Here is a 72,089-nt window from a genome sequence, read left to right on the forward strand (position 1 = left end):
AGAAAGGGGCCCTAGCGACTGAAATGGGGAAACTCGCCCAGATCAGATTTATGCCTCGCACGGAAAGAGGAGAGCATCGTCCTAATTCGGCGGTAATTAAATACTGATCAGATTTATACGTACTAATTAAGAGTTTTTCTTCGTCTTAACAGTCGTTTAATTTTAATACTGCAGTTTATACAATTTAACAGTGACTAAATGTTTGCCATTTGTGGACACTGTTAATTTGTAAGCTGAGCTGGCTTTGTGCCTCGGTCAGCTGGGTGAGTTCGCTTTACGACTTCTCTCACAGTTCAAAAACATGCATGCACAATTTTTAATCAACAAATCAATAAACTTATGACTGAAACTGAATTTTCCACCAAGTAAAGTTTGAAATGCCCGCATTCTCCACCAATATGTAGCGTTTATGGTAACAATCGTAATTAGGTCATATATGAAATATTAGCTCGAGCAGTAAGGAAATTTGGGGAAATATTAAAAATCATAACTCATAGTCATAATTCATAAATTTCACATATGCTATTACATTACCTGCTAACTATCAAAAATATTTCGTTCTATAACTGGTCTCTCATCAGTCATTCGACCAGCGAATGCTTTGATTATACCAGTTAAGAAGGAATATTTATATTATCAAACCTCAGACAGATTCTCTCCTGGCCGTGGATACAAATTGCTGGGTTTATGAATTAAAATAAAGAGCTAGTAGCTAGATCTTATCGCAATTTCATTGACAATTACATTGGTGGGATTGTAACACAGAGTCAGTCAAAGTATAACAGATTTATTTAATCAAAAATGACACACAAAGGATTATGCATATAGGAAGTAATATAGGCTAATCTACGTACGTAAAATTACACAAGACCCACGAACGTTTAGACAAACAAACATAAAACATGACTTGATCAAAATGAAACTAGGAAGAAAGTGAGGGAGAAAGTATGGTAATTTACAAACAGAACCTTTTAAGAGACAACTGTGAAAGCAGCTTCGAGAGAGATCATTTTATACGTTACTTGCGATTCTGTTCCTTTGTCTGTGTGAAGCTGGGCTTCGGGACCACGTGTGTACCTTGGCTGGACCGTGTCTCATCGATTTGTAGGCTTGCGTTTCACGTGAAGTTCTTAAAAGCTTACTTGAAAGTAACATTACCGAGTGAAGACTTCTTTTCCCTGTACGGGAAAGGCGAGAAAACTTAGTTACAGGACGAAGCTGGATTTTTACATCCGCGGTTCGTTTGGATGAAGGCCCTGTGCCTTCTCCCGCTCCGCTGCTGGTGCAGGGAGGGGTTAGAGTTCAGAGTTCGGAGTCACGAGGGTGAGAGTGTATGAGAGCCGAGAGAGAGCTAAGAGAGAGTTAAGAGAGAGCGAGGCGTCTGCTTGTGTTGTGGTTTTAAAGCAGCGCGGGGTAACGCCCCGTTTGATGACGGGACCCAATGAAATCTTTCGTTTCTGAGGCGGGAGCGTTTCATTGTTTGTGAAGGAACGCCTCTTCTGATCGTACACAGAAAAATGCATTAAAACTTTAATACCACATTATGTCTAGGATAAACATCCGTGCGGAATATAGTTTATATTTCTGTATAAAGAAGCTCAGTACGATCCGTAGGATATCATACCCGACATTAATATCAGTTAATGAAACAGATACATCTCAAATGTATCAACATACGTGTACATTACATCTTCCAAAGGGCATAAATATCTCAATTTATCCCATCACATCCCATAGACAAGAAAACTACATAAAAACATTTTGATAATGATTCATGCGTGTGTGTAACTTGTGTTTTAGGAGTTTCAGAGTGGTTTGGTGTGTGTGTGATTCAGAGCCGGTTCTCTGTTGAGATCGGAATGTCAATAATGTCTTTGAAGCTCACTGTGGAGAGGGGGAAGTGAGTCATAAAGGGTTTCAGATACAGACTTTGCCAAGTCTGTGGGAATTAGAAAGTGTCTTCACTTTTAATTAGTATATAAATTAAAAGTCCATTTTTACCCATCGAGCCATAGTCGCTACAGTCTCTTTGAGCGTGTGTCTTTCCCTTGGCAAGCCACCTTGCCACCCCTGGGGTTGAAATATTCCACCTGCGGCTGGACACCTCAGTGATACTCCATATGCATCCCTCTGGGTCATATGTGTCTCCCAAGTCCCCCCCTTACGGTTGGGCATAATTGCATATTTCCTCCGGGATATGCTTCCCAGTGTACCTTGGTATTCCTGTGCTAAGTAGGACTCCTTCGTTCGTGCTAGTCTCACAACAGGGAGCTCAGGCTTACGCAGGGCACTGGATGACAGCCGAGGTGGCGTGATTAGACTGGAACCCCAATCGTCGTCATCCGACGTAACTCGGAGTGACCACGAAAGGGAACGTCTCGGTTACGGATGTAACCCTCGTTCCCTGAGTAGGGAACGGAGACGTTACGTCTTCCTGCCACTTCCGCTGTATCGCTGAAAAACACCTGGGGCCAGTCTCGACTCCTCAGCGAAGACATATCTGCAATATTGCAGCGTACTTCCTTATATACCCCCTGCGGTGGGCGGAGATACGCTATGCAAATTCCGCAGACCCATGGAATTTCATTGCCATTGGCTCGTTTTATATACTCGAAGGTGATAGGCATCTAGGCGAAACCCCAATCGTCGTCATCCGACGTAACGTCTCCGTTCCCTACTCAGGGAACGAGGGTTACATCCGTAACCGAGACGTTTCTGAAATAAGGCCACAAAACACATATTAAAGGACAAATCCAGTGAAAAATGAACCTGGGGTTAATTAACACATGGTTACCGAGTCGACCGTTCCCTGCGATGCGTTTTCATGAAAATCGAATGTAAAGAGTTTTATCTTTAAAAACATTTTAGCTCATAACACTTGTATATGGGGCACAGAGTAAGTAAAAATAAATCGCTAGTTAATACCACTAACAAGGCTCAAAATAGCCTCACACTAACACGGTAACATAATGAGGGTCCTTACATACAAACCGAAGCATTGAGAACTTTGTAAGTGTACAGACAGTTTAATAAGAAGATACTTTATAAAGATAGTACATTACGCGTTGACATGCAGGATCCATCTTGGAAAACAGTCTCGACTAATCGAGCCACGAACGCCGTGCTACGTTAGATTTCACAAACGTAATTCCTATCGACCAGCTATCCTATCGACGGCGTTCGTGACTCGATTAGTCGAGACTGTTTTCCAAGATGGATCCTGCATGTCAACGCGTAATGTACTGTATTTATAAAGTATCTTCTTATTAAACTGTCTGTACACTTACAAAGTTCTCAATGCTTCGGTTTGTATGTAAGGACCCTCATTATGTTACCGTGTTAGTGTGAGGCTATTTTGAGCCTTGTTAGTGGTATTAACTAGCGATTTATTTTTACTTACTCTGTGCCCCATATACTAGTGTTATGAGCTAAAATGTTTTTAAAGATAAAACTCTATACATTCGATTTTCATGAAAACGCATCGCAGGGAACGATCGACTCGGTAACCATGTGTTAATTAAGCCCAGGTTCATTTTTCACTGGATTTGTCCTTTAAATATGTGTCAATAAGACTTTTGACTAATGGATGTCGTCGCCTAGAGTTTTTTCTTCAAAATGATGTGAAAATCATCCTGCCTAATCATTCACATAAAACGATACATTGATTTAAATGTGTGTGTATGTATGTATGTGTATATACTAGGGGTGTGACGAGATCTCGTGTGACGAGATCTCGCGAGATTAAAACGCGACGAGATTTCTCGTCGAGGTGAAACTTGTCTCGTGAGTTGTTGTGATGTCAGCGTGATGGAGCGTGAGGGTGAAATATTGAAGATGCCCCTGCCACTTTTAAATCATTTGTGTGCCGGGCCAATCACACACACACTCCGCGCACACACACTCACTGTCCCTCGCTCACTCACTCACTCGCGCACACACACACACGCACACTCACTGTTGCTCGCACTCTCACTCACTCGCGCACACTCACACTCAACCCGTCGTGGAGGACCGTTAAAATTAAACATGCTAGTCTTTCTGTCGTGATGTCCTGAAGCATCGCAGACGCGTAGGTTGTCGCCCACTATGACACACTATACGAAATGAAACGATCGAATCTTGCGTCCCGACGCCCGTTGTCCTTTACGAATCTCCACGAAACGGATCGTGCCAAAATCGCGCTAAAATAGTGTAATCTGAACCAGGCAGGTAATAAACATTTGACCTATCGCGCAAAGAACCTATTAACCCTCTGAGGTCGACAAACGCGCGGGCGCGTTTTGCCGGATTTTCTCCACATTGTAGCACTATAAACTTAAATTACTCCATCATTTATGGTCATACAGAAAAAAGAAATATAAAAAAAGAATCTGTGATATTTCTCCTTTTGTATGTGTCCACTTACAATCAAATCAAAACATTGTGCTTTTGTAAAATAAAGAAAATAAACAGGGTGTGCGTTCTGCCTCTCTGTCGCGGTGAACTTTTTTTTCTTGAGCACGTCTATAAACTGAAACAAAACTCAGCGAATACTTGTCACACATTTATGAGCCATACACCTTTATAAACATTTAAGTGTGTACTTTTAAATAATCGGATTCAAAACGAAAACAAATATTCTCTGTTTACGTAATTTGTATAAAACCAACAAGATGTCCAGCTTCTCAAACGCTTGCTCATTACAGTTAATTTGGCCACGCCTACTCGCGCAAAAGATATTCACATGCAAATCTCCACATGGAACGCGATCGCGCTCATTACCTCAACAACAAAACACTTCACTTCACTTTTCGTCGAGTTTGAAAGACGTGCCTGAGCTTACATTGGATTTAGGCTACCTCAGAAGAAGAAGAACGCGATCTGAAGACAAGAAAGATAAGGTAAGAAATTCTTACATAGCCTAGTTTGTTATTGTTGCATAAATGTCAAGTTGCAGTTGAACTGTTGCTAGATATATGGGGAATATTATAATATTTAGACCCGTGTTTACTGTGTTTGTGGATATCTGCTCAAACATATATATGTTTATGGTAACCATAATGTTTTATATTTGAGCGTGATCGCGTTTGAATGTATCATATTTTGCAAGCGATCGCGTTTGAATGTATCATATTTTGGATGAAAGCAAAACGCACCAAACGGCTTTATGTTTTTATTATTATCTCATTTCATATCATCATAACGGATGGAAACATTTGAAGTAACATGATAATCAATATATTTTTCTCTAGCTTAGTTGTAACTGAAATCTTTTGGAAGATTTATAGGCTGCTATAGGTTATTTATTGTTATTATTATTTTATCCGCACTGCGCATATACCTTATGCCTACTGCGCATATACCTTATGCCTACAAGGCACAACAAACCTGGTGTTCATTATATTATATATCGTTGGAAACGTGTGTGTGTGTGTGTATTCTGTGCATTTTAAAAAGGAATTTTAAAAAGCAATTTTAACCAGAAAAATCTAATATTTATTTCCAAAATCGTGCAGGCCTTTCTCTTGATATCAGTATGTTCACTTTTTTTTTTCAGGTCCCAGATGCCACTGAGGATTTCAACATTCACATGAGTCTCAGTACGTGAACATGGTAAAGTGAAAATCTTGGAAATGAAAGGTATGTACAGTGTTTTTAGGAATGGCACAAAGGTCTCTGTCTTTGAAGTGCTTTTTTGGCATTTGTTGTGTATCTTTGGATTATGTTGTGTTGTAAATAAATCCAAACAATTTAAAAGCCATTCTTTTTTAAATCTCCTCATTTACAGTATTGTGCAAGGTTGCTCAGAATGATAGGGCCTGATAGCTCCTAATAGGGCCGTTAGGGGAGGTTCTTTGTCTTTCTCAGGTGAGAAAACAATACATATTAATGAGCTCTCGCATAAGGCTTTTTCACACAAAACACGTCGTAAAAATTTTAAATCAATATATTGTCTTATCTGAATGAGCAGTCAGGGTGATTTTCACATAGTTTTGCAGCAAATATTCTAGGCTACGTCATACAATTTTCAAAAGTCTTGTGAAGAAATAATCAGTATGGGTTTCATGGCCTTATTTCAGTGAGAATTTTTTTTTTTTTTTTCAAAAACCACGCATAAATGTCATTATCTCAAAACTACAAACTTTTACATACATGCTGTTGATATATTATTGTAGCAGAGTTTGTGCTGAATACAGTGTAATTAGACTTTAGCCATGAAAATGTCACAAGTAACAGATATAACCAGAAATGTCAGAGCATGTCAGAACACCTCCAGGGCCCAGAAAACAGCTCAGACCTCAGAGGGTTAAAGCACTAAGACATGGGAACAGTATAGCTAACATTCACATATCACAAGTCATATTATCGCACATCGCAGCTTTTCCTCATATCGTGCAGCCCTGCCCAAAGGTCTCAACTGCTGCCAGAAATCGTCGACATGCTTATATTCTTGAAAAACAACATGACCATAATTTTAGGCTGTGTAGTTAATTTATCTCTTTTTCATGCTTGAAGAAAAAATTTGTTTCTGTTTGAACTTGTAGTTTTGAGAGAGCAGTACTTTGATTATGGATACACACTTACTGTTTGCATTTAAAGTGTTATTTCAGTTATTTATATTAATTTTATTTATACTGTCTTATTTTTTTTATGTTCGATTTGTGGAAAGGAGTTAGATTTCTCATGTGAAATCGTACAGGGGAGAAGCCAGACGGTAGAGTTTATAGCAAAACATTTTGCAGTGTTTGCATGTCCTTTACTGCATAGAATTCATTAAAATAGAAGTAAAATAACATTCATTACAAGTTGATTTCAAAATGCACCTAAATTGTTTTGCATTTTGTGATTTTCATTTGAATAAAAGACTATTTTCCATTCATATTTCATCATTGAGAATTTCTTAAAAATTGTGTAAAAATCTCGTCTTGTCTCGTTCTCGTGAACCCAATCTCGTGTCTCGTCTCGTCTCGTGGAGTAAGCGTCTCGTCACACCCCTAGTATATACACATATACACATATACACATACATACATACATACATACATACATACATACATATATATATATATATATATATATATATATATATATATATATATATATATAATTGGTTCACAGTTGGAAACACAGTTGTTGTTGTTTTTTTTCCACAAATTGTGCTTGCAAATTGTATAATATCCAAGGTAAACATTTCTAGTAATTGTGCAGTTAATTCTCATGCTGTATTTTCATGAAAGTTTTGGAATATATTCTCTACCCAAATGTGTCACTAATAAAACACAATAAAAAAATATTTAAAGAGAAGGCTTATATTGACCTTTTAAGTTTTTGTTTACATCTATCCTTGTATATATTTTAGCTATTTTATTAAAAAGGTTATACAATTACAATAATCAAAATTTTAACAATATTTCCAGTGTAATCTTTCTTTGTAAAAATACATTTTATCATACGTATTTCAAAGTTAAGGATTCATTAGTTTGAATATCGCCTACATTGGAACAAACACTATAACATCTTAGTTGATTATTTTTGACAAAACATATATACTATATATTTAACAGATGAGCAGAAATTGGCAACATTATAAGCTTATTTGATGTGGCAGTATTTTACAGTAAAAACTTTATAATCTATCCGATTTTTGTAGTCGATTTTTACTCATCTTAGTATAGCAATAGAGTTTGGTAAAAGCTGTTCATTCATTCACACACAGAAACGCGATTCATTTTGAAACAGTATTTGTGCCAGCTGTTGTAGCTACACAACACCGCGCATCTGTGCATTCATTCATTCACGCACAGAAACGCGATTCATATTTAAATAGTCTTTTTGCGTGTACAGACACTTGCGATTAGAACAAAGCATATAACTGACCTATTCCTCAGCCGGATCCGTTTGCTCCTCGAAATGAATCTTCCAGAACTTCTGAGGTAAATTTTCCAGGATTATTATCAAGATAGTATTATTCCTCACAGCGTCGTTAAGTACATGAGTCTGAAAGTGAACTCGCAGTGTGTGTTATCCAGCTGATGTGGGCGTTTCACAGGTTTGCAGGATCACCTCACATTTGCGTTTGAATAGCGCGCGCTCTCCGTGGGCAGAGTCAAATTAAAACATAATGAGATGAGATGAGAACGACTGACATCTCTCTCTTTTCATTCATATTACATAAACTGAGAATATTTGTTTTTTATAAAATTTACTTCATTTAAAAGAAGAGAATTCAAGCTTCATGCCTGTGTGCCTGTGTGACTGTTTGACTGAGTATTCACTGAGTTATGGTTCATTTTCTGACGCATTTCAGAATGGACTTAACTGACAGAGAGAAGGCAGAACTCGCTTCGTGTTTATTTTTCTTTATTTGGCAAAAAGCACAACACTTTGTTTTTATTGTGAGTATACACAAAAAAAATACACACTTAACAGGATTGATTGATGTATGAAACTCCTACCCCTCCTAGAACTGCCACCTTACCGTGGTGGAGGATTTTGAGTACCCGAATGAACCTAGGAGCTATGTTGTCTGGGGCTATATGCCCCTGGTAGGGTCTCCCAAGGCAAACAGGTCCTAGGCGACGGGTCAGACTAAGAGCGGTTCAAAAACCCTTATGATGGCAAAAAAAACCGAGGACCGTGACGTCGCCCGGTATGGCGCAGCCGGGGCCCCACCCTGGAGCCAGGCCCGGGGTTGGGGCTCGTATGCGAGCGCCTGGTGGTCGGGCCTCCCCCCATGGGGTCCGGCCGGGCTCAGCCCGAAGGAGCGACGTGGGGCCACCCTCCCGTGGACCCACCACCTGCAGGAGGGACCGTAAGGGGCCGGTGCTAAGTGGATCGGGCGGCAGTCGAAGGCGGGGGCCTAGACAACCCGATCCCTGGACGCGGAATCTAGCTTTAGGGACATGGAATGTCACCTCTCTGGCGGGGAAGGAGCCTGAGGTTGTGCGTGAGGTTCAGAGATTCCGACTAGAGATAGTTGGGATCACCTCTACGCACGGCTTGGGCTCTGGAACCACACTCCTCGAGAGAGGATGGACTCTTCACCACTCTGGAGTTGCCCATGGTGAGAGGCGGCGGGCTGGTGTGGGTTTGCTTATAGCCCCCCAGCTCAGCCGCCATGTGTTGGAGTTCATCGAGAGGGGTCAGTTGAGGTGGCTCGGGCATCTTTTCCGGATGCCTCCTGGACGCCTTCCCGGGAAGGCGTTCCGGGCATGTCCCACCGGGAGGAGACCCCGGGGAAGACCTAGGACACGCTGGAGAGACTATGTCTCCCGGCTGGCCTGGGAACGCCTCGGTGTCCCCCCGGAAGAGCTGGAGGAAGTGTCTAGGGAGAGGGAAGTCTGGGCATCCCTGCTTAGACTGCTGCCCCCGCGACCCGGCCCCGGATAAGCGGTAGAAGATGGATGGATGGATGGATGGATGAAACTCCTATGGAAAATCAAAATCAACAGAGTATTTTTGAGTCTATTTTACACTGATAAAAAAAAGCGAGCTGGTATCGCCGGCGATACCACCGACCCCAGGGGGTTAAAGTCTTTGCACTGGTTCCCGGTCAGGTTCCGAGTTGATTTTAAAATCCTTATGCTCACATATAAGGCACTGCATGGTCTGGCACCTCAGTATCTGTCTGCATTTTAACTTAATACACACCCAAGCGTCATTTACGCTCCTCACAAGCTGGTCTATTGGCAGTCCCACAGACTCGGTTGCGTACTGTAGGGGACCGGGCTTTCTCATCCTACGCTCCTAGGCTTTGGAATGCACTCCCTCCAAATATCAGAGATGCAAAGTCTCTAAGTAATCAAATCTCATTTAAAAACACATTTTTTAGGTTAGCTTTTACTTGACTTTTTATTTTATTTTATTTTATCTTGGTTTATTCTATTTTTTTTTCTCTGTGTGCTGTATTTTAAATTTGCTTGTTCTATTATGTAAAGCGCCTTGAGAAGCTGCTTTAAAGGCACTATATAAGAATAAAGTTATTATTATTATTATTATTATTATTATCTGTATAGTTTGATATTGTTTGTACATCTGTATATACAGATACATTCATCCCTCATCCAATTATCCTTCTATTATGGATAAATATCATGGATAGAGATATAGGAAAGGGCTGCACAGTTTTGCAATAAATAAATACATAAAATCATCAAATATTGTAGTTGCAATTGAATTATATTTCTGTGTGGCAGCTGCATGCAAAATTATTATTATTATTATTAATAATAACAGTAATAATAATAAAAACAAGCTTTATAATCACATTTTAAAGGGTTTATTGCATGAAAAACAGGCTATATTTTTAATAAATACTTAAGTGATCAATGCATAGTAAACAAATGTAAAAAAAATTAAAAAAAATAAATCATACTTTGACATTTAAATTCCAACATTGTTTGTAAAAAAAAAAAAAAAAAAAAAAAAAAAATACTCAAACCTGAAAAGTTGTGTGGCTCCCTGTTTTCATTTAATTATCGTTGTTCACTTGGTGGCTTTGTTGTAACACTGTGCTACAACTAACCCCGCTGTGTAAAAAATATTTTAAGCCTAGCTAACAGTTGCTGACATGTTTCAAAATGGTACTATGTTTTAGCCAACAAGACAGTGATTAAGGTGATATAAAGTTAGATTTGGTGACATACTCACCCAACTCAGAAACCGAAAAAAACATATGATGAAAAAATTGACTTGCATGGTGTCAAAAAGGTCCATGTTACATTTAACCCCCGCGTTAGGTTGTGCCCCGCGCTCCCCTACATTTTAAGATATGGTCCATATGATCTTTGCCATTACCAGAACTGAGCCACATTAGCCAGAGTTGGCCAAATGAAGACTGGAAATATCTGTTCTCTTTTTAATAAAATATCAGGCAAAATAAGAAATTGTGAAATAAAAGGACTATTAATATTGTGACATATGATTTTTGGACATTTATGCAGGCATTTAGCAGAAGTCAGGTGGGTAGCTTGAAAATATTTCAATTACTTTGGATTTGTAAAATTACAGATAAGAATTAAACAGTAAAATGTAAGTTATGTCATTATATAATTGCTTAATTTGACGTCAGAGATGTTTCAAGTAGTTTTTTCTTCATTTCAGGCTATGGAACGCTATGAAGGGTCCTTTTCGCTGATGTTGTGGAGCCTTTTGTCCCTCCAGCAGATCTGGAGCCAGAGCCTGATCCTGAAGCCATCAACACCTGCGCCAGATCACTCCGGCTTCGAGCCAAATAAAGCCCTTTATCAGCCCTTATTTCTCCAACATTATTTTAAACAGCATTGCTGTCTATTGCTGTCTAAAATATCTTAAGGCTTGTTTTCAGAGAATATTAATATTATTTTCCCCATCCAGGTTGCCATGAAGCGGATGCGCAAGTTTGACAATTTTCTTTATCTTTCATACCCACATTCGCCACAACACTACCAAAGACCCGCACAACAAGCCCAAAAGTGGACCGTCGCTACAGCCTACAAGAGAAAACTCCAACCACTTTTAACAACAATACGCACACAAGGACTCACAACAGTCACCTGGATTACCTGTTGACTGTAGAAACAACAATAAATAATTTGTAAGAAAACAAATCATCTACAAGTTTATTTCAAATGCCAGTAAACAAACCTTCACTTACCCTGCTCAACCAACCAACCTATTGTATATCACCACAGCGCTACCCCAAATTAACAAACAAGCAAACAAACAATTACCAAAGTAAAACAAGCTTCTTACCATTCCAACGGCTGCCATGCTCCCAACAAACTGGACCCCAATACATAGACCTACGTATTAAACATATTGATATCTTATTAAATTGCCCGAATACTAAGACCGAGACGAGCCCCCATTTTGTCACAACCTGGCTCAAGGGTCATGACAAAAGAGGGAACGAGGCAGCATAAATAATCAAAAGTGATTTATTTAACAAAAGAGTCACCAAACATAACTATTTAAATGCAGATGGTAGGTCTCTATAACATAAGTAAACCCAAAACAAGATATGGCAGTCGGAGTGATCAGGCCATGGTTGACGTCTGGATTGCAGAGAAGGGAACCTCGAGTAGTTTGACCAAGTGGAGCTTTATCTCCACTGGCTCACAGGTTCCAGGTGCACCCAATCAGCAATCACCTCAACAGAACAAAGATGATTAACAATCACACAGGGGCCGTCACAATATTGTAAGTTGGCCAAAACCTGAAAATGTATTTAGTTGTTTAAGTGCAGATTGCTGTAGTTAATACACCCATAGGAAGCATTAGGTGTAAATGTGTTTGACAAATAAGCCTAGAGGTACCAAAAAAACGTTGAGCTCTTTTGAGGCTCTTTTGAACATATCTAAAAAGATTAAAGAAAATTATATTTAAAATTTTTGTTTTGTCAGCTTTTTACCCAGCTAACCTTCTGTCTACTACTATTCTCTAGCCTGGGCATCCCTAATCTCTTGTTACAGAAGTGGCACTGCTGCTAATGATGAGGCGAGAACCCATAAGCCCCTATGTCATACAACTATACAAGTGGTTTGAACACCCTCAAAAATTCACTCAAATTCTGGAGTACCCCGAACCCTGCGAGAGCTTGCTGGACTGCATCACTCGTAATCCTGAAATGTGTGAAAGCACGGGTCTTCATTCAACAGGCTGTGCTGGTAGTACAACACTGCATCAAGCATGGTGTTCTCTTACGAGAGGTTCTCTCGTATTTGCGTAAGTTTAGCTTACGCTACGGGAAAAGTCATCTTTTCTCGAGATACTGAAGCCAAAAATTATCCTTAATTTTCATATATTGTCCACGCAGTGCAGCAGGCAGCTAGCAGAGCTAGAGCGAGCAATACTGCGCGCTCATTGGCTGCCGCGTGGCAACTGCTTTAGCCTACCGGTGAGCCCGGCGTGACGTCACGCCCGCCAGAATGGGCGGCGTCAGAGCGTATATAAGGAAGGCTCGGAGGCTAAAACTCTGATTTCTGTCTCTTCAGCGAAGCTCACTGCATCGCTGTTCTCCGAGAGAAGCCGCCGCCGTCGAGAAAGCATCGAGCCAGCGTAGGACAGCGCCTGGAGAAGCCGGACGAGTTTTCGCCGCCTTCAGCCTGCCGTGCCAGCTCAGCTATCCGGCGACATATATCCTTTTCTCTGAATTGCTATTGCATTGCTTGTTTTGTGTGTGTGTTTCGCTACACGCGACACTAAAAGAGCAGAAGCGTTTGTTTCAAAATGCCTCGTAATTCCTGCGGCTCGTGCCGCTCTCACCTCAGCGATAGAGACCGCCATGTGATCTGCGCTCTCTGCCTGGGACGTGACCACGCTGCCGTTGCCATGGCTTCGGGCGGCTGTGAATACTGCGAAGAACTGCCGATGTCGACCCTGCGGGCTCGACTAGCCTTGTTCAACGCTGACCCCGCTCCAGTCTCTGCGCCGCGGAAGAAGAAGCGCCGCTCCCAGAGACCACCGGAGACTCGAGTCAGGCTTTCGCCGGAGCTCCTCCCGCGAGCCTCGCTCTCTCCCTCTCCGCCCCCGCTTCCCGACGCGCAGCCGCCGGCTCTCGCCCTCGGTGCCGTCGCCTCATTGGATGAAGCGGAGGACGACGCTCTTCTGGACAGCTGCTCTCTCCTGGCATCAGACAGCGAAGGGTGGACCGGTTCTCACCGCTCCGCCTCTTCCTCTACACGCGAGTCTGGTAGGACCCACGCCAGTGTGGACGCCGAGCTTCTCCGCCTCCTCACTTTGGCCGTCGAAAACCTGGGCCTCGAATGGTCCCAGCCTGCGGTGCCCGCACCGAACAGGCTCGACGGGTTCTTCCTACCCAGCCGCATCCACTCGCCAGCGTCCAGACCAGCGCCTTTCCTGCCTGAGCTCCACGCGCGCGCTGTGTTCGACACCTCGCCGCGTCTTTTCAAAAAGACAGGTATTTCCCCCTGAAAACCTTCCAGAGGATGTTGGGCCATATGGCTTCAGCTGCAGCAGTTCTGCAGCTGGGTTTACTGCGAATGCGCCCGCTACAATGCTGGCTGAATTCGAAAGTGCCCCGCAGAGCGTGGGCTTCAGGCCGCGTTCGGGTCAGAGTGACTCAGGGCTGTGTCTCAGCCCTGCAGCCCTGGCTGGCAGCCGAATGGTACCGACTAGGAGTTACGATGGGGGTGATTTCACACCGCAAAGTGATCTCGACAGACGCGTCCAACTCAGGTTGGGGAGCGCTTCACGAGGGCAGACCGGTCTACGGCCGTTGGTCGGACCAGGAGAAAAGCCTTCACATAAACTGTCTGGAGATGTTGGCGGTCGAGAAAGCGCTGAAGCACTTTCTCCCATACCTGCACGGGCACCATGTGCTAGTCCGCACGGACAACATGTCAGTGGTGTCGTATGTGAACCGTCAGGGCAGAATCAAATCCAGAACCTTGCGCGCTCTGGTAGAGCGCCTTTTGGTTTGGGCTCAGGGCTCGCTGCGCTCTCTGAGAGCCGCGCACGTGCCCGGTCGCCTAAACGACGGACCGGACAGGCTGTCCAGGGACAATGTTCCCCCTGGGGAATGGGCTCTACACAGCCAAACAGTCCAGACGCTGTGGCGCTTCGGAAAAGCAGAAGTCGACCTTTTCGCCACGAGCGAGAACACTCAGTGCCAAAGGTTCTTCTCAAAAAGCTAGGACACGCTGGCCCAAATCTGGCCCAACGTCCCATTGTACGCTTTTCCCCCGATCTCTATGCTGCCTCAGGTGATAGCGAAGATCAGGGAAACGCGCTGCGCGGTGCTCCTCATAGCCCCGCGCTGGGAAAACCAGTTTTGGCTCCCAGAGCTGACGGCGCTGTCGGGAACAGCCCCGTGGCCGATTCCAGTGAGGAGAGACCTTCTCTCTCAAGCCCGAGGCTCAATTATGCATCCCCATCCAGAGCACTGGTCTCTGCATGCGTGGGTGATCAACGGATATTCGTTGATTTGCCAGAAGGGGTAGTTAACACGATCGCGCAGTCCAGAGCTCCCTCGACGAGGCGGCTCTATGCGTCTAAATAGTCTGTGTTTAACAAATGGTGCGCGGAGAAGAGTTTGAATTCTCAATCCTGTGGGGTTCCACAGGTTGTGAACTTCCTTCAGGAGCTTTTGGACGCGGGCAGGTCCCCCTCCACGCTCAAGGTCTATGTTGCGGCGATCGCCGCGTTCGCCGATTCGGCGCGCGGCCGCACATTGGGAAGGAATTAACTCATTACCCGCTTCCTCCGAGGGGCCAGGAGGTTGAACCCTCCACGGCCACCTCTGGTACCCATATGGGATCTGTCTTTGGTCCTAGAGGCCCTAAAAGCTTATCCCTTCGAACCCCTGGGCTCTACGGAGTTGAGATACCTGACGTTTAAAACCGTTTTTCTGTTAGCCCTGGCTTCAGTGAAACGCGTGGGCGACTTGCACGCGCTATCAGTTAGCGCGGCGTGTCTTGAGTTTGGACCTAATGACTCGTTGGTCATTCTCAAACCAAGGCACGGCTATGTCCCCAAAGTGTTGGGTACCCCGTTCAGAGCTCAAGTTATTTCCCTCTCAGCTCTGCCGTCCGGCAGTGGGGATGACAGTAGCCTCCTTTGCCCTGTCAGGGCTCTAAGGTGTTACGTCACGCGCTCCGCCGCTTTTCGGCGCTCGGAGCAGCTCTTTGTTTCGTTTGGTGGGTGCGACAGAGGTCTCGCTGCCTCGAAACAGACACTATCCCTCATTGGGCGTGACGTCACGCCGGGCTCACCGGTAGGCTAAAGCAGTTGCCGCGCGGCAGCCAATGAGCGCGCAGTATTGCTCGCTCTAGCTCTGCTAGCTGCCTGCTGCACTGCGTGGACAATATATGAAAATTAAGGATAATTTTTGACTTCAGTATCTCGAGAAAAGATGACTTTTCCCGTAGCGTAAGCTAAACTTACGCAAATACTCGTTCCCTCTTCTAGAGAGAACCGAGGTTACGTGAGTAACCAGTATCGTTTTTCATAATGACGAAAATTTAAAAAAAAAAACGTTAGACCTCAAGCTGATAGACTTGGCTGTGGTCAGGGCTACGAGAGCGACATCTACCTTGGTGAGCGTTTTGGGAGTGTGGAAAAACCTGAATTAGTGACTTACTAATTGTTTGATGCTTTTTAAAAAAAAAAGAAGCTCAACAATGTGCAAATGTCTTGCTTACATGATTACAGGATCATCGCCCACCTGAAGTCTTCACAGAACCTAGACTCCACACCGTCCCAGCAAATGTCTGGGCTCTAGGAGTGATGTTTTATGAGATGGTGAACGCAGCTCGTTCTTTTCGCCATAGAACGGAAATCATACAAGCCAAAGTTACATTTCAGAATTCCAACTTGAGGTGAGTGAATAATATTGAAAACACTGATAAACACACACACACACACACACACAGTTATAGTTGAAGTATGTAAGATTTTTTATATATAGCTCAATGTGGAGCGAAAGTTTTGGTTGTGGCTACTGTAGCAGGCGGAGCCAAGGGGAACGAAATTCAGCTTTAGTTACAGAAGTGAATTCGCAAATTCGCCCGAGGGACTGGTTTATTTCTCTCGATCTGAAAGACGCATACTTTCAGATTCAGATTATACCCCGTCACAGGCCATTCTTGAGATTCGCCTTCGACGGCCAGGTATATCAATACACCGTCCTCCGTTCGGCCTGTCTCTGGCACCCCGTACATTTACGAAGTGCATGGATGCGGCTCTCGCTCCCCTGAGATCACAGGGGATGCGAATTCTGAACTATCTGGACGATTGGCTCATTCTGGCGCAATCGGCGGAAGTGCTCGCTTCCCACGGGATGGTGCTTCTCAGTCACTTAGAAAGCCTGGGTCTTTCGGTGAACTGGACCAAGAGCTCTCTGATCCCCAGCCAGTCGATCTCCTTTCTGGGAATAGAACTGGACTCGGTGGCCATGACAGCCAGGCTGTCAACACAGCGCGCGCGCTGTGTTCGACACCTCGCCGCGTCTTTTCAAAAAGACAGGTATTTCCCCCTGAAAACCTTCCAGAGGATGTTGGGCCATATGGCTTCAGCTGCAGCAGTTCTGCAGCTGGGTTTACTGCGAATGCGCCCGCTACAATGCTGGCTGAATTCGAAAGTGCCCCGCAGAGCGTGGGCTTCAGGCCGCGTTCGGGTCAGAGTGACTCAGGGCTGTGTCTCAGCCCTGCAGCCCTGGCTGGCAGCCGAATGGTACCGACTAGGAGTTACGATGGGGGTGATTTCACACCGCAAAGTGATCTCGACAGACGCGTCCAACTCAGGTTGGGGAGCGCTTCACGAGGGCAGACCGGTCTACGGCCGTTGGTCGGACCAGGAGAAAAGCCTTCACATAAACTGTCTGGAGATGTTGGCGGTCGAGAAAGCGCTGAAGCACTTTCTCCCATACCTGCACGGGCACCATGTGCTAGTCCGCACGGACAACATGTCAGTGGTGTCGTATGTGAACCGTCAGGGCAGAATCAAATCCAGAACCTTGCGCGCTCTGGTAGAGCGCCTTTTGGTTTGGGCTCAGGGCTCGCTGCGCTCTCTGAGAGCCGCGCACGTGCCCGGTCGCCTAAACGACGGACCGGACAGGCTGTCCAGGGACAATGTTCCCCCTGGGGAATGGGCTCTACACAGCCAAACAGTCCAGACGCTGTGGCGCTTCGGAAAAGCAGAAGTCGACCTTTTCGCCACGAGCGAGAACACTCAGTGCCAAAGGTTCTTCTCAAAAAGCTAGGACACGCTGGCCCAAATCTGGCCCAACGTCCCATTGTACGCTTTTCCCCCGATCTCTATGCTGCCTCAGGTGATAGCGAAGATCAGGGAAACGCGCTGCGCGGTGCTCCTCATAGCCCCGCGCTGGGAAAACCAGTTTTGGCTCCCAGAGCTGACGGCGCTGTCGGGAACAGCCCCGTGGCCGATTCCAGTGAGGAGAGACCTTCTCTCTCAAGCCCGAGGCTCAATTATGCATCCCCATCCAGAGCACTGGTCTCTGCATGCGTGGGTGATCAACGGATATTCGTTGATTTGCCAGAAGGGGTAGTTAACACGATCGCGCAGTCCAGAGCTCCCTCGACGAGGCGGCTCTATGCGTCTAAATAGTCTGTGTTTAACAAATGGTGCGCGGAGAAGAGTTTGAATTCTCAATCCTGTGGGGTTCCACAGGTTGTGAACTTCCTTCAGGAGCTTTTGGACGCGGGCAGGTCCCCCTCCACGCTCAAGGTCTATGTTGCGGCGATCGCCGCGTTCGCCGATTCGGCGCGCGGCCGCACATTGGGAAGGAATTAACTCATTACCCGCTTCCTCCGAGGGGCCAGGAGGTTGAACCCTCCACGGCCACCTCTGGTACCCATATGGGATCTGTCTTTGGTCCTAGAGGCCCTAAAAGCTTATCCCTTCGAACCCCTGGGCTCTACGGAGTTGAGATACCTGACGTTTAAAACCGTTTTTCTGTTAGCCCTGGCTTCAGTGAAACGCGTGGGCGACTTGCACGCGCTATCAGTTAGCGCGGCGTGTCTTGAGTTTGGACCTAATGACTCGTTGGTCATTCTCAAACCAAGGCACGGCTATGTCCCCAAAGTGTTGGGTACCCCGTTCAGAGCTCAAGTTATTTCCCTCTCAGCTCTGCCGTCCGGCAGTGGGGATGACAGTAGCCTCCTTTGCCCTGTCAGGGCTCTAAGGTGTTACGTCACGCGCTCCGCCGCTTTTCGGCGCTCGGAGCAGCTCTTTGTTTCGTTTGGTGGGTGCGACAGAGGTCTCGCTGCCTCGAAACAGACACTATCCCTCATTGGGCGTGACGTCACGCCGGGCTCACCGGTAGGCTAAAGCAGTTGCCGCGCGGCAGCCAATGAGCGCGCAGTATTGCTCGCTCTAGCTCTGCTAGCTGCCTGCTGCACTGCGTGGACAATATATGAAAATTAAGGATAATTTTTGACTTCAGTATCTCGAGAAAAGATGACTTTTCCCGTAGCGTAAGCTAAACTTACGCAAATACTCGTTCCCTCTTCTAGAGAGAACCGAGGTTACGTGAGTAACCAGTATCGTTTTTCATAATGACGAAAATTTAAAAAAAAAAACGTTAGACCTCAAGCTGATAGACTTGGCTGTGGTCAGGGCTACGAGAGCGACATCTACCTTGGTGAGCGTTTTGGGAGTGTGGAAAAACCTGAATTAGTGACTTACTAATTGTTTGATGCTTTTTAAAAAAAAAAGAAGCTCAACAATGTGCAAATGTCTTGCTTACATGATTACAGGATCATCGCCCACCTGAAGTCTTCACAGAACCTAGACTCCACACCGTCCCAGCAAATGTCTGGGCTCTAGGAGTGATGTTTTATGAGATGGTGAACGCAGCTCGTTCTTTTCGCCATAGAACGGAAATCATACAAGCCAAAGTTACATTTCAGAATTCCAACTTGAGGTGAGTGAATAATATTGAAAACACTGATAAACACACACACACACACACACACAGTTATAGTTGAAGTATGTAAGATTTTTTATATATAGCTCAATGTGGAGCGAAAGTTTTGGTTGTGGCTACTGTAGCAGGCGGAGCCAAGGGGAACGAAATTCAGCTTTAGTTACAGAAGTGAATTCGCAAATTCGCCCGAGGGACTGGTTTATTTCTCTCGATCTGAAAGACGCATACTTTCAGATTCAGATTATACCCCGTCACAGGCCATTCTTGAGATTCGCCTTCGACGGCCAGGTATATCAATACACCGTCCTCCGTTCGGCCTGTCTCTGGCACCCCGTACATTTACGAAGTGCATGGATGCGGCTCTCGCTCCCCTGAGATCACAGGGGATGCGAATTCTGAACTATCTGGACGATTGGCTCATTCTGGCGCAATCGGCGGAAGTGCTCGCTTCCCACGGGATGGTGCTTCTCAGTCACTTAGAAAGCCTGGGTCTTTCGGTGAACTGGACCAAGAGCTCTCTGATCCCCAGCCAGTCGATCTCCTTTCTGGGAATAGAACTGGACTCGGTGGCCATGACAGCCAGGCTGTCAACACAGCGCGCGCGCTGTGTTCGACACCTCGCCGCGTCTTTTCAAAAAGACAGGTATTTCCCCCTGAAAACCTTCCAGAGGATGTTGGGCCATATGGCTTCAGCTGCAGCAGTTCTGCAGCTGGGTTTACTGCGAATGCGCCCGCTACAATGCTGGCTGAATTCGAAAGTGCCCCGCAGAGCGTGGGCTTCAGGCCGCGTTCGGGTCAGAGTGACTCAGGGCTGTGTCTCAGCCCTGCAGCCCTGGCTGGCAGCCGAATGGTACCGACTAGGAGTTACGATGGGGGTGATTTCACACCGCAAAGTGATCTCGACAGACGCGTCCAACTCAGGTTGGGGAGCGCTTCACGAGGGCAGACCGGTCTACGGCCGTTGGTCGGACCAGGAGAAAAGCCTTCACATAAACTGTCTGGAGATGTTGGCGGTCGAGAAAGCGCTGAAGCACTTTCTCCCATACCTGCACGGGCACCATGTGCTAGTCCGCACGGACAACATGTCAGTGGTGTCGTATGTGAACCGTCAGGGCAGAATCAAATCCAGAACCTTGCGCGCTCTGGTAGAGCGCCTTTTGGTTTGGGCTCAGGGCTCGCTGCGCTCTCTGAGAGCCGCGCACGTGCCCGGTCGCCTAAACGACGGACCGGACAGGCTGTCCAGGGACAATGTTCCCCCTGGGGAATGGGCTCTACACAGCCAAACAGTCCAGACGCTGTGGCGCTTCGGAAAAGCAGAAGTCGACCTTTTCGCCACGAGCGAGAACACTCAGTGCCAAAGGTTCTTCTCAAAAAGCTAGGACACGCTGGCCCAAATCTGGCCCAACGTCCCATTGTACGCTTTTCCCCCGATCTCTATGCTGCCTCAGGTGATAGCGAAGATCAGGGAAACGCGCTGCGCGGTGCTCCTCATAGCCCCGCGCTGGGAAAACCAGTTTTGGCTCCCAGAGCTGACGGCGCTGTCGGGAACAGCCCCGTGGCCGATTCCAGTGAGGAGAGACCTTCTCTCTCAAGCCCGAGGCTCAATTATGCATCCCCATCCAGAGCACTGGTCTCTGCATGCGTGGGTGATCAACGGATATTCGTTGATTTGCCAGAAGGGGTAGTTAACACGATCGCGCAGTCCAGAGCTCCCTCGACGAGGCGGCTCTATGCGTCTAAATAGTCTGTGTTTAACAAATGGTGCGCGGAGAAGAGTTTGAATTCTCAATCCTGTGGGGTTCCACAGGTTGTGAACTTCCTTCAGGAGCTTTTGGACGCGGGCAGGTCCCCCTCCACGCTCAAGGTCTATGTTGCGGCGATCGCCGCGTTCGCCGATTCGGCGCGCGGCCGCACATTGGGAAGGAATTAACTCATTACCCGCTTCCTCCGAGGGGCCAGGAGGTTGAACCCTCCACGGCCACCTCTGGTACCCATATGGGATCTGTCTTTGGTCCTAGAGGCCCTAAAAGCTTATCCCTTCGAACCCCTGGGCTCTACGGAGTTGAGATACCTGACGTTTAAAACCGTTTTTCTGTTAGCCCTGGCTTCAGTGAAACGCGTGGGCGACTTGCACGCGCTATCAGTTAGCGCGGCGTGTCTTGAGTTTGGACCTAATGACTCGTTGGTCATTCTCAAACCAAGGCACGGCTATGTCCCCAAAGTGTTGGGTACCCCGTTCAGAGCTCAAGTTATTTCCCTCTCAGCTCTGCCGTCCGGCAGTGGGGATGACAGTAGCCTCCTTTGCCCTGTCAGGGCTCTAAGGTGTTACGTCACGCGCTCCGCCGCTTTTCGGCGCTCGGAGCAGCTCTTTGTTTCGTTTGGTGGGTGCGACAGAGGTCTCGCTGCCTCGAAACAGACACTATCCCTCATTGGGCGTGACGTCACGCCGGGCTCACCGGTAGGCTAAAGCAGTTGCCGCGCGGCAGCCAATGAGCGCGCAGTATTGCTCGCTCTAGCTCTGCTAGCTGCCTGCTGCACTGCGTGGACAATATATGAAAATTAAGGATAATTTTTGACTTCAGTATCTCGAGAAAAGATGACTTTTCCCGTAGCGTAAGCTAAACTTACGCAAATACTCGTTCCCTCTTCTAGAGAGAACCGAGGTTACGTGAGTAACCAGTATCGTTTTTCATAATGACGAAAATTTAAAAAAAAAAACGTTAGACCTCAAGCTGATAGACTTGGCTGTGGTCAGGGCTACGAGAGCGACATCTACCTTGGTGAGCGTTTTGGGAGTGTGGAAAAACCTGAATTAGTGACTTACTAATTGTTTGATGCTTTTTAAAAAAAAAAGAAGCTCAACAATGTGCAAATGTCTTGCTTACATGATTACAGGATCATCGCCCACCTGAAGTCTTCACAGAACCTAGACTCCACACCGTCCCAGCAAATGTCTGGGCTCTAGGAGTGATGTTTTATGAGATGGTGAACGCAGCTCGTTCTTTTCGCCATAGAACGGAAATCATACAAGCCAAAGTTACATTTCAGAATTCCAACTTGAGGTGAGTGAATAATATTGAAAACACTGATAAACACACACACACACACACACACAGTTATAGTTGAAGTATGTAAGATTTTTTATATATAGCTCAATGTGGAGCGAAAGTTTTGGTTGTGGCTACTGTAGCAGGCGGAGCCAAGGGGAACGAAATTCAGCTTTAGTTACAGAAGTGAATGCCGAAATTCACTGCATTTATACCTTCAAAGATTAAACAGGTCATGAACACGTCAAAGTGAACAGAGCATTGTGATGCTTCAATACCGTTCAGCATCAACATGCACCCGTTCAGAAAGAAACATTTTCATAAAGACAAATGCAACACAGCTACAAGTATTCTTAATATGTTGGACCTGAAACATGCCAGAAGAACCAGTAAGAGCTGCGGGAAGACGGGATGCACGAAAGGGGACTTTGCAAGTTTTTTTTTTTTTTTGGAAAATATGCTTTATTTTTTAATTCCACTAGGTGCCATAGTGTCGCAGAAACCACATACTTCACTTTCAACCCTCTGGGGTCTAAGGTGTTTTTGGGGTCCTTGAGATGTTTTGACATGCCCTGACATTTGTGCTTTTTTCAGTTGCTTATAAACATATTAATGGCAAAGGTGTAATTACACTCTATTTAGCACAAACAGGGCTACCATAATATGTGAGCAACATGTATGTACATGAGAATAATGTTTATGCATGGTTATTGAAAAAAAAAAAAAATTAAAGTTTCTGAAATAGGGCCACAAAACACATACTAAATATGTGTCCACAAGACTTTTGACTAATGGGTGTTGTCGCTTAGAGTTTGAGTTTTCAAAATGATCTGAAAATCATCCTGCCTAATCATTCACATAAAACAATACAATGATTTAAACTTTGAAAAGACACATTTTGTTTGGAAAGGCAATATGCATGGGGGCGTGATTCACACCTGAGAAGACAATGACACCCATAATGAGCTGTATAATGAGCCTTTCATTCAGGTGTATCACTGAGAGTACCACAAGTGAAGAATGTGACGACTTATTTTGTATGCATGCAAATTGCATAATATCCATGGTAAACATTTCTCACTTTAGGGAAGTCATTTCGAACAGGGTCCAGGGCGCCACTCAAATGACACGAAGTGGGACGCACTTCGTGGACGCTGCGCAGCGCCCCCTAGATGATTTTTGGGGGGCCCCGTGACGCCCCTTCCCGAAAGGGGCCGTCCCCAAGGTCCCCTGAGAGGCGGACCCAAGACTCTAGACCCCCCAGGGGCCATATGGGAGGGGCCAGAAGTTACCTCCCCAAAACCGCAGTTCGGGCATCCGCCACCAGGTGGCTCACCGACGTCCCACCCGCAACCTATTCGACGGGCGTCGAATAAGTTGGGGGTGGGCGTCCACGGAGTGCCTAAACGTCCCCCTTACAGCCTATTCACCCTTACAGGCTCCGCGCCATTGGCCGAAGTCACGGGGTGGGCGGGGCCGTCCACGGAGAGCCTATTTGTCCCCTTACAGCCTAAATGAAGCCAGGGGGCGGGGATCGATCCCGGAAACGCCCTCTGTCCACGGACAGCCTAAACGTCCCCCTTGCAGCCTATTCCCCGCCTCCGCGCCCCACGCCATTGGCCGAAGTCGCGGGGTGGGCGGGGACGTCCACAAGAGAGCCTATTTGTCCCCTTCTAGCCTAAATGAAGCCAGGGGGCGGGGATCGATCCCGGAAACGCCCCCTGTCCACGGACAGCCTAAACGTCCCCCTTACAGCCTATTTCCCGCCCACCCGCCCCACGCCATTGGCCGAAGTCGCGGGGTGGGCGGTGCCGTCCACGGAGAGCCTATTTGTCCCCTTCCAGCCTATAATTCATTCCTTTTGTCCACGAAGTGCCTATGGTGTCCCCTGACAGCCTATTCTTCATCGGTTTGTCCACGAAGTGCCTATGGTGTCCCCTGACAGCCTATTCTTCATCCCTTTGTCCACGAAGTGCCTATGGTGTCCCCTGACAGCCTATTCTTCATCGATTTGTCCACGAAGTGCCTATGGTGTCCCCTGACAGCCTATAATTCATTCCTTTCGTCCACGAAGTGCCTATGGTGTCCCCTGACAGCCTATTCTTCATCGATTTGTCCACGAAGTGCCTATGGTGTCCCCTGACAGCCTATTCTTCATCAATTTGTCCACGAAGTGCCTATGGTGTCCCCTGACAGCCTATTCTTCATCCCTTTGTCCACGAAGTGCCTATGGTGTCCCCTGACAGCCTATAATTCATTCCTTTCGTCCACGAAGTGCCTATTGTGTCCCCTGACAGCCTATTCTTCATCGGTTTGTCCACGAAGTGCCTATGGTGTCCCCTGACAGCCTATTCTTCATCGGTTTGTCCACGAAGTGCCTATGGTGTCCCCTGACAGCCTATTCTTCATCGATTTGTCCACGAAGTGCCTATGGTGTCCTCTGACAGCCTATTCTTCATCCCTTTGTCCACGAAGTGCTTATGGTGTCCCCTGACAGCCTATTCTTCATCAGTTATTATTATTATTATTATTATTATTTGTGGTCAAACCTACTGTACACCACTCAGGGGACACTGTACAACACACTGATGTACATTTCACCCATTAATTGTGCAAAATTTGCATAAAATCACACTGTCCACGGACAGCTCACAGGGGCCCTGTCAAATAGGTTGCCGGTGGGATGCTGTTTTTGACTTAGACATTTTCAGCATGTGAGTTTTAGGGAAGATACTTGTGAGTTTTAGGGTGATTGGCCACCTGTAACTAACTACAGTGCTTTTATGTGGTCAAACCTACTGTACACCACTCAGGGGACACAACACAACACACTGATGTACATTTCACCCATTAATTGTGCAAAATGTGCATAAAATCACACTGTCCACGGACAGCTCACAGGGGCCCTGTCAAATAGGTTGCAGGTGGGATGCTGTTTTTGACTTAGACATTTTCAGCATGTGAGTTTTAGGGAAGATACGTGTGAGTTTTAGGGTGATTGGCCACCTGTAACTAACTACAGTGCTTTTATGTGGTCAAACCTACTGTACACCACTCAGGGGACACAACACAACGCACTGATGTACATTTCACCCATTAATTGTGCAAAATGTGCATAAAATCACACTGTCCACGGACAGCTCACAGGGGCCCTGTTAAATAGGTTGCAGGTGGGATGCTGTTTTTGACTTAGACATTTTCAGCATGTGAGTTTTAGGGAAGATACGTGTGAGTTTTAGGGTGATTGGCCACCTGTAACTAACTACAGTGCTTTTATGTGGTCAAACCTACTGTACACCACTCAGGGGACACAATGCAACACAATGATGTACATTTCACCCATTAATTGGGCAAAATTTGAATAAAATCACACTGTCCACGGACAGCTCACAGTGGCCCTGTCAAATAGGTTGCAGGTGGGATGCTGTTTTTGACTTAGACATTTTCAGCATGTGAGTTTTAGGGAAGATACGTGTGAGTTTTAGGGTGATTGGCCACCTGTAACTAACTACAGTGCTTTTATGTGGTCAAACCTACTGTACACCACTCAGGGGACGCAATGCAACACAATGATGTACATTTCACCCATTAATTGTGCAAAATTTGCATAAAATCACACTGTCCACGGACAGCTCTCAGGGGCCCTGTCAAATAAGTTACTCAGGGTTATGGGGGACACCATAGGCACTTTGTGGAGGACTTCAGCACATGTAAGCTGTTTGAGGACACCGTAGGCCCTTCGTGGACGAATTCCACTCATATAGGCTGTTAGGGGACACCAGAGGCACTTCTTGGACAACTTCCGCACATAAAGGCTGTTAGGGGACACCCTAGGCACTTCGTGGACGACATCCGCACATATAGGCTATTAGGGGACACCCTAAGCACTTTGTGGACGACTTCCGCACAGATAGGCTGTCAGGGGACACTATAGGCACTTCGTGGATGACTTCCGCACATAAAGGCTGTTAGAGGACACCCTAGGCACTTCGTGGACGACTTCCGCACATATAGGCTGCCAGGGGACACTATAGGCACTTCGTGGACGACTTCCGCACATATAGGCTGTCAGGGGACACCATAAGCACTTTGTCGACAAAGGGATGAATTATAGGCTGGAAGGGGACAAATAGGCTTTCCGTGGACAGCCCCACCCACCCTGCGACTTCGGCCAATGGCGTGGTGCGGGTAGGCAGGAGATAGGCTGTAAGGGGGACGTTTAGGCTGTCCGTGGACAGGGGGCGTTTCCGGGATCAATCCCCGCCCTCTGGTTACATTTAGGCTGGAAGGGGACAAATAGGCTCTCTGTGGACAGCCCCACCCACCCCGCGACTTCGGCCAATGGCGTGGTGCGGGTAGGCAGGAGATAGGCTGTAAGGGGGATGTTTAGGCTGTCCGTGGACAGGGGGCGTTTCCGGGATCAATCCCCGCCCTCTGGTTACATTTAGGCTGGAAGGGGACAAATAGGCTCTCTGTGGACAGCCCCACCCACCCCGCGACTTCGGCCAATGGCGTGGTGCGGGTAGGCAGGAGATAGGCTGTAAGGGGGACGTTTAGGCTGTCCGTGGACAGGGGGCGTGTCCGGGATCAATCCCCGCCCCCTGGCTTCATATAGGCTGCCAGGGGACACCCTAGGCACTTCGTGGACAAGAGGAAGACTACGGTAGGGATAGGCTGTCAGGGGACACCATAGGCGCTTCGTGGACAAAAGGATGAAGAATAGGCTGTCAGGGGACACCCTAGGCACTTCGTGGACAAGAGGAAGACTACGGTAGGGATAGGCTGTCAGGGGACACCTAACGCACTTCGTGTACAAAGGGATGAAGAATAGGCTGTTAGGTGGATGGTATAGGCAGTTCGTGGACATAGTGGCCCCGTGGACTTCGTAAGCCATCTGTGGTCACCACCGTGGAGCGAGATCGCCCCCTAAAGGTGTCCATCAAGGGCCCTATGGGCAATGACACGCATTACTACGCATTACCCCTCAAAAACGCAAAGTGTCCATTTCGTCATTAACTTAAGCGGCAAATGGGAGTCCATTTGGAGCAGAGATCCCACCGAGTGCTTACGCGTCCAATGGCAACTTAAATGAATGGGAAGATTTCCACGAACAGCCTAGTTTCCCTTACTAGTAACTATGCAGTTAATTCTCATACTGTATTTTCAGAAAGTTTTGGAATATATCCCCTCCCCAGATGTGTCACTAATAAAAAACTATAATAAATAATTTAATCAGATTGTTTATATTGACCTATTAAGATGTTGTTTACATCTACCTTGTAAATATATATTTTGCTATTTTATTAAACAGTTTTAACATATAAATCAGCAACAATTACAATTTTAACAATATTTCAAGTGTAATCTTTCTTTTTAAAAAGTATACATTGATTTTATCATACGTATTTCAAAGTTAAGGATTCATTAGTTTGAATATTGAAACAAACACTATAATAACATCTTAGTTGATAATTCAATATACCTACTTTATTTTTAACAAAACATCACATACTATATATTTAACATATGAGCAGAAATTGGCAAACAAAAGCTTATTTGATTTTACAGTAGTCTTTTTACAGTAAACACTTTATAATATATCCAAAACTAATCAACGAAATCTTGTCTAAACATTCATATTTCGTCTGTAACATATTGTTTTTATTATATATTTGCATATAAATGTTAATTTGCAGTTTAATATGTTGCTTATACAAAGACATTTTATTTCAACATATTTCAGTTGATTTTTACTCATCTCAGTATAGCAATATAGTTTGGTAACTATATAAGCTAAACTAGTAGATGTGTTCATGTGAAAATAACATGTTTACTAATGTAAGTGCAAGTGTGCGCTGTTGTTTACAGCTGTAGGAAACATCTGTGCCGTTCATTCATTCACACACAAACACGCGATTCATATTTGAACAGTCCTTTTGCAGTTTACCGACACTATTGCATATCGCGATTAGAACAAAGCACTTAAAAATAAAAAAACTTACTACAGTCCTCTGAATAGCTGGATCCGTTGCTCCTCGACGTGAAACTAAATTATTCCTAAGGATTATTCCTCACAGCGAAGCAAGACGAGACAAAGTGCATGAGTCTGATAAAACAGATGTGTTTTATCCAGCTGATGTGGGCGTTGACACGTTTGCATGGATCGCTTCAGAACATTTGCGTTTGAATAGCGTGCACTCTCCGTGGGCGTGGTCACATTAACACTTAATGAGCTGAGATGAGAACAACTGACATCTCTCTTTTCATACAGTTTACATAAACTGAGAATATTTGTTTTTTTTTAAAATATAAATTACATCATTTAAAAGAAGAGAATTCAAGCTTTATGCCTGTGTGCCTGTATGCCAGTGTGACTGAGTATTTGCTGAGTTACAGTTCATTTTCGGACGCGTTTCAGAATGGACTTCACTGACAGAGAGAAGGCAGAACTCGCATCATGTTTATTTTTCTTTATTTGGCAAAAAGCACAAAACTTTTTTTTTTTCTGTGAGTATACACACAAATAATAGACACTTGTATGTAAGATCAAAATAGACAGAGTATTTTGAGTCTCTTTTGCACTGATAAGAAAAAAAGCGAGCAGATCACGTCGGCGTGATTGCCGACCCCAGGGGTTTAAAGTAAAGATAAAAGAACATTTTACATGGTATTAATCACGTTTTTGATGCTGTTTTTATAGATGCCAAGTCACATGGTCATGACTAACCAGCTCTTTCCTTATTAAAACGTGTGCAGAATGCAGTGATCAGATTAGCCAGTGCTTAGCCCGGGATTAAACGAAACGTCTGATGTTAGAGCAGATGTCACTTTACTCTATTTAATTATATGTAAGTGTGAACTTGTGAATACTCTTCCAGTCAAATATTGCACTGCATACATCAATAACTTTAACTTGTCAATACCAGCAAATGACCATGATATAAGTGGGATAACCATATGCAGCTCATTTGCATTTAAAGGGGCACACACAAAAACATTTTTGCTCACCCTCAAAAAGGGACAATTTTAACATGTTATAAAAAATTGTCTGTGGGGTATTTTGAGCTAAAACTTCACAAATACACTCTGGGGACATCAGATACTTATTTTACATCTTGTTAAAAGGGGCATTATACCACCCCTTTAAATGATTTGAATGCACTCTGCTTTGCGTGTGGTGGTTCTTTGCCTCCACTGCCCTGTGCCAAATGGCACATTTAATGTTGATTTAAAATGGCCACCGTGTGCGTGTGTCCATTAAGTCCACAAAACCATAGGATGTCCCATTTGTCATTTTAGGTATCAGAATGGTGCTCATGACCAAGTGTACTTTGTGGCCACCTGCAGATCCACGATCTCTGCAGCAGACTTCTACCCGACAGTCAAAGCGGAATTACGTCACAAAAGTATGGACACAGAGGAAGATCACAAGGGCTTAGGGCTTAGGTTTAATTACAGCTAGCCGTGGATTATATCCCTTACTTGATATCTTGGTGTCATGAGTGTTTATGAATGATACATGGTAAATTTCAGACAAACAGCCTAGTAGGAGTTAGAAAAACTAGTTTTATTTTTCTTTCTTTCTTTCTAAAAAAAAAAGAAGAAAAAAAAAGATTAAAATAAAAAAGACAGTCTAATTCATTCTATAATGAAACATGAATGTGAGAGGTCAACTAGAGTGAAAGATTAATAATGCCAACCCCAAAGGACAATTTAAAGACACTATAAAAGGCAGCACTACCCTTGTTCTGCCACATAGGTTCCTGCCCTGCATACATATTGGCATGGCAAAGAGGACTGTGTCGCTGCTGCTGCTGCTGGTGGTGTATGGGGTCTGTGTACCAGCTTCAGCACAAGTCTGCAGACTGCTTAGTCAGCCTGCCCTTCCTCTACTTTCTGCAGAAAGAGACATCAACATTGGGGCGATATTCTCAATCCACATTAGTGCACTGCTAAAGATGCATCCTTTCACTACCAAACCAGAGCCAACAACTTGTGTCAGGTCTGTATGATGATATACAATAATAGCTGAACATGACTCTTTGCTGAATGTAATACAATTATTATTATTTTTTTTTTACAGCTTGAGCTTGCGTGAGTTTAAATTTGCCCAGACGCTGATTTTTGCCATTGAGGAGATCAATAACAGTACACAACTGTTGCCTGGCATTTCCTTAGGCTATAAGATATATGACTCCTGTGGCTCAATAGCTCAGGCTATTTTCTCAGGCATGGCTTTGATGAATGGCTATGAAGAGACTTTGAGCGATACATCTTGTTCTAGACCACCAGCTGTTCATGCCATTGTTGGAGAGTCAAACTCCTCTCCCACCATAGCCTTGGCTTCTGTAGTTGGTCCATTCAGTTTACCTGTTGTAAGGACTCTTACTTATCTGCTGCTAGTTATCATGTTGAATCATGAAGCACTGGAACAGGCACCAAAATTATGTTATATTAGTCATAAATATATAAGTCATATTTATCCTATTAATTACAGTTTATAGAAAAAAAATGTGTTGTTTAAATATTTGCAGTCTCTTTCATAACAATTATGCTTTTTGTACAATAGAATGTTACAGATATGGATGAAAAATAGAAAAAATCTGTGGTTAAAATACCCTTTTTTTCTTATAGATCAGTCATTTTGCCACATGTGCATGCCTGAGTAACAGAAAAAGTTATCCATCCTTCTTTAGAACAATTCCCAGTGATTATTACCAAAGCAGAGCACTGGCTCAGCTTGTTAAGCACTTTGGTTGGACCTGGGTTGGGACTATCAGGAGTCGCAGTGACTATGGCAATAATGGTATTGCAGCATTTGAGGAGGCTGCAAAAAAAGAAGGGATTTGTATTGAATACTCAGAGACCATATTAAGAACTGATCCACAGGAGCAGCTTCTAAAGACACTGGAAGTGATAAAGAAAGGCACCGCCAGAGTGGTGCTGGCTTTTGTTGCATTAAGAGATTTTTTCCCCCTTGTGAATGTAATTGCACAACACAACATCACAGGGCTGCAGTGGGTTGGTAGTGAATCATGGATCACTTCTCGAACTGTTGCAGAGACAAAGGAATACAGTTTTTTATCTGGAGCTGTGGGTTTTGCCATAGCAAATGCCAAACTTGTGGGTCTGCGAGAGTTTTTAGTGAATGTGCACCCTGATCAAGAACCAAAAATTGAACTTTTAAAAGAATTCTGGGAAACAGCTTTTCAGTGCTCTTTCAGGAACAGTGGCAGTGGTGGCTGTACTGGCTCAGAGAGACTGGCTGAGCTGCAAAATGAATATACTGATGTATCAGAGCTACGGATAGCAAATAAAGTGTACACTGCAGTGTATTCTGTTGCACATACCCTACATAATGTATTAAAAGACTTCAGATCCTCCACCAACAGCAGCAAAAGAGAACGGCCCACACCACAAAAGGTAGGCCTATGTTAGAGGACAAAAAAAAAAAAAAAAAAAAACAGTAGAAAAATGATAATGAAGAAATAGGAATACTGTTCCTGATGTTTCCTCTCAGGTGTTGGAGTATATGAGAAATGTGAGATTCACTGTCAAAACAGGTGAAGAAATCTTCTTTGATGGAAGTGGTGATCCAGTGGCGAGATATGACCTGGTGAACTGGCAGCCTGCTGGGAATGAAGGCCTGCAGTTTAAGCATGTGGGTGTCTATGACAGCTCACTGGCTTCAGAGCAACTTCTTCAAGTCAATCAAGAACACGTGTTATGGGCAGGGAACAGTGGACAGGTATATCAATAATTTATAATAACAAATTATTGAGGTTATGTGAAATATCTGAACTGTGAACAGGACAGTCGGTCCAGAACAATCATACTAGTAAATCTGTCTGAAAATATATCAAATTTAACAATTCAAATCATGATTATTTGGTGTTTTATATGACAACTTATTTTCTCATAGTTGCCTGTGTCAATGTGCAGTGAGAGCTGCCTCCCTGGCACTAGGAAGGCTGTGAAAAAACGACGACCTGTCTGCTGTTATGACTGTATTCCATGTGCAGAGGGAGAAATCAGTAATGGCACAGGTAAAATAGTACATGCTGGATAACTCTTATGAAACTATTATAAATTAAAGTGAGCCATTTACTAAAGTATTTTGTTTTCTTCACAGATTCTAGTGACTGCTTTCCTTGTCATTTAGAGTTCTGGTCGAATGAAAGTAAAGACAGATGTATATTAAAAGTGGTTGAATTCCTTTCCTATACAGAAATCATGGGGATGTTGCTTTGTGTTTTCTCCTTCATTGGGGTGCTATTAACGGCACTGGTATCGTTTCTGTTTTATCTCCATAAAGAAACACCTATTGTCAGAGCCAACAACTCAGAGCTGAGCTTCCTGCTGCTCTTCTCACTCTCACTTTGTTTCCTCTGTTCACTTACTTTCATTGGTCGGCCCACTGAGTGGTCCTGTATGTTGCGTCACACAGCATTTGGGATCACTTTTGTCCTCTGTATCTCTTGTGTTCTGGGAAAAACCATAGTGGTGTTAATGGCTTTCAGGGCTACACTTCCAGGAAAAAATGTCATGAAATGGTTTGGACCTGCACAACAACGACTCAGTGTTATTTCCTTAACGTTAATACAGGTGATTATCTGTGTGCTTTGGTTAACAATATCTCCTCCTTTCCCATATTTGAATTCAAGCTACTACAGAGAAAAGATCATTTTAGAATGTAACTTAGGTTCAGCTTTTGGTTTCTGGGCTGTTCTGGGTTATACTGGCCTGCTATCAGTCTTGTGTTTTGTTTTAGCTTTTCTTGCTCGGAAGCTCCCTGATAACTTCAATGAAGCCAAGTTTATCACGTTCAGTATGCTCATATTCTGTGCTGTCTGGCTTACATTTATCCCAGCTTATGTCAGTTCTCCTGGAAAATTCACTGTAGCTGTGGAGATATTTGCTATTTTAGCTTCAAGTTTTGGTTTACTATTTTGCATATTTGCTCCAAAATGTTACATCATTTTGCTAAAACCAGAGAAGAACACAAAGAAACAAATGATGGGGAAATCTTCAATTAAAGCACTTTAAACCCATGAATCACTGAACATAGTGTGAAGCAACAGATAAGTAACCCAGATTATATGTATATATGTATGTATATACACATGCCATATTAAATGTGAACAAAAGTTTTTTGTGAACTTTATCAGCGCTGTTGAAAAATAAAACACTTCTGTCTGGGTAGAAGTTCTTTTCATGCAAGAAACTGACTTAATTACATTGTTTATAATAAAGTGATTAAATCCACACATTAAAATGCAAATTATATGCATGAAGTTTAGTTGGGCCGGAAAAAAAGTATTAACCCTCTGTGTTCCTCGTCCTCTGGAGTCACACTCTATGTTACTGTAATTTCCTATTATCACTGTAAAGCTGCTTTGAAACAATTCATATTGTTAAAAGCACTATATAAATGAAGGTGACTTGACTTGACTTGTGCTCTCTTAGGTCAAAAGTGGCGAACCCCTGAAATGTAACTTTTTTACCCCAGTAAAATCAATGTAATATATTTTTGTTCAAACATTTTTTTTATTTTGAGAGAATTTTATGGCACTAATTAATATTTATGCAATAATAATTTTTATTTTTTTCTATTGAAAAAAATAATAATAATGTTTTTCTTTACTTTTCAATTAATGAAGTATTTCAGGTTAGAATAGAGACTAGGCATTCAAAATAACATTTTTGAAGGCAGATTAGCGCCATCTGGTGAGAGTTAAGGAAGAAAAACATATAATACCATGGTGTAACCACTAGTTCCCTTTCAGTCGGGTAACGTTCGACTTAGTCGATCGTACCGACTGTATGGGATAACGCCTAGTGAGCCCGATCACTCTGATTACTCTTAAAATCAAGCCAACAAGCTTTGGCAGGTGCGTAATCAACGCCCCACCTTACCCTGTGGGTATATACACGGAAGTGGATGTACCTACCAGTTGTCTTTCGCTTTCGGAGCTGATCGGTTCATTCTGATGGTCTCTGATCGAGCGGACTATACAACGAGTGTGCCGGTGTTCTTCTGGAAGACTCTCCTGGTGTCGGTGTTTACAGCAGTTGCAGCGGTGGTCGCGAGCTACGGAAGCTCTCTTCAGCTGTTTCCACAGCATTTTCTTCTTAGTAAGAGTGTTTTGTTAATGCGGTTGAGGGCGGAAGTAATGAGTGCTTCACTTTCAAGTGTTGCCGCGGTTGTTCCCCTGTGTGCTCCGGCTCTGGTGACGGGTCACATTTCTAAAAGAGCAAACACGGTTGTGATTTGTGTGTCTTTTTCAAGATGCCATTTCATCCGTGCGTTTCTGGGTGCGGTCGGTCTCTGTCGTCCTCTGACGGCCACGAGAGCTGTGTCACGTGCCTGGGCATTCAGCACGCTGAAACGGCTCTTGTGGATGATTCATGTCCTCATTGCGGGGATATGATCATCTCGGTGCTAAGATCGAGACTCGCTTCCGTTAAACACGGAAGTGTAGTCCCCGTGCCTTTGCCCCATTCTAGAGCGCCCCCTGGGCTAACCTCCCAGGGGAAACCTGGAATGCTGCAGGGTACGGGTGATCTGAGAGTTACGGTGAGGGGTAATCTGCCAGGCGTGGCCCCGTGGATCCCTCCCGTTTCTCAGGCATCGCAGCCGGGGGAAGCTCAGCAGGAATGAGCCGGCCCCTCTGTGATGGACCGACCAGACATTCCTTTTGGGGCGACTCCGGACGATGGGATGTCCATCGCAGCATCAGAGGGGGAGCTTGATTTGACGGAGGAAGACTCGGTGCCGTTGCCCTCCTCCAGGAGGGTGGCGACGCCGATGTTGGATCCTGAGATGACGGCTATGCTCAAGAAGGCCGCCGAGGAGGTCGGGCTCGTGTGGAACACTCCACCGCGTCCCAAACCGTCTCGGTTGGATGATTGGTTTCTTGGAGCGGGCCGGTCTGGTTCTCAGCCCGCCACTCCGGTACCTTTCTTTCCATCGTCTCCCCTCTAAGGCCTGTAAGTTCTTGTCTGCTTTGGTGGGCAGAGCTTACAAGGCCTGTGGGCAGGCCGCATCTTCGCTGCATGCCATGGCGTTGCTTCAGGTCCACCAGGCCCAGGCACTCATGGACATGCACGAGAGTAGTGCAGATCGTGAGCTTATGGGTGAGCTCCGCACTGCAACCGATTTGGCCCTCCGGGGTACAAAGGTTGAAGCTCGCGTGATCGGTCTGGCGATGTCCACCTTGGTGGTCCAGGAGCGCCATCTCTGGCTCAACCTGGCGGATATGAGGGAAGCGGACAAGGTTCGGTTCCTGGACTCCCCCATTTCCCAGGTTGGGTTATTCCTGCTGCTGCCTCCACCCGGCCGTCGGGGGTAGATCCTCCGCCTGCCCATCGCCGAGGGTGTCCCCCTGCGTCTGCCTTTTCTCCCGCTGAGCACGTGCGGCAGCCTTCACCCGGGGCTCAGCGTGGATCCAGACGCAGGCGTAGCGCCCCGCCCACTTCAGGTGCTGCCAAGCCAGGTGGTAAGCACAAGCGCAAGCGGTAGTGAGGTGGGCCGCCCAGGGATGGGATTTTGTTCTTGGAGATGGTACCGGTTCACTCCCTCCCCTCGGTGGAGGACCGGGGGGAGTCTTTGTTTGTGTATGTCTGTTCCGCCGCTGGCTCCCCGTAAAAGCGGGGCCAGTGGTACCTACATTTTCAAAGAAAGAGCAAATTTCTTTATCCCTGAGCATTAGCAGAGGTGAGCTGTAGGTGTGCAACCCAGGAGCCGGACACCAACAGCCACGTCTGTATCACCAGCCCTCATTATGGCGATTCGGTATTGGTTGGGCGTCTCACGTTATTTTGAGATCCTCTGAAACGAGGGAAACGGGTAAGTGCACTTACATGTACGCATGATTCAGTCTCGGGCCGCCTACGGGCCTTCCGAGTAGAGTCCCTGTTTACTGAAGTTGTGGTTGATGGTATCTGGAATTCTGTTGATTCACCGGTGTAGCGCCGTGAGGTGTTCCTGGCTGTTTCAGCTTTTTTCCTTATGCTAGAGACTCAGCTTGATTAGTTAGCAGTAATGCGTTTGAGGACCCGCTCATGCCTTCTCACGCACTCTGCTGCTAACTAAGGAGGCAGACCTGGTCTTTGGCCGCCTACGGGCTCTCTAAAGCTAGGTCTCTGCCTCCGAACCGTTGCCTCATTCTGAGTAGGTCTGGTACGCTGAGCCTTTTGGGGTGGTCAGTTGTAGCGCTGAAAAGTGTGGTCGATTGGTTCGTGTATTTTTGACTTGGCTAAGGCGGTTCAGTTCGTCTGGCACCTGTTCAGTCCGGTGCTGCCTGTGTCACTATGTGTGCAGGTAGTACCGTGATGAGTGTGGTCATCGCTTCCCACTGGTGAGGGTTGCGGTGAGGCCATTCCTCCAGCCGATATGGAAATGGGTCTCTATGGGATCCGTTTCTGTAATACTTGGGTTACAGTGAGTTCATTGGGATCTGTGTTTACTGTTCGGACCTTTTTTGGAAGATAAAAAGCCCCCATTCAGTTTTCACACAGCAGGTAGAACTGTGGTCCTTCAGTGGTTGCAACGAAGGACCTGCTGGATCAGTACTTTGGGCTCCACTCTTCCGCGAGACATGGGTCATCCCGTGCCTGGCGTCTGGGGTGGAGGTCTCGGTATGGGTCCTTACCCTACGAGTGCTGCATAGCCAGTGGGGTTCGCAGGTCAACTGAGAGGGGTTCCTTTCCTAAACAGAGAGGAACCTTTCTTAGACTGGAGGTGAACTTGGTTTACATGTTCCTCAGGGGACATGTCCGGTCAGTGTTGGGGTGAGAAAGGGTCCCACTGATTAATTTCAGAGGCTCCCGGGGCATGTGTAAGACGCAGCCATCCTGGATGGTTTCCTCCATGTGTTGACCGCTTCAACATTGACTTTATGACCAGATTCGCTAGTGGCCGTGGCAGAGTAGCACACTCACGTGGTGTGCTACCTAACCCTTAGCCGTGTACAGGTCTTGGTTTTCGAGTAAGTGACTCTAGACCAGATCTGGGGACATGAGCGCAGGGGCCATGTATAACGGGCATGTAGTCAGTTAAGTTGGGCGTGTCAGACTACATTGGCGTCTTTTCGCCTAGAGTTTCAGCGAGGATAATTCAAGGGCTTCCTCGCTGGTCCAAACTCGCCTGCCACTACCTCTGATGGGGCTGAAGCTGGGTACGCTTCTCCACAGTAGAACTCTGGCCTGCTCAATCATGCCGCCTCAGGGCCTCATGATAGCAAATGCCATAAGAGAGTGGAAACCCCATCCCCCTAGGTATCAGTAGGGAGGGTTCTCGGGGCTGCACTGGGTCATCCGTGCTGCTTTGGGTATTCCCCTATCTTTTCGCTACTCACTGGGGATAGTGGTTGTATCGGAACGAACTGACGCCAGGGTTCACGCTAAGGGCGTTCCCCGGTGAGCTTTCTTGCACGTCAGCGTGCTATGTCAGAATGGAACAGTCTTCAGTTGCCCTGTTCCGGCCCAACTAGACTTATTCCTCAAGAGCCTTCTGACTTCCTCTGAGTCACTCAGAGATGGGCATCGATGGCACCCGCACTGAGCCCTAAACGGCAGCTTGGTTGTGGTGGTTCAGTATCTACCTCTGAAAGAGCTATGGATACTAATACTTCTGCGTGAGCCCCCTCCATACTGGAGGCCTGCTTGTGATCCGAAGTAGAACCGGTTCGTTGGCATTCTTAGAAATAAGAACCCCTGAGATGTCCGGTTATTTTGTCACTTCCCTCCTGCACTAGAATTGTGGGGTGCGGCTTCTACTCCACCTTTCTGGGTGACGATGTTCTCATGGGCACGTCACGGTGCAGCTTCTGAGGGGGGTACAATTTGATCGTCTGGTTCATGAGCAATGCAAGGGGTCATCCTTCTTGCATAGCTCTTACCTTCTCGGAGACTTCTCCAGTGCCATGCACTCGGAGCGGTCCCCTGAGTAGTCAGGTAGCGAGTTAAAAACCTGTTTTTAGTAACAGTTCTCCTATTGTGTTTTACTCCTCAGAAGGTGGGAACTTGAATCATTTCAGTTGACAAAGTGTACCTGGATTCGGGCCAGGGCTACTCCTGCAGGGAACCCTGGCCTGGATATATGCCAAGGCTCCTATCTCTCCTGTAATGGGAATAGATAGTGAGTCTGCGAGCACTGCCTCGGAGGAGGCAGACCCAGCCCTGACTTTTCTCTGCTTCTCTCGCTCTGCGGTGGTAGAACAGAACGCAAAGTCTCGGTACAACTCAGTGAGTAGGACGTGGCGGAGTGTCTGATACTAGTCCTATCACTTGTATTCTTGTGAAACTTGTGTTAGGTGGGGCCCATACGTTGTGATCCCTACAGTAATCCCGTATGTGTATTTCTCTACGGCATGCTTCCTACGGTAAGCTTGTATCTTCCCTCGGCAGATTCACCTCTGCCGTCATTGACTGGTTGTGTCTCCCCCCCCTTCTGCGGCTGGAGCCACCTCAATGACATCCCATATGTTGTACTACCCGCTTAGGCGCCTGGTCCATATGTGTTTTCCACATGTTACTCTCATGTAGATGTGGCTTCGCAGCGTAGACCTCTCCTTCAAGGTACGCTTTCCCAGTGGTCCTGTGGAACAGCAGTGACTTCCTGACCTAAGCTCGACCGTTCGCCATGCGGAGGCTCTTGCAGCTTTGTGTTTAGGCACTGGAAGATGGCAGTAGTAGTGGTGTGTTAGAGGATCCCATACTGTCGGTACGATCGATTAAGTCGAACGTTACCCGACTGAAAGGGAACGTCTCGGTTACCAATGTAACCCTTGTTCCCTGAAGTAGGGAACGGAGACTTAGTCCCCTTGCCACTTCTACTGGACCACCGCTGACTGGGGCACGATCTGCTCCTCAGCGAAAAACAACTGGTAACAAGCTTGTTGGCTTGATTTTAAGAGTAATCAGAGTGATCGGGCTCACTAGGCGTTATCCCATACAGTCGGTACGATCGACTAAGTCTCTGTTCCCTCCTTCAGGGAACAAGGGTTACATTGGTAACCAAGACGATGCACGTACAGCTCTCTATAAAGAGGCTTGTGAAATCCCTAGTTGTTTTTGGACATATTTACTTATTATTTTTAGGTTGTGGATTTTAATATATATTTAGATATTCTCAAAGTCTACTTTTTGTCAAGGTTTATATTTATATATATATATATATTAGTGAAGATTATCTTAGAGAGAGGTTATTGGGCACGATCCATCAAACTGACAGTTTTATGATAAAAATTCCCACGCCTTTTAAGAACTGTATAATAAAGACATAGTCAGAGGTAAGATCAGTGTTTTTTATTAAAGAAGAAGAGTTGTATTTTTTTACACAGGGATTTGAAGTATTCAAAATCAGTTTAAAACAATGTATAAAAGTTAAAATACACCAGTGTTTTAGCGTTCATTCATTTGTAAAATGTTAAAAACGTTGAAACAACAATGAAATAAGTTTAAATTGCATTTTCTAAAAGTTATCAAAAAAATGTGTTAGTGTTAAAATTACATCAGACAAGTACAGAATTTGTAAAACTGTTACATTTGACATAAAACACAAACTAGTTTTAAAAACATAATTGTTAAAAAATCCTTTATGTTTTTTACATATCCATTGTTAGAGGAGAACAAAAACTCTTATTATCCGTCTCAAATTTTAAAGATACGTAAAAGAGTTCCTTGTGTAATCTCCTGGGAGTATCGTGAAAAAAGCGTCCATTCAGTCCTATACCAAAACTAGAAGTGACAGACTGGAAGTAGTCCCACGCTGGCTCCACCCCTATCCCATCCCACACCAGCTGGCTAGTACGCATGGGAAAAGACACCACACACCTCATACGCTACTCTCTGTCAGTTCAAAACTAGAAATGACCCCTGGAACGAAACGCAATGTGGCGCGCAGGCCACACCCACCAAACACACCCCCTCAAAGCTGAGAGGCTGATTTAAATTAAAGGTAGATGACTATGCCTAAACAAAATAATGTTTTAACCGGACATCCTGTAGCCATTCAATTACTCCGAAGCAGAAAAGTTAAAAGTGAACAGCAGTTTTTACATGGTCCTTCGAACCGGATAAACATCCCTGCGTGTTCCATGAGACACAGTATGCAGATATAACATTAAATACTGTACATATAAATAACATGGGAGGATCATGTGAAATTTAGGCGATCATATAAAGTGCAAATATAATTAACAATGTAAACATTAAGATGGAATGCAGCGATAGTGATCTTCAATCTCTCTTATGAACGTATTATTTTTTACAGTTTTATAACAAATAACTATGTCGCAGGAGAAGTTCGTGCACATGCACACACACACGCGCACGCACGCACGCACACACACGCACACACACAAAACAATGTCCTTTAAACTTTTAAAAAGTGAAGCAATGTAGCTCATGGAGTTGTTTTTAATTAAAGAAAGTTTCGTTTTTTATGGGGTTATTATTGTTGCAATATTCCAAATAAATAGATTAATATTCACAAATAAATGTAAAGAGATTCACAAAAATGTATCGAATTCACAAATAAATAGATTAAGATCCACAAATAAATGTAAAGAGTTTCACAAAAAATTATAAAATACACAAATAAATAAAATGAGATTTGCAAATAAATAAAATATTTACAAATGTTTTATAATTTTACAAACACAACTCTGCCTGGCATTTATTTGTGAACCGCTTTCTGTGCATTTGTAAATCGCTGCACACATTAGTGAATCGGTTCCTGTGCATTTGTAAATCCCCTCACGCATTTGTGGATTTTGAAACACTTCTAGCGTTGACGTGCAGACAAATCCACAAATAAGTGGATTCCACCCACCGCCTACTCAAGCCAATCAGATAATGGCCACATCGAGCTGGCCAATCGTAGCACGTTCTCGCTTCAAACAATCACGTTTGGCTTTACACTGGGCGATCTTGCTCTGAAATAACTGCTCATTCATCATTCATCTGCATTTGCTCAGATAGGAAGTGTACGCGTAAAGGCCCATAAAATATGTTTAAAATTTGGATTTTGGGAACAACGCGTTATGGACGCGTCACATTATTCAAGATAGAACAGAAAAGCATCAAGTAGTTGACTAATGAATAACTGGGTTCAACCCATAATAGCTACACGAGTTTTTAATTTGCATTGCAAGATTTTTATTTGCAGCATCGACCCCAGTAGCCCACTACACGCTGATGCTGAGACTCGTACTGTTACATATTGGGTGGTCATTTGGGCTCATATTTGGTATTCTACATAACATTTATTTATGTCCTATTGCTATTTGTCACCGCGATTGTGCTTTAAAAGGCAATTGTACAGTATGTTCTGTAATTTCTTGCATCGTGTCTACCAGAGGTGGACAAAGTACACAACTTCCTTACTTGAGTGAAAGTACAGATAGGTGTGACTAGATGGGGGTCTACATATGACATGATTTCTAGGTATGTTTGAATTTCTTGTGCATGGCAATATCCGGTTCAGTTAATTATTCTGTCAGTCTACTACTGGTCAAATATTACTCCGTTACAAGTAAAAGTTGTAAATACCTATTTTTACTTAAGTAAAAGTACAGAAGTACTCGTTTTTAAAAATACTTAAAGTCCCACTCCGATCATATTTTGAGCTATTTTTAAACATTCTCAGTGGTCTTTAAATGATGATTATGCCATTTTTAGCCAAAATCACAAAACCTGTGCCGTTTTCTGGGACTTCGCTTCAGCAGAGCGGCAGTAGCTCATTAGCAATTCGCCTCTGCGTTGTGGGTGGAGCCGTTGGCACGGAGACGACCCTCCCCCTCCTCTCCCCGTTGCTGAGAGCTCTGTCTTTACGCTAGCTCTCTCGCTAGCTTACACCCCCAACCTGTCATTACCGGTGCAACAAAAATGGTGAGCAATATTGGAGCTATCCAGCCGTACAGTTTTGAGCCAGATGCCAGCTCGGACGAGGAACAAGAGGACGTACATAGATCTAGTCGTCTACAAGTGGATGTATCAGAACGGTATTGTTTTTGTAATCTCTTGAATTGACTATTTCAGGCCAATAACTCCTAATAACATGTTAGTAAATAAATATGTTTGTGGACATGCTCCAAACATTTAGTCAGATTAGCCTTTTTGAAGTTTTCATAGCTATCACACAAAGAATAAATCATAGAGCTGCAGAATCAAGTTTAAATTTAAGTTTACTTATAGAGCTTGTGGCCCCGCCCAGTGGAGTTACTAGGTCACAACTCCAGTCTATTTTAGCCGGCATTTTAGCGTCTGTTACTGATTCACAGCCATTTGAATGCAGAAATACTCAGAAATACAACTTTGAGCTTATTTTTCTCAAGATATGTCCTCTAACATCAGAAAAATGCCACAAGAACATGTTAACACCTAGAAAAACATGATTTTCATCGGAGTGGGTCTTTAAGTATCAAAAGTAAATGTCAATGCATTGTTTCATTATTGTTGTGTGTAATACTTACAGTACCGTATGCCTCTGAATCTATGCCTTCCCTCATATCAATATCACATGTATTTCTAGAACACAGTTCCAGTAGTGAAATGTGAGATTGAATGTCACTCAATAACGTCCAGAATGGTTTCGGACACCCAAATGGCTGTTCCCTCAAATAGTGCCTTATTTAAAGTTTTTTGGCTTTTAGTATGAATATTTTAGCCTTAATGTTATCTATAAGCTAGTGTGCACCAAAACAGTGACAAAATTCGCATTTAGAAGACCAAACCCAACGTTGAAAATTATGTTGGATTCTGACTTCAATCCGACTTTCATTTCCAACCAAAATGCAACCCCTGCAACCAAAATCATCCCCTGACTGACATTACTACGTTCTACTCAAGGACCGTAGTAATGTAGTGGAGTAAAAAGTATGATATTTGTCTTTCAAATGTAGTGAAGTTAAAGTAAAAAGTTTCCAGAAAAAATAATACTCAAGTAAAGTACAGTACTCAAGTAAATGTACTTTGTTACTGTCCACCTCTGGTGTCTACCCCATGCGAGGCTATCTACACTGGGCAAACCGAATGTGCAAAACATTTGTCCTAATTGCGTGAAGTAGCCGCTACATCAGAAGAAGTGCGGGCATCCGTTTACTATCAATGAATGCCCCGCGTCCAGGACACTATCACGAAATATGATTTTTTAAGTAACCAGCACTAGTCAATAAGTAGGCTACGATCAGAGCCGTTAAGAGTACGATTATGCAGACATGTCTGCAGCTAAGCAGACGTCACATAGGGAATATGTGTTAACATTTCAAAACATGCTAGTTTTACATTATTTGAAACTGCTACGGCAGCAGTGAATAGATAGTGCCTATTTGCTTTTGACGCGCTGTGTCGCGCCTCTTGCCTGTGTAGAGACTGTTCATGATGCTCGGGATCTCTGATTATCATAATTCCCTGAGTGTAGTATCCTGATGGAAATATAAAGAGGCCTTAAACTCCAACAATCTTTTGAAAACAGAGTGTTTTTACAACACAAACAGTTCAGCGCTACTACTGCTCCTTTCAAGGATGCAAGAATCAGTTCCCACCCAGAGTGTAAAGCCAAACGTGATTGGTTGAAGCGAGAACGTGCTACAATTGGCTACGATATCTGATTGGCTTGAGTAGGCGGTGGGTGGAGTCTACTTATTTGTGGATTTGTCTGCAAGTCGATGCTAGAAGTGTTTCAAAATCCACAGATGCGTGAGGGGATTTACAAATGCACAGGAACCGATTCACAAATGTGTGCAGCGATTTACAAATGCACAGAAAGCGGTTTACAAATAAATGCCAGGCAGACTTGTGTTTGTAAAATAATAAAACATTTGTAAATATTTTATTTATTTGCAAATCTCATTTTATTTATTTGTGAATTTTATAATTTTTTGTGAAACTCTTTACATTTATTTGTGGATCTTAATCTATTTATTTGGAATATTGCAACAATAATAACCCCATAGTTTTTCACATACATTTGAAAAGTTCACAATCACATTTAAAACTTTTTTAAAAACGCTGTATACAGTAAATTACAAAGGATTGGTATTCATGCATTTTAGGACGTTATCAGAAAAAAGTTAGAGAAAGTTATTCCTTCACATACATTATTAAAAACGTTACAAAAAAAAAAGTCAGTGTTCTTAAAACTGAAGAAGTGTTCTTAGAATGAATGTGTTCTTAGAATGAATTTTACTTAGTTATTTTAAAGGGTAAAGTCTGTTTCAGTGTGAGCATTTAAACATCAAACAGCAGCGGTTAAAAATACATCAAACGAATATACAAAGTTTTTTCTTCACATACAGATTTTAAAACCGTTAAAATACAAAGGATTAGTATTCATGCATTTTAGAACGTTAACAGAAGAAATAAAAACAAATAAGAGAGTTGCTCCTTCACATAGGCCTACATCATTTTAAAACGTTAAAAACAAAAAAGTCAATGTTCTTAAAACAAGTTAGAGAATGGCTTTCACGTAGGCTTTTAAAGACTCAGAAAAGTAGGCTCAGAAAAAGGGTAAAACAAAGCCTGACCATTAAAACACATCAAACAACAGCAGTTAAAAATACATCAAACGAATATACAAAGGTTTTTCATACATTTGCAGAAAGTTTTCCCTTCACATACAACTTAAAATTATACCGACCATTAAAATACAATGGTTAGTATTCATACATTTTACTACGTTATCAGAAAAAAGTTAGAGAAAGTTATTCCTTCACATACATGATTTAAAAACGTTAAAAACAAAAAAGTCAGTGTTCTTAAAACAAGTTAGAGAATGTCTTTCACGTACGACTTTTAAATATATCAGAAGAAAGGGTAAAGTCCGGTTCTAAAACTTTTCAAGCCTGACCATTAAAACACGTCAAACAACAGAGGTTAAAAATACATCAAGCGAATATACAAAAATTTTCCTTCACATACAACTTTAATAACTTTTTAAAATGATGTACCTAAATGTGTAGGCTAGTATTTAAAACGTTATCAGAAAAATGTAAAACAAGTTAGAATGTTTTCCTTCACATACAGATTTTAACCCTTTCGCACGTATGTTCTAAAATATTCAGACTGGCAGCCTGGTGTGAGTTTTTTTCTGCGACCATTATTATGCAATCAATCGCGTTCTAATTTTGCATTTTATGTCATAAAAATTCTCTTATAAAACGGACAGTGCTCAATAACATGTCGTTACTGTTTGTTTGTCTGTCAACGCGCTGTTTTGCACATTGCAAATATGTTCCGTGCATTCAGCAAGTAAAGTCAGTGTTCAGTTGAATTGATATGTTATACGTAACATGAATATACCAAAGCTCATATTTACATCAATTTTCTTGTTTGTTACTCAGTAATATTGTTTCTGAGTTTTATATCTCTCAATTGCCAAACAGAGAAAAGCTACATGGTATGACATTGTTAAATTATATTTCCCTATATACAAAACATTTAAGCAAGCTAATGATAAGTGAGGTGTGACCATATACATATATACAATTATTATAATATATGGTCACACCTCACTTATCATTAGCTACTGAGAGATATGTATAGTATAAGTTTAGCATTATTCATACAATTCAAACGTATGACATTTGTTAAAAAGAAATCACAAAATGTACACATTTCATACGTTTTATTAAATATATTTCAATGTAAGGTAAATGTTTTTGTTTAAAACAAACTATTATACGTTTATACTTACTAATATAATTACAAAACAGATAACAAATATATTTACAATGAATAACGTCTCGGTTACATATGGTAACCCTCGTTCCCTGAGGGAGGGAACGGAGACGTACGTCGTGGTGAACGACGAATAGGAATCTCGCTAGAGAGGCCAATCTACTTCGAGTGAAACTAAACGAGCCAATGCATATTGGCGTGCAATCATTTGCATCAGCTGTGCAGCCTCGCAGCGCGGGTATTTAACGAGCAGCTGGTGCGATTGCACTTCAGTTTTTTGCTGAGGAGCCGAGCCGGTGAGCTGGCTGCCCCAGCGGGTCGCAGCAGATGTGGCGACGGGACGTACGTCTCCGTTCCCTCCCTCAGGGAACGAGGGTTACCATATGTAACCGAGACGTTCCCTATCGTCCGGTCACTACGACGTACGTCGTGGTGAACGACGAATAGGAATCCCTACCAAAGCGCCACAGCTGCTGCACCCCATCCAGCGCCCTGAGCAAGCCTCTACACCTTCTTGCCTGGAAGGACGATAGGAGAGGGCTTACACCGAGAGTATCCTTCACTGTTGTTCCGTGATAACCCATACAGTGAGATTATTGGATAACACTGGGAAAGCGTGCCCGATCTGAGGGAGGGGAACGCTGCGGGAGCCACATTCTTAAGAAGAGTTATGTGGGAATACACATATGGACTAACCCAAGGGTTGTACTGCATATGAATAGTGGGTGACTTAGCCCAAGGGAAAGACACGAGCTTCCGTTTAGGAGCAGCCGTGGAAGATATACACATATGGGATCCCCGTAGGGTCACACATATGGGACCCAGCCTAGACCCGGTTCTCAAGGATTCAGCGGATAAAGGCCTGGCACCGGACGCTCCGCCACGTCCGGGCCGAGGGTGTTTGGAGGACTCGACAGGCTTTGACTCTGGAGCAATAAGGGTGCACAGTAGGGTGCAGCAAGCTGACAGAGCCGGTACTCACAGTGCTTCTACCCGTTTAGGGTGAGAACACGGGAGGACACAGGCTCTACACGTAGGCTATAGTATCTAGCGAACGTGTTAGGTGTCGCCCAGCCCGCAGCTCTACAGATATCTGTTAGCGAGGCGCCACGTACCAGCGCCCAGGAGGATGCAACGCCTCTCGTGGAGTGTGCATGCAACCTGAGCTGGCAGGGCACGCCTTGAGCTTGGTAAGCCAAGGCGATGGCATCCACTACACAGTGGGCCATCCTCTGCTTGGAGACAGCCTTTCCCTTCTGCTGGCCTCCGTAACAGACAAAGAGCTGGTCTGAGGTCCTGACGCTTTGAGTTCTGTCCACGTACATACGCAGAGCGCGAACGGGACAGAGCAAAGCCAGGACTGGGTCTGCCTCCTCTAGGGGCAGCGCTTGCAGGTTCACTACCTGATCTCTAAAGGGAGTGGTAGGAACCTTGGGCACATAGCCAGGCCGGGGTCTCAATACAACATGGTTGTCACCCGGCCCGAACTCTAGGCACGATTCGTCGACCGAAAATGCTTGCAGGTCCCCTACCCTCTTGATCGAGGCCAGTGCAATCAGCAGCAAAGTCTTCAAGGAGAGAAGCTTTAAGTCTGCTGACTGCAAAGGCTCAAAGGGAGCATCCTGAAGTGCTCGGAGCACCAGGGAAAGGTCCCAAGAGGGTATGGAGGGGGGACGAGGGGGATTTAATCGTCTCGCCCCCCTAAGGAACCTGACGACCAGGTCGTGCTTCCCAACTGTTTTGCCATCTATGTGGTCATGATATGCTGAAATAGCAGCAGCATGTACTTTAAGGGTGGAGGGAGACAGCCTTCGCTCCAACCCTTGCTGCAAGAAGGAAAGCACTGACCCTATCGAACATCTTCGGGGGTCCTCTCTGCGGGAGGAACACCACTCGACGAACAGGTTCCACTTCAAGGCGTACGCACGTCTCGTAGACGGCGCTCGCGCAGAAGTGATGGTGTTAAGTACCTCTGGGGGTAAGTCACCTAGAACCTCCGCGTCCCGTCCAGGGACCAGACATGGAGTTTCCAGAGGTCTGGACGTGGGTGCCATAGGGTGCCCCGTCTCTGAGTCAGAAGATCCTTCCTCAGAGGAATGGGCCAGGGAGGGACTGTCACGAGGAGCATGAGTTCTGGGAACCAAGTCCGGGTGGGCCAATAGGGAGCCACCAGAAGGACCTGCTCCTCGTCCTCCCTGACTTTGCACAGGGTCTGTGCAAGTAGGCTCACTGGGGGAAATGCATATTTGTGGAGGCCCCGGGGGCAGCTGTGTGCCAGTGGATCCGTGCCGAGTGTTCCCTCGGTCAGGGAGTAAAACAACCGGCAGTGGGAGGTTTCTGAGGAGGTAAACAGGTCTACCTGAGCCTCTCCGTACTCTCTCCAGATCAGCTGAACCGCCTGGGGGTGGAGTCGCCATTCTCCCGGGAGCACAGCTCGTGATAGCTCGTCGGCCACACGGTTGAGCACACCGGGGACATACATGGCTCGAAGCGACCTCAGATGCTTCTGACTCCAAAGGAGAAGATGGCGGGCGAGTTGCGACATGCGACGGGAGCGTAGACCACCTTGACGGTTGATGTACGCAACGGTCGCAGTGTTGTCCGTACGGACCAGCACGTCTCTGCCCTGTAGCGGCCTTTTTAGGCGGCTCAGAGCGATACGTACTGCTAGCAACTCGAGGCAGTTGATGTGCCAGTGCAGTTGGGGGCCCGTCCACACCCCTGACACTGCATGCCCGTTATACGTGGCACCCCAGCCGGTGGCAGAGGCATCTGTGAATACCACAGCATGCCTGGACACCTGTACCAAGGGGACTCCTGCCCGAAGGAACGAGGGGTCTGACCACGGGCTGAAGGTCTGGTGGCACGCCGGTGTGATTGCCACTCGGTGAGTGCCGTGATGCCACGCCCATCTCGGGACTCGGCCGTGAAGCCAGTGCTGAAGCGGTCTCATATGGAGCAGGCCGAGCGGAGTTACCGCTACTACCGCTACCATATGCCCCAGGAGCCTCTGAAAGAATTTCAGTGGGACCACTGTCCTGCCTTTGAACGTGTTCAAGCAGTTCAGCACCGACTGAGCGCGTTGCTCTGTGAGGCGCGCTGTCTGTGTGACCGAATCCAACTCCATACCGAGATAAGAGATCCTCTGCACGGGGGCGAGTTTGCTCTTCTCCCAGTTGACCTGAAGGCCCAGCTGGCTGAGGTGCCTGAGCACGAGGTCCCTGTGTTCGCATAACTGATCTCGAGAGTGTGCTAGTATGAGCCAGTCGTCGAGATAGTTGAGAATGCGAACGCCCTGTTCTCTCATGGGAACAAGGGCTCCCTCCGTGACTTTCGTGAAGACACGGGGAGACAGGGCCAGCCCGAAGGGCAGGACCTTGTACTGATATGCTCGACCCTCGAACGCAAAGCGCAGAAACGGCCTGTGTCGAGGAAGAATCGAGACATGACAGTACGCGTCCTTCAGGTCGATCGCTGCAAACCAATCTTGGGGACGGATGCATTCGACGGTAGTTTCTGCGTGAACATTTTGAACGGTAGCTTGTGAAGGCTCCGATTCAAAACTCGCAGGTCCAAGATCGGTCGTAACCCACCACCTTTCTTGGGTACAATGAAGTAGGGACTGTAGTGCCCTGACCTCATATCGGCTGGAGGGACCGGCTCTATCGCGTCCTTCGCCAGTAGGACTGCGATCTCCGTGCGCAAGACATGGGCATCGGCTGCTCTCACTGTAGTGGAGTGGATGGCCCGAAACTTGGGGGGACGCCGGGCGAACTGAATCGCATAGCCGAGCCTGATGGTCCGAATGAGCCAGCGAGACGGACTGGGGAGCGCTAGCCAGGCTCGCAGAGACCGTACAAGCGGGACCAAAGGGACCGTAGGCGTACCCGGAGCGGGGCAGCGAGGTGGAACACAGGGGCTCGGCTCGGGAGGCTCTCTCTGGAAGGCGGCCCGTAGCGGAGTCTTGAGTGTGCTGTGCAACACTTACCTGGTTCCACGAGGCATAAGGAGCAGGAGGCCGCTTGATTGCGTTCTCGAACTGCACACTGCTGCCTGCTGGCGATAGAAGAGGCGGATGAGAGTGGTGAGGATTCTCTCCTCCCACTGCTCTCCTGGCCCTCTTCAGACCCAGGGATAGAAGAACTGCTCTTTTTTTGAGAATTTAGGTACCACTGTGAGTCCAGTGGTGGAACACTCAAAAGATTTGTTCCCCGGTCCTCCACCGGAAGAGAGCAGCTCCACCCATCTCCGGGTCACCCATCTCAGGGGTGATTGTTTCACCGACCACTTAAACAGGGGCTGAGATGGGCGGTGTCATCCTCCTGCAGCGGACACAGTAGAGCAGGCTGTGCCGGAGTGTGTTTTTTTTTTTTTGCAGGGGATGACACCCTTGGCGACGAGTAGACTGAGGGGCAGCCCACGAGGCACTCTGGTGGTACGTCGGGGAAGCGCTTCAGTCTGCTGCTGACTGCGGAGAACTGCTGGGCCAATTCTCAACAGTGTCGCCGAAAAGGCCACCTTGTGAGATGGGAGCATCGAGAAAGCGTACTTTGACGACGTCTCGCACCTCTGCAAGGATAGCCAGGGGCGCTTCTGGACCACCAAGGTGGACATCGTCTGGCCGAGGGCCTGCGCTGTGACTTGAACACGGTCAGTCGACAAGCGCAGCTCAACTCCGGCTCAGAACTACCCTCGTGCAATAAGAGTGCCTTGGCCTCGCATGCAGGGCAGAGGTGGCTCGCCAGAGGCACAGCCACCCCACCATCGAGGGTAGTGAGAGAGGTGAAAACTTATGCAGAATTTGGCACTTTTGGCGTTCCATATTTTGGCACCAATATAGCTCCATACTCCTAAGTTTTCAATGCACATCCGAGAAAGACCCGGGAAAGCATGGCTGTCAGTTCTGAATCTGATTCAGCATAAGCACACGCACTATTACAGTGGGAACTCAGCATACCCTCATTTCCAGAACAAAACAGGCCCTCTCTCCGATGCAGCAATCGACATCTGCCCTCAGCTGGAGCCCTGAATGAAACGCTAGGTTCCTCCAATTTTGAAGGACCAGCAATCCCATCCAGAAGCTGCACAACTTGTGATGCGCTAGAGAGGGAGGGGCCCTAGGGGGTTGGTTCCCCGAAGGAGAAGCCCTCAGCTCTCAGATCACCCAAGCCATTCTACTGAAGTAGACCTCTCCTGGTGGCCACCAGGGAGGGCGCTACAACAGAGAATAGACAAGGAGACCGCGCACCTAGAGCGCCGAGCGAGCGCTGGGTTGCCGTGACAACCCGTGCTGCAGCCCGGCAGCTCGACGGCACACGACACGCTGAGGAGCGAGAGATCCGTCGGGTTTTCCCCGCGGAAGCTCTCGCCGATCTCCACGGTCCCCCAGAGTGTCGAGCAGACCTGCAGCTGTGCTTTTACACACAAGCAGCGGCTGGCCAACAACAGAGGGGACTCAAACTTTCCGGAGAAAGAAGAGTTGACCGGCGTGCCGACGTGGTCATGTTCCCGTACGAGAACATGAACCACCCACGAACACAGTCTCACATGTTTCCCAGGCATGCGAGAAAGTGATCGTGGCTGTCAGTGAGGACAGGAAACGACCGCAACCAGAAACACACGGGTGGAATGTCATCTTTAGAAAGACGCAACTCACACCCATGTAAGCTCTTTCAGGGAAATACTCTCCTTGGTACTGAAGCACGCAGGGGAACGGTCGCAGCGGACACAGACAGGAATCTGCAACCTGTCGTGCGCTGTCTCTCTTCACGGCGGTCTTACCAGCCATAAGAACGGCTATTCAGCGCTCTTGGCGCACCGTTACCAGCTGTGAAAACAGCTTTTTTGTTTTGCTCAGTAACACAAAAACAAAAGAGAGAAAAAGAAAGTCGACCCCGCTGCTGCGCTGTATCGCCCGCACCAGACACGAGAGATCATCTTGAAGAGCTTGCTCGTTGTTTGATCACTCAGTAGATTAAACAGCATCGAAACGCTCGGCTCCGAAGCAAAAAGCTGAAGTGCAATCGCACCAGCTGCTCGTTAAATACCCGCGCTGCGAGGCTGCACAGCTGATGCAAATGATTGCACGCCAATATGCATTGGCTCGTTTAGTTTCACTCGTAGTAGATTGGCCTCTCTAGCGAGATTCCTATTCGTCGTTCACCACGACGTACATCGTAGTGACCGGACGATAGGGAACAATCAAAATAGTATCATCATAAAACAAAAATCAATAAATAAACTGACTTTTGGTAAATGTTTTTGTTTAAAACAAACTGTATACATTTATACTTACTAATATAATTACAAATATAATTACAATAAATAATAGTCTAAATAGTATCATCATAAATTAATGAATATACTCTGACTTTTTACAGGCTTAATAATGCTTCAGTGTGTGGTACTCCTGAAAACATGGGACAGCACACAAGAGAGTGTTGCATGGCACACACATGTGCTTGGTGAGGCGCCTCTGCTTGCTCTTGCGTGTGCTGGAGAGCTTGCAGTGCCGTCTGGTCTTGCTGCCCTGGGAAGTGGGCTGAGGGACTTCAGATGGGAAATGCCTGGCTGTAAGGAGCAGAGGAGTGTCTAAGGCAGGACGCCCTTTTTTGGTTGGACACCGCAATGTGCTGTACTCCTCCAGCAGCCCTCTCATCGGGTCCTGAATTGTAGGGAGGTGATTTCTTTTCCTACTCATAGTAGAGCACATCAATAGGTAGTGAGGAGAATAGTATAATACGTGACAGCGTGGTCTGTTTATTAATGTGAATTTGTTAACACTTTAGATTACATTAATTTAAAATTGTAGCACTTTTTATCTTGTTTATATTTATTATTAGATTATTTTTATCCATTTCTCACCAGTAATTTGCCGGTAGACGATGTGGCTTTTGAGTAAAACAGTGTCAAGTAGGTGAAAGAAGATCTTCTTGTACCACTTGGTACTTTCTGGTGCATTCATGAAAACCAATCATCATTTCAGCTTTGTCAACTGCCCCCATCTTTTTGTTATACTCCAGCACACAGACTGGCTTCATCTCATCATCCTATGTTGTTTGGAACTTTGGCATCCTTTTCCTGTTTGTGCGCACAGTCCCACGAGCTCCAGTGCCAAGTGACAAGAGGTGCTGGAAAAGTGTGGGACTACTGTACCAGTTGTCCACATAAAGAACATGACCTTTTCTTAGGTAAGGTGTTAGAAGTGCTCCAGTAATCACAAAGTGATGGTTTTTTGATCACCCCCATTAGGAGAACTGACACTAAAAATGTGTACATTTCAGGGATATTTGTTGGAACCCATTTAACCAGTTTTCCTTTAATTTCCCTTTCTTGCGAGTCAGATGCATAGCGGTTTGTTTCCTCCACAATTTCTCTGATGACATCTTCTGTGAGGAACAATATAAAACAATTGACCTCACTGGGCGATTCTGGTGGATTTTGCACACCACGCAGCTGGTTGTCAAATTTGCCTGGGCCAGGATGTCATGAACGCGAGAGGAAGCAAGATGCAGGTAAAGATGTTTATTATAAATAAACAGTGAATAGTCAGGTCTACACAAACACAACACACAGGGCAGGCGAGTGGCACAGGGACCTTGATGGGCAACCGGGCTGGTGGTGGATGGCAGATGAGTGAGAAGTCCGTAATCCAGAAAGGCAATGATGATGACAGGAACCGAAGACACAAAGAGACAAATCCGAACTGGAATAATGATCACAAGAAGATGCCAAACAGGACAGGAACCAATACCGGTAGACACCACAACGATCTGACAACACAAGACACCAGTAACTGAGAATATATACAGTGAGGAAAATAAGTATTTGAACACCCTGCTATTTTGCAAGTTCTCCCACTTAGAAATCATGGAGGGGTCTGAAATTGTCATTGTAGGTGCATGTCCACTGTGAGAGACATAATCTAAAAAAAAAATATCCAGAAATCACAATGTATGATTTGTTAACTATTTATTTGTATGATACAGCTGCAAATAAGTATTTGAACACCTGAGAAAATCAATGTTAATATTTGGTACAGTAGCCTTTGTTTGCAATTACAGAGGTCAAACGTTTCCTGTAGTTTTTCACCAGGTTTGCACACACTGCAGGAGGGATTTTGGCCCAATCCTCCACACAGATCATCTCTAGATCAGTCAGGTTTCTGGGCTGTCGCTGAGAAACACGGAGTTTGAGCTCCCTCCAAAGATTCTCTATTGGGTTTAGGTCTGGAGACTGGCTAGGCCACGCCAGAACCTTGATATGCTTCTTACAGAGCCACTCCTTGGTTATCCTGGCTGTGTGCTTCGGGTCATTGTCATGTTGGAAGACCCAGCCTCGACCCATCTTCAATGCTCTAACTGAGGGAAGGAGGTTGTTCCCCAAAATCTCGCAATACATGGCCCCGGTCATCCTCTCCTTAATACAGTGCAGTCGCCCTGTCCCATGTGCAGAAAAACACCCCCAAAGCATGATGCTACCACCCCCATGCTTCACAGTAGGGATGGTGTTCTTGGGATGGTATTCATCATTCTTCTTCCTCCAAACACGTTTAGTGGAATTATGACCAAAAAGTTCTATTTTGGTCTCATCTGACCACATGACTTTCTCCCATGACTCCTCTGGATCATCCAAATGGTCATTGGCAAACTTAAGACGGGCCTTGACATGTGCTGGTTTAAGCAGGGGAACCTTCCGTGCCATGCATGATTTCAAACCATGACGTCTTAGTGTATTACCAACAGTAACCTTGGAAACGGTGGTCCCAGCTCTTTTCAGGTCATTGACCAGCTCCTCCCGTGTAGTTCTGGGCTGATTTCTCACCTTTCTTAGGATCATTGAGACCCCACGAGTTGAGATCTTGCATGGAGCCCCAGTCCGAGGGAGATTGACAGTCATGTTTAGCTTCTTCCATTTTCTAATGATTGCTCCAACAGTGGACCTTTTTTCACCAAGCTGCTTGGCAATTTCCCCGTAGCCCTTTCCAGCCTTGTGGAGGTGTACAATTTTGTCTCTAGTGTCTTTGGACAGCTCTTTGGTCTTGGCCATGTTAGTAGTTGGATTCTTACTGATTGTATGGGGTGGACAGGTGTCTTTATGCAGCTAACGACCTCAAACAGGATCATCTAATTTAGGATAATAAATGGAGTGGAGGTGGACATTTTAAAGGCAGACTAACAGGTCTTTGAGGGTCAGAATTCTAGCTGATAGACAGGTGTTCAAATACTTATTTGCAGCTGTATCATACAAATAAATAGTTAAAAAATCATATATTGTGATTTCTGGATTTTTTTGTTTAAGATTATGTCTCTCACAGTGGACATGCACCTACGATGACAATTTCAGACCCCTCCATGATTTCCAAGTGGGAGAACTTGCAAAATAGCAGGGTGTTCAAATACTTATTTTCCTCACTGTATGTGAGTTGAGTGAATTCAGCTGGCGCTGCTGATCAGTGATGATCGGAGGACACACCCACACTAATTAACACACAACACAATCACACGAGACAAGGAAAAGGCAGTGAATTCATGAACCGTGACACAGGAGGATTAAAAAGGTTGGTTGCCTTCCATGACAATGAGTTTACCTCTTCTGCCTCATTTGACATGGGTAAAACATGGACTGGTGTTGTCTCTTCACCTTCAATGTTGTCAAGAGCTTCAAGGTTTGGGGGAAGATCTTCATCGCTGTCACTCTCTGCCTCGCTGTCAAAAATCTCCTCATCAGAATTAAAAAAAAAAATGTCCACAATTTCCTCATTTGTCAGTTGTCTTTTATATACATTTTCTGTCATTTTCTCTGAAGAAGTTAAAAATTGGTGAACTTGATTAAAGTTGTGTATCAAATTAGAACAAAGGCCAGTGTGAGGTAACGGTGACGTCAGCTCTACATCACTTGTCAGCAGGAAAAAAAGACTAGCAATGCATGACAGTTAAAATCTTTTTTATTTATTTTTTACAAAATATTTACAAACTTGTTAAACGTACAGTATGGGATTTTTTCTCCACTAGGGGTCGCTAACCTATTTACAATAACAAAGGCGTAGTTTGATGACGCAACATTTGCTAAGAATTATGGATCTTGTCGTCAACGTCAAGCCGACCGATCTAATAATGTTTATGGATGACTGAATACATCAATGCTTTTATCATGACTGTGATATGAAGCAGTTCGGGATTGCTAAGAGACAGCTATCAGCTCCAAACGCGACGCGAGTCCTGCGGATATAAAAGGAATATGGACATTTCATTCTACCGAACTACACGCAGAATTACTACTCACAGGTCAGTTTATTAGACAAATTAAACTTGTGAGGTAACGCAGCGCTGTTTCACTTGGTCTAACATTACACTAGCACACTAAACTGCATTTGAATGTGTTGAAATGTATGTGTTAGTCTGTCTGTATGAGACTAGCAGTAAACTAGATCAACATTAGAATAACATACAGATCATATTCTGACATTTTATCATTGTTGAACTATATAACATTGATTAGTTTTATGTAAATGTGCTCACCTGTTTAATAAAGTACATGTAGGAGCGGTCGAAGTCTCGGACGTGGAGCTCTCGTTTATATACTGTCTATGGGAGCTCTCGGCATCTCGAAAACACCGCGCTGATATTGATTCTCGTTTTAGTTCTCCTTTTTTATCCAAAGTCTGCTTGCCATGGTCCATAATGTTTGAACGAAACAACAACAGCATGCAGATAGACATTGCGAACTACAGTGGTCCACGTCTGTCGTCTTGGTTACTATCAGAGGGCTCTGGTTCATAACCAAGCGGCAACCTCCCCGTCTCTCTCTTGAAACCAACACGGAAGTGAGTTAAACTGCAATTCGTTGACTGGCCGCTTGAGGCTGTTGTCAGAAGTGAGTCAAATCTGTATCTCCCCCATGTTAAAATGCCAAATTTTACAGCAGAAAAAAACGTGTTTAAAGCCTGGTGTCTGTATGTGGATTTGGTCTATACAGCTAATTTTGCCCTTCATAACAACTGTGAGGGGGGTGAATTATTTTATAACTCGTCCGTTTAGTTGATTAATATTTAAATTTAAGGGTGTGGCCAAGCCACTTGAGTGACAGATGAATTGCCGCTGTCAGTGCTAGCCGTTTGTCTGCTGTTACTAGCCGTCACTTCACCTCAGCAATGTTAGCTGCTGAACTTGCCATCTCTGCAGTGTTTGTGCTTTTTTTCGGGATTATTATTTCATACAATTTAATACTTGGGTAACGTTACAAAGCCGACGTCTTTGGATTCCGTCGTTGTCGTTCGAGAGAACAACCAGCGCTGTATTTCAGTTGTTTTCCTCTGTGAACATGCACTAATGGATGTCTGACAATTTCGTTGCTTTTTGGGGTTTTCAAATTTAAAACGTCAATAAATGCTCGTTCGTTCTGCTCCCATGGAACAGATGGATTATAATATGCTTATGTAAGTTACCGTCAGATGAAATCATGCAGGCGTCGGCGCTTTCTCCGTCCGTGCAATAAATGCACATGAATGAGCGCGGATTTTCTAGAGCATTTATTTGCACTTCAAAGGCAATATATCTATGGTTTAACGGTTAAACCATAACCCATTTGAGAGACGGCCAACATCAGAATTTAAAATGGACTGAATAAGTTCTCTACGAACTTGAGCGATGCCGCGCTGACGGACCACGAAAGAGTGACGGACATGTATGCACATAAATCACTGTCATACACAAACACTCTCGAAGTAATACACAGTCTCACTTGTAGCCATGTCTTTTAACTATTATAATATTTCGAAGGGAAAAAATAGGAACGTTTAATTGGCTTTACATCATCAGCTAACTCGATCACGTCGAGCTAGGTGATTTCAGATAGCCAGGCTCCTCAGCTTCACTCACGCCCCGCCTGTTTGTCTATTTTCTGTTATCCGGGAGTGACGCAAGGCCAAGATGGCGACGGCCGGCTCCGCCCACTTTAGGCTTCAAAAATGCTCTTCAGAAACCTACGGGTGACGTCACGGACACTACGTCCATATTTTTTTACAGTCTATGTTCATAACTCTGGTTACCATGGCAGCACGAGCGGAAACCAGGGACAACGCGGATATGACGCCATTGACTGCGACAAAACGGAAATAAAGAAACGTCCCGTGTCTTCGAATTAAATTAAAATTTCTCCTGGTTTGAAAGTTGTTGGAAACAGTCGGGATAATGTAAGTACACAACTAAAAAAAATTATAAAACATAGATATATAGATTTTTGCTATTTTTAAAGCAAAAAAGTTACATATTGTGCCTTTAACTACATCGTTAAATATATGTAAGGGAACTCCTAATGTGGTTTTAATACTTGGAGTAAAAAAAGATCATCACAGGCTATGGGCGCCGCCATTATTTGTTTACAACACTGATGGAGTCGGACTCGGAGCCTGCTGGATTAACAACATGCAAGATCATCCATGTCTCCCGAAATATATAACAGTAACCCCCGCTTCACTGCTGCTCATGCGACGCTCCTGCTTGACGCTCATGCGCTGCTCCTGCTCCCGGTGTGAATGCACTCATTGATTAACATACACGCCGAAAAAAATACGCGCTGCTCACGTGCCGCTGACACTTGCAGTGTGAAACCGTCGTTTTATCTACAAGATGTGTGTTTGAATCGAATAAAATAATATTACATAATGTTTAAAAGGTTATCTTGCTGTTATAGATATTAGTGTACAACATATGGAATGTCACTGGGATGACTCCAGCCTATAACAGGGGGGAGGATCAACCGAACAGTGACGGCAGAGGGGACTCTGCCGAAGGAAGACACGGGCTCGCTGCAGGGAGCCGTACCGTGGAACAATACACATATGGGATCGCTGTAGGGATCACAACATATGGCCCCAGCCTAACACAGGTTCCACCAGTGCATATGAGTGATAGGCCTGGCTTCGGACGTTCCGCCACGTCCGTTGCCGAAGTGTATGGAGGAACTCGACAGGGTTCAGCTAATAAGGGGAACTCACTGGAGCAAGAATTGCGCACATATCCAGTCCATAGGAGGGGAATGGCACAGCAAGCCGACACTTCAAACCGTGCTTACAGTGAAACTGGCTTCATGTGAAGGGAGCCCACAGGAAGCAACGGTTCGTCACATAGGCTAGTTCTCTAGCGAACGTGTATAGGTGTCGCCCAGCCCCCAACTCTATTTAAGATCTGTTCAGCGAGGCACTCTGTGTCAACGCCTAGGAGGGAGCAATACCCTTGCTTAGGTGGAGCTCACCGCCCAGATGGGCACGTGCATCCTGGGAAACTTTTTCACCAAGATGAAGGCAACCACATGTAGTGGGCCAACCTCTGCTTGGAAACAGCCTTCCATTCTGCTGGATTCCGTAACAGACAGAGCTGGTCTAAGGTCAAGGCTTTGCATTCTGATCACGTATAACCACACTGGAGCGGATGGACAGAGAAAAAGCCAGGGCTGGGTCTACCTCCTCTGGGGCAGCGCTTGCAGGCTCACCACCTGGTTCTGTAGGAGAGGTAGGAACCTTGGGCACATATCCAGGCCGGGGTTTCAGGTGTCATGAGAGTTAGCTGGCCCGAACTCCAGGCACGATTCGTTGACCGAAAATGCGGGCAAGTCCCTACCCTCTAGATCAGGGGTGGGCAAACTACGGCCCGCGGGCCACATACGGCCCGTTAGGCTGTTTAATCCGGCCCGTCGAGTATTTAAAAAATGGTCTTAAGATCGCATTCATTTAGCCTTTTTCTTGCAATAATTTGCGTTATATATATATATATATTGCGTTGCATATATTTGACAATCGGAATATCAGATATTTCATGCCATAGCTAACAAATGTAAAAAAGGAAAAATGACAAAAGCAGATCATCATTCATTCAGCGCTGTTGTGGCTGCGGTGTGTCACGTAACAAGCAATGACGCGTCACCATGGAAACCAAACAGACCGCGACTTAAGCGCATAGACTTGTTGCACGTTAATGTTTTTTCCTTTTTTGGAAACTCACAGAGAAAAAAATGTTTGGTAACCGCTTGCACACCTGTTTAGTTTTTCCTTTGATTTGTCTGCTATTTATTTCTTTGCTCCTCTGGATTTGTGGATGTATCCTGACTGATTCCGTTTACCGACCTTTATCGCCCGGCTTTCGAATACACTCCCCTGTGTGCCATGTACAGAACCCGGTTTTGTTCATTAAATGTTCTGATCTGCCTTTGTTTTTTATGTTTTATTTTATTATTCTTAAAATAAATTTGTATATTCGTTTATTTTGTTTTTTCCCCACAAATGTATGACTTTTGGAAGTGCAAATTGATTGCCATATACAGTTTTAATAAAGTTGAATTAACGTAACCTTCTGTCATTTTTACTTTTCTAAGTGTACACTTGCAGGTGTTGTTTCTAATTTACTATTAGGCCCATTAAATAATAATAAGGATAAACAATATTTTAAAAGTATAGGCTATAATTATTAGGCATCTGACTAATTAAAAATTAACCTCAAAACATAACATGCTAAATGGGGGATATCTAGCATAAAAAATGTATTGTCAGAATGTCGTCTCTCAGTTGTTGAATTTCGCGCAGACGTTGCCACAACGTAAATGTGTTTGCTCAGCCCGATCTCATGAATGTGCGAATACCACGAATTGTATTTGTAGTGCTTATGTTACGCAGTTTTCGCGTGCATATGATACGCACTTTATGGCGTGTAATAGGCACGCACTCCACATCCCTAATCCTAACCAAGGGGTTTAGAGTGCGTAGCATATGCACGCAAAAAAAACCAAACATTTTTGGCGTATAAATGGCACGAGAAATAAAATTTGTGGTATAGATACGCACTTTCATGAGATCGTGTTTCATAATCTGCTACTGGGCCGGCCCTCTGTCAAATTTTAAAACCCAGTGTGGCCCTTGAGCCAAAAAGTTTGCCCACCCCTGCTCTAGATAGAGACCAAACAAGCAGGAGAACTGTTTCTTTAAAAACAGAATTTTTAACTCACTGCCTATAGGGCTCAAGGGAGGTCTCTGCAGTGCAGCAGGGATAAGTCCCAAGAGGGTAAAGAGGGGACGCAAGGAGGTTATTTCTTTTCTCCTTGCTCAGAGCGAGGATTTCGCAGAAACGTTTGATTTACCACATTTGAAGAGGCTGACAGGCTCTGTAAGAACATACCTCACAATGGGGTAAAAGTTGCACCCCTTGGGGGCAGGAGCTGCCCAAAGTTTCCCATTGACTTCCCATTGATCATCATTCATTCAGCGCTGTTGTGGCTGCGGTGTGTCACGTAACAAGCAATGACGCGTCACCATGGAAACCAAACAGACCGCGACTTGAGCGCATAGACTTGTTGCACGTTAATGTTTTTTCCTTTTTTGGAAACTCACAGAGAATAGGACGGTATCAACTACGGTATAGGACGGCCCATGAAATGCATGCGTTTTTCCTACTATGGTAAATTGCATAGGGATTTTGTATTGAACATAGCTCTGGATCACAGTGTCATAGAGACAAGGGGGTGGGCTCTTTTTACTAAGATGACCAATCATTCTCTCAGGATCATTGTGAAGCTATCAAGCCACGCCCTAGCAACCATTTAGAGCACCTTAGCAACAAGCTCTATAGACTTCCATTGAAAGAGATCAAAGGAATATCTCTGGATAAAAGTGTCATAGAAACACCAGGGTGGTCTCGTTTGACTCGGGGCAGCAAACAGCCAATCATGAATCACCTCAACACTTTCTGGCCATGCCCTAGCAACCATTGTCGAGCACCTTAGCAACCAAAATCCAAAAAGGGATATATTCCATTCTGAATGTCACAGAGGCATGGGAGTTGGTTTATATCATTCATAGTGACAAGAAGCCTTTGCAGTTTCATCATTGGCAGCTGCCAAGCAACTCCATAGCAACCAAACAGAGTACCCTAGCAACCGTTTTGCAAGACCTATATCTCTGCATCAGAACATCGTATAGAGATGGGGCTTGGCTCTTCTGACTAAATCATGGTAAACTATGGTAAATCATGCAAGAATTATGGTAAATCATACTACAATGTGGTAAATCATGGTAAACTATGGTAAATCATGCTAGAATGATGGCAAATCATACTACAACGTGGTAAATCATGGTAAACTATGGTAAATCATGGTAAACTATGGTAAATCATGTTAGAATCATAGTAAATCATACTAGTACATGGTAAATCATGGTATACTATAGTAAATCATGGTAAACTATGGTAAATCGTGGTAAATCATGGTAAACTATGGTTAAATCATGGTAAACCATGCTAGCAACATTGTAAAAACATGGTAGCATCATGCTAGCAACATGTTAATAATGTTGGCATGATACTAGCTACATGTTAATTATGTTAGCTTCTTGCTATAAAATGCTAGTAAACATGCTATTCATATTAGCATCTTGTTAAAAACATGCTAGTATCATGCTAACAACATGCTAATTATGCTAGCTACACGCTAATCATGCTAGCTACATGCTAATAATGCTAGCTTTTGCTAAAAACATGTTAGCATGATGCTAGAAACATGCTAATCATATTAGCATCATGCTAGCTACATGCTAATCATTCTAACAACATGCTAGCTTAATCTAGTCACATGCTTATCATGCTAGCATGATGCTAATTTTGTTAGCATTTTGTTAAAAACTAGCTAACCGCAGCCTAGCAACCGAGTGGCGAATTTTGCCACTGCAAGCACCCACTCACATTTTCTTCAGGTAATGTACATTGTAGCAACACTGGGTTGTACATTAATATTAATATTAGCTCAAATGATCTATAGGGAATTTTAATAATTAATCATGAATATGATTAATATTTTGCATTTTACAGTTACATTAATTTATTCGAAGTTGAAAATAGATCGATTTGTATATATGAATAATCAATCACAACGAATTATAATTCATCATTCATATATCAAAAATCCTATTTCAGATCGATTATGAGATAACCCTTAAATGGAAAATTAATGTAATTATCGAACAGTTGTCTGTCCCGCAAACGACCATAAGATTAACTTACTAACCTTCTCAATAAAGTTATCACTTCTTATAATTTCAGAAAGGAATAGCTTCTGGCCATGAAACCATTCCTTTTGTCCTTATAAAATTTAGGTTACTAAACCATAATCAAATTGTAAAGCCTGTAGCTAGATCAACATTTCAGGGACTCGTAATGTGAGAATTATAGACAGGATCAATCAAGTATATATGGAATTTTAATAATTGGACTAATACATTGAACTAAGGAATACAAAATACTACAATTTACACGAGTAAATATGTATGTACAGGACACGTAAACAAAATACAAGACTAAACGAATAACAGATGAGAGAGGGAGAGGATGAAAGGGAGAAAGTGAAACTAAAGTTCAGGATGAGAGAGATCACCGAAATGATCTCAGCATGGCAAAATCACAGGCAATGTAACCTTGAGAGACAGCAAGGAATCAAATCACATTAAAAGTTCAATAAACTTATCTTGCAAAATGGTTCTCTTTGTTGCTGAAGAACGCAGAGTCGTGCGTGTGTCTCTTTAAGAAAGCAGGGCTTGCTTCGGTGAGCGCGGCCGCGGGATGTTCAAGTCTCTTTAAAGTTGAGGTTGCCGGCTACGTTTGCTTCAGCTGAACGTAGGGAGAGTCCGAAGACGAAAATAAAGAAAAGACTTAAAGAGAAAGGAAAACGGAGAATGCTCCCAAAAAGGGAGCCATATGGATCTTCTCGCTGACGAAGAGGGTTCGTAAAAAGTGCTCCGAGTTTCCGAAGGGGAGAGAGAGAGAAACAGGCAAGTTCCGTCTTTTGAGGGAATCCCGTCCCCGCCCCATTTTACGGGAAGGGCAAATCATCTGTCGAGATTTTTCGAGCGGGAAGATTCCTGTGTTTGTTGGGAACAGCCTCTTGGCTCGAATTACAGTGAAGTTTGACTTGAGCCTTTCGGCTCCAGAAATACGAAATGTGTCAAACAATGTACATTACTGCATTCTGCTATCGAAATTCGACTCTGTTAGATTGCGAGGATTACAGAGATATGAAACTTGTCATAGGAAGATTGTAGGAACACCAAGTTACATAAGATATGCATAATTACACACATTTAAGGTTTGTTCACACGACTATCAAGCCCTGATATCGGCTACTATGACACGGGAAAATCAAATCCATGTTTATACATTTCTTAAGTGGTTATATAAATAGAAAATGTAGGATTTAAGTAGGAGTAAAGATTAACACTTTAATTCTGCTCCACTGCCAGAATCTCAGTGAGATTCCTGGCTTGCTGACATTCCATTAAGGTCATAAAACAGCAAAGTGGGGGGGGAAGGCAATTGCCAGAGAGTTCTTAAACTAAACACTTTTGATTCAAGATTACACATTAGAAAACTACACCTCTATTATAAAGCAAAACTAATCACACATGCATAATGTAATTGTACATATATCAAAAAGAATATCTCTAAGTTCTAAGTTAAACACAAAGGATGTTTGTGTGTGTGGGGGGGTGTGATGTCACGTAGCAGAAGAAAGTTTTGTTATCTCTTTGGTGCAGAGAGGAATGTTAGTTTCAGGTTCTGGAGTGTCTCTGAGGTGCAATTGGTGTCGTAAAAGTCCATTTGCTCCAGTCTCTCTGGAGCCTGGCGTATGATTTGCAATTTTGAAGTCAGGAGGTTACAAGCTCTGGTAAGCTTAGCAAAGAACGTTTTGGACAGGAATGTGCTTAGAAAACACAGAGTCCGAATTGGTTAATTCAGAATCAAACGAACGAATGATTCAAATAGCCCAGTCGCTACAACATTCTAGTTAGTGGTGCTTGCCAAAGGCAAGGCATCACTATTGTTATTGCTCATACTTATTATTGGGTGCTTGCCAAAGGCAAGGCACTCACTATTGTTATTGCTCATACTTATTATTATTAGTGGGTGCTTGCCAAAGGCAAACCAACACTATTGTTATTGCTCATACTTATTTTCTTCTTTTATTATTCCGCCGAAAGTTTGGCGAATAACTCCTCCCGCAGCTTTTGTCACAGACACACGAATGAGGCGTCAAATCGTGCGGATTATTCGGAAAAGGTGTGCTATGACTTTTATAAGCGATTAGGGGTACGGTGTTCGCCCCAGGGGCGAAAAAGCAGCCAAAAAATCCCATAGACTTAACATTGCGACAAACTTTGACGAGTCATAGCTCAGAGCGAGGATTTCACCGAAACTTGTGATTTGCCACATTTGAAGAGGCTGACAGGCTCTGTAAGAACATACCTCACAATGGGGTAACAGTTGCACCCCTGGGGGGCAGGAGCGTCCCAAAGTTTCCCATTGACTTACAATGGTGTATGGGCCGTCCTACACATTGCATAGGGATTTTGTATTGAACGTAGATCTGGATCACAGTGTCATAGAGACAAGGGGGCAGGCTCATTTTACTCAGATGACCAATCAGTCTCTCAGGATCATTGTGAATCTTTCAAGCCACGCCCTAGCAACCATTTAGAGCACCTTAGCAACAAGTCCCATAGACTTCCATTGAAAGAGATCATAGGGATATCTCCGGACTGAATTGTCATAGAAACATGGGGGTGGTGTCATTTGACTCGGGGCAGCAAACAGCCAATCATGAATCACCTCAACACTTCCTAGCCCCTCCCTAGCAACCAATGTTGAGCACCTTAGCAACCAAAATCCAAAGAGGGATATCTTCCATTCTGAATGTCACAGAGGCATGGGAGTTGGTTTATATCATTCATTGTGACAAGAAGCCTTTGCAGTTTCATCATTGGCTGCTGTCAAGCAACTCCATAGCAACCAAACAGAGTACCCTAGCAACCAAAATCCAAAGAGGGATATCTTCCATTCTGAATGTCACAGAGGCATGGGAGTTGGTTTATATCATTCATACTGACAAGCAGCCTTTGGAGTTTCATGATTGGCAGCTGCCAAGCCACAAGACTTATATCTCTGCATCAGAACATCGTATAGAGATGGGGGTTGGCTCTTTTGACTCATGCTAGCAAATAGGACTTTCAACATGCTACACATGCTAGCTGTGAATAGCTACATGCTAATAGCGATCCGGTAAGTGCTAAATTATGCCAAGAAAATGCTAAGAACTCCAATAGTAACCATCTGTGACAACTACCAACCATCTAGTAACACCATAACAACTACCCATTATACCCTAGCAACTGCCTAGCAACCGCCATAGCAACCACCCAAAATACCATTGCAACCGCCTAGCAACACCATAGCAACCACCCAGAACACCCTAGCAACTGCCTAGCAACAACCCAAAATACCCTAGCAACCGCCTAGTAACACCATAGCAACCAAGTAGAACACCCTAGCAACTGCCTAGCAACGCCCTAGCAACCACCCAGGATACCTTAGCAACCGCCTAGCAACACCATAGCAACCATCCAGAACAACCTAGCAACCGCCTAGCAACCACCAAGAATACCCTAGCATCCGCCTAGTAACACCATAGCAACCAAGTAGAACACCCTAGCAACTGCCTAGCAACTCCCAAGCAACAACCCAGGATACCTTAGCAAACGCCTAACAACACCATAGCAACCATCTAGAACACCCTAGCAATCGCCTGGCAACCTCCAAGAATACCCTAGCAACCGCCTTGCAACCCCATAGCAACCACCCATAACACCTTAAGAACACCCTAGCAACTGCCTAGCAACGCCCTAGCAACCACCCAGAATACCCTAACAACCGCCTAGCAACAACATAGCAACCAACCATAACACCCTAGCAACCACCTAGCAACGCCCTAGCAACCACCCAGAATACCCCAGCAACCACCTAGCAACACCATAGAAACCACCCAGAACAACCTAGCAACTGCCTAGCAACGCCATAGCAACCACCCAGAACACCCTAGCAACCACCTAGTAACACCATAGCAACCACCCTGAATACCCTAGCAACTGCCTAGCAACCACTGGCTAGCAACACCATAGCAACCACCCAGAACACCCTAGCAATGCCCTAGCAACCACCCAGAATACCTTAGCAACTGCCTAACAACCACCCAGAACACCATAGCAACTACCTGGTAACACCATATAAACCACCCAGAACACCCTAGCAATGCCTAACAATGACCAAGCAGCCACCCAGAACACCATAGTAACACCCTAGCAACCACCCAGGACACCACATACACAAGGCCTTAGAACCCTTTCTGTCTCACTCTCTCTCTCTCTCTCTCTCTCTCTCTCTCTCTCTCTCTCTCTCTCTCTCTCTCTCTCTCTGACTGTCTCTCTCACTCAGACTCATTTGACTCAGACCAGCAGACAGCCAATAAGTAATGGCTTAAACACTTTATACTCATGCCCTAGCAACCAGTTACCGAATCCTCACAACCACACCTTAGACACCCATCATCTAGCTGCAAGAATGCTTGTTAAATAAATTGTTTCAGTGTTTTTCTTCTAGCTTCATATATTCTTATGTTCACAAATACAAAAACATGTTGTGGTGCACATAAAAACAAACTTCAAAAATTTCTAATCATTTATTTACAAATCTATTTTATCCATAGGAATGAAACGGTAACTATGGTAATCAGAATTTGTTTTGCCAGGGTGGGCTGGGCTTCCTTGCCAACTATTGGTTTTGTTGTACAAGGGTATCAAATAGTTTATTGGGCTGGATTATAACACAGCTTCTCATACATGTATGCTTCATTACTGATTATTGACAAGAATATTAAATTTGTATACATACATGCATCCTTTATATTAATAAAAGAGAGAGAGGACTCCTTTCACATTTCCTGGTTAAATTAAGTATCCATTAAGTAAAGGCCCTACTATAGCAGGGTGAACTTCTATAGAGGTAAATGGGAGTGCATTTAATTTTTGCATTCCCATTTGCTCCAAAAGCAAAATATTAAAATAATAATATTAATAATACTCCACTTCTGAATTTCTATAAGAGAAAGAAAATGCTGGGAGATGGATTATGGATGTTAGAGAAGAGATTTCATATTGCTATTCACTCCCTCAGTAACAATAAATTGCACGCTAAATTGTAAGCTACAATTTGAGACCAGAAACGCAGCATGTAACTGCAAGTTATAAATCTGACAAAGCGCTTGTTTGTAAGGAAGTTTGGGAATGATTGACTAACGTGACAAATGAACGAAAGACTCAGAAGAGTCAGACCTGATTCGAGAGGTGAATCATTTCTCTTTCTGGTACAGACATTCTCTAGCTGTGTCCCAATGTGAAGGCTGCATCCTCCGAAGGCCGTATTTGAAGGCCGATTGGCCGTATTTGAAGGCCGATTGCGTCACTGCGGCGTGATAAAGGCTGTCCCAATTCAATTCTGCATCCTTCGAAGGCCGTATTCGAAGGACGGTTGCGTCATCGCGCCGAGACGAAGGCTACCCTGATTCAAAAGCGACGCCAAATGCGCCCTTCGTTTCCCCGTGAAAGGAAGGATACATATGCTGCGTTCCAGTCCAAAGTTGTCATGCCCTTCACTCGCTAACTTCCCTCCGTCTCGTTCACTTGGATGTACGTCATTGCTTACGTTGCACGAGTGCCCACTACTGGCGGAAATTGCGGCGGGCTGAACTGGAACGTCCTAAGCCCTTGATCACTTGGAATCAGCTATGGAGTTTATTTATTATTTAATTTTTTTTCCCCTTTAAGAATTTGTTTAATGCAGCATCCAAATGTATATAGGCGTGTTTGGGTTGTTTTAAATTTAAAAATATATAATTAATATATCATAGAGTTGTGGGGGTGATTAGACGAGATATGTGGTGACGTCACAGTCGTACTGCATTGTGGGACATATAGGTTCCTGAAGTGTACATATGAAGTAGACTCGCTCCCTCGGTCAAAATCGAGGGAATGAGGGTCTGTCCATATAAACTTCCCTCGTCCACTTCACGAAGTGGAACGCACTTCAAAATGGCGGCAGGGATTCCCCGAGGGGAAGTGCTTAGGGAAGTTTGCAAGTGCGTGTCTAAAAGTGGACTGTAACGCAGCCATAAATGGACACTTAGCTGCCTATCCTACCCTATCCTACCCCATAAGTCATTGTGCGCCGGGAGCGACAGCATTTATTTATTTATTTTTAAAGGCGGCCGAGACTAGAGATCGGTGGTGGACAGCAAATTCACATTTAAATGTAAGTATTATGTTTTCATTTACTCAAATAGTTAGCGAAACCAGAGTTAAAGTTTCTTATAAACTTCATTCCTCACTCCTTCGTCACCATTGCGTGGCTTCATTTGTCAGGTAGTTTTAGGCAAAACTTGTGGTAATAACGTTATTAGTTTAACGACCTATTTGTAATATTTGCACTAGTCTATCTCACTTGTGTATTATAAGAAATATCACTCACCCAATAAAGCCCAAAACAATAAGAAAAGCAGTAAATAAGGCAATGGGGTTTCACTTTTTTTGTAGTGCTATCATGCAAGCTATGGTTTTAACCAAATTTGAGTATCCAGAAATATGATTTCTTAAGTATTTTGTATGCATGTCTTGATGTGTCATATTTTGCAGTGTTAACAATGCACTTAAGATTGCTCCCCTGTGTTAAGTACCCTTTTCTGCTTTTTTAGAACAATTCAGGGAAAAATGGGTCTGGGGAGGGTAACTCCCGTACAGGCAATAAATAAATAAATAAATAATTATATATATATATATATATATATATATATATATATATATATATATATATATATATATATATATATATAAAGAAAATTAATACACACATCTTTGCTGAAATGTACTGTGCTGTTGTTGTTAACAAGCCATGGTTAATTTGCTCTGCCTTTAGGATTGCAAGTGTCCTGGGACCGGTGAGGGTGTGAGTGGGAAACCCACTGCTGAAACTTGGCCCTGGTTTTAATGGATGAGGTGTTGGGACAGAGGCATTGCACCAACCCCCCTGTCCTCACTGCCTCAATCCCTGAGGACACACCAGGGCCAAGTTCAGCAATGGGTGCCCACGGTGAGGAGGAGCCAGGGTCAGCAGCACCAGCACCACAAGTAGCAGCAGCAGCACTAGCACCCACACCAGCAGGAGCACCACCACCAGCACCAGCACGAAGGCGGCGAGACAAGACGCGTTTTTGGACTTGATCAGAGAAGACATGCAACTAGAGTGGGAGGCAGAGGTGAGCACAGGAGAGTAGGGAGAGGATGGACAGGCTGTTTTCTCTTCTTGAGAGAATGATTGAAAAATATATATATATTTTCTACATATTCTTGTTTAACTTTTTTTCACTTTTATTTTTTAAAAGAAAAATTATGTACATTATTTTTATGCAACTTTAAATATGTAAATAAAAGAGAATGAATTGTTCTGGACATTGTTTATTTTTGTAATGACAGTCATAATTTCTACATGAAACAAATTCTTCTATACCTTTTTTTTTTTTCAAATAAAATTGGTAAATGAATATCATTTGTTCTATAGGCTACATTAAAGTACTTTTTCCAACTATTTAGAACATACGTTAAACATATATCAAAATCAACATAAACATTTAAATTTACAGTACATAAAATAAGAAAGAAATGATGTAGACTCTTATTCAGCTGAGCAGGGAGACCCTGGTGGAGCTGCTGGACCGGGATGGGCTGCCCCTGGTAATGCCTTCTGCTGGTGGGAAATCATCTGGGATGGTCTCCAGAGTGTTTAAGTGCATATTTCCACTATCCACTAAGTTGTCTACCAACAGGTTTGCAGGGCTGATTCAATCGACGGCTTTCTGAAAAAAGTACTTTTAATAACTATTGCATTGGGGAAAAACTACTAAAACCTTAGTTAAGCAAAATTATCTTGCATACTCTAATGTATTTAAAGTATCAAGAGTAAAACTAAAGGTATGTATTAGACAGGGGGGAAAAACTCCTTGTCAGGGTTTTTATGATGGTTTTGCATTTATATTAGGCTACTACTGCATTACTGCGTAGGCTATGTTGCATTTTACTTCTGTATATTTTCAATATACAGTAATATCTGGTTGTTACATTATATACTTTTGTGTAATTTAATGTAAAATCATATTGTGATGTGAGGGAAAAAAAGTACTTCAGTAGGTTACTTCACATTTGTACATGAATACTTAACGAAGTATGCAGTTCCGAAAATTAAAGTAACAAAAATTAAAGTAACAAAATATAGGCCTATTGTCACAATATTGACAAATTGTTGCTAACTACAGCTGCGTCCCATATCAAAGGGCGCATCTGTAGCGCTCGGACCGGTCTAGCCTACGGAGGATTGTTCTTGTCGCCTGGCAACTGTGACAGCTGCCGATGACGAGCGGGAGAAATACTGGACTTTTTATATTCAATTGGGTTTTATATTCAAACAGGGCTAAACCGAAAATACATGACCTGGCAGGGCTGAAACATCCTCACCATGTCCTCCAGTAAAATATAAAACATAAAAATGACACAAAACAATAAAACATAAAAACTGCCTCCACAGCTGTTTACTCAATTATATCAAATGAATTATCAGGATGGCAGCTGTCCTCTCTGTGATCAGGAACACCTGGTTGCACAATTAGGAAATCCTACGAAGGCTACATGGTGCGTCCTTCGAAGGACGCATAGGCCTTCACATTGGGACACAGCTAATATGGGGCTGTCACAGGATGAATGAACGACTTGAACCCGAAGACTCGATCGAGAGTTGAAATAATCATTTCTGTTTCCTGTACATAATTAGGGCCCGATCACCGATGGTGTGAGGACCCTCTTGGAATTGCTCCGTTTATTATTAGGGCCCAAGCCCTGAAAGGGAGAAGGCCCTATTGTTTTCGGTAGGATTATTTATTAGGGCCCAAGCCCTGAAAGGGCGAAGGCCCTATTGTTTTCGGTAGGATTACTTATTAGGGCCCAAGCCCTGAAAGGGCGAAGGCCCTATTGTTTTCGTAAGGATTATTAGGGCCCAAGCCCTGAAAGGGCGAAGGCTCTATTGTTT

The 72,089-nt window shown here is 44.5% G+C and overlaps 1 protein-coding gene across 1 annotated transcript; it reads left to right on the forward strand.

Annotated features, from left to right (window-relative positions):
* Positions 1-30,197: 30,197 nt before the first annotated feature.
* olfcd3 (olfactory receptor C family, d3) lies at positions 30,198-33,459 on the forward strand (the record flags this gene model as incomplete). The annotated part of the gene is made up of 6 exons (XM_084125265.1): positions 30,198-30,415; positions 30,497-30,788; positions 31,048-31,836; positions 31,934-32,161; positions 32,336-32,459; positions 32,546-33,459. The coding sequence occupies 6 exons, from the start codon at positions 30,198-30,200 to the stop codon at positions 33,457-33,459; spliced, it is 2,565 nt and encodes an 854-aa protein (XP_083981391.1).
* Positions 33,460-72,089: the final 38,630 nt, after the last annotated feature.

The sequence above is a fragment of the Abramis brama genome, assembly GCF_963993115.1.
Source record: "Abramis brama genome assembly, chromosome: 9".
Classification (NCBI taxonomy): Eukaryota; Metazoa; Chordata; class Actinopteri; order Cypriniformes; family Leuciscidae; genus Abramis; species Abramis brama.